At 40.6% G+C, this 72,089-nt stretch overlaps 2 protein-coding genes across 2 annotated transcripts; both read right to left on the bottom strand.

Moving 5' to 3' along the window:
* Positions 1-49: 49 nt before the first annotated feature.
* On the bottom strand, positions 50-1,742 carry LOC118495569. The gene is made up of 5 exons (XM_036004113.1): positions 1,637-1,742; positions 1,137-1,354; positions 705-836; positions 357-524; positions 50-232 (listed from the first exon to the last, which is right to left on the bottom strand). Exons 1-5 carry the CDS (start codon positions 1,665-1,667, stop codon positions 50-52), a joined length of 732 nt encoding a protein of 243 aa, XP_035860006.1. The 5' UTR covers positions 1,668-1,742.
* A 29,083-nt stretch (positions 1,743-30,825) lies between these two features.
* LOC116050365 (synaptic vesicular amine transporter-like) lies at positions 30,826-69,676 on the bottom strand. Its single transcript, XM_031300369.2, has 16 exons — positions 69,485-69,676; positions 69,184-69,365; positions 58,827-59,163; positions 55,927-55,985; positions 55,744-55,827; positions 54,644-54,736; positions 53,957-54,046; positions 52,113-52,156; positions 46,126-46,186; positions 44,339-44,434; positions 43,293-43,371; positions 42,376-42,427; positions 40,080-40,143; positions 39,870-39,989; positions 33,315-33,448; positions 30,826-31,168 (listed from the first exon to the last, which is right to left on the bottom strand). Exons 2-16 carry the CDS (start codon positions 69,314-69,316, stop codon positions 31,142-31,144), a joined length of 1,473 nt encoding a protein of 490 aa, XP_031156229.2. The 5' UTR covers positions 69,317-69,365; positions 69,485-69,676; the 3' UTR covers positions 30,826-31,141.
* Positions 69,677-72,089: the final 2,413 nt, after the last annotated feature.

Raw genomic sequence — 72,089 nt, 5'->3', positions numbered from 1 at the left:
TGAAGGCTGCAACTGTAGACCGAATGGCTTATGTTAGGTTTATGTTATCCTAAGCATTGAATATTGAGTCAATAGTCATAAATGTCACTACTTGCCTTTCTCCTTGGCTCATGTTGACAAACATTAGCGGCATTTCATGAAGACAGGAAGCTCCAAACACTCCTGTAACATCAAGTTTCTTTGCTTGTTGCTGGGACCTCAGAACGTTGCCAGCCTTGAAGTTACTGCAGTCCTAAAGATTTAAGGAACTATTAGATTTATGACCAGAATAATGGTATTCTTCCAGGAGTTACATCTAACATGTCATGGACTCAGATTTTTCAGTCCTAATACAGTATTCTGCAACTGTGACTAACCTCGTTAGGCTTTGAGCTGTCAAGATGTGAAAGAAGGTATTCCTCTACATCCTTTTCATCAACAAACATGCGGGTTCCATGAAATGGCTCAACCACACTTGTCCCTGAGCTTTGCTTCCTTACAAGGCCAAAGTTGGCATCCAATGTCACTATCATATCTCCATCCGCCTGGGAAACAAAAATTTACAGTAATCCTGGTTAATCTCATACAGCCTTCATAAATGCAGGTTGCACCAGAGAACACCTGGTTGATACACTCACTAATATTATCACTATTTTATTATAATACTTATACAACAATTAACTGATTTTGCGATAAACAAGAACCATGCTGGAACTACAACCAACCTTTGGACATGCTGGGCATGTGGTCCCATCATCTAACTGTGGGCAAACATCTACCAAACTTCGTTGTCGAAAGTGGTAATGCCTAAACTGGGATATGGATTCTCCCACCAGGGCTCTGTAGAGTGCGTTAACCTACAGCATAAGCAGCAGTCAGTGAAAACCTTTACTTTTCATAGAAACCTTTTCATAAAATTACATCTCCTAAATAAAAGGCCAAGGTGATGGTGGTTTACTCAGACGTTTTTTTTATAGAAAAATATCAATAATAATTTTGCATGCAACTATATAATCCTAGACGGTTCCATAAATAATAATGATGTAGTACAATCAAAGTAGAAGGTCCAATTGTCACATCTATGTGGACTGGTCAGTCTTCCATGAAAGTAACTAAAATATTCACTTCACAGACATGACTTCTGCAAACTGACTTACCTCTGCAAGTGTAAGGTTGTTTTTCCAGCGTAGGGTGTTGCAAAAACCCTCAACAGAAACCTGACGCTCCAGTGACAGACAAACAAAAAGCTCTAGCAGAGGGATGGAAAAGGCTGTCTGGGGCTTGTCGGTTGTTGCTGGCCAGAGCCCGTACCTTAGCAGAGTGCAGGCTTCTGGTTCACACGCACACATATTGACAGTGACGGTGCAGAGCCGTCCTGCCAAATAAAAAGAGGGAAATTAAATAAAAACATAACAAAGTACTACTATAGAGACTACCATATCAGCATAGACAAAATCACTTGAGTGTGTCACCTATACCTTAATGTTTGTTATTATTGTAATAAGCAAACAGGCACAGAAAATAATTTTCAAAAATGCATCACAAATTTGATTAATTTCTTACAGGAAATCATTACTCCACATTTAATAGGATTGGATTCCTCAACCTTAAAATTAAATACATTACATACACATTTTTTCAATATAAAATGACAAACCTGTGCTGACAATGAGCTTCATGTCCTTCATGTACACAGCATGGGTGCTATGGCCTTCAGGTAAGTATAGGAATAACCCCAGGGAAGATGGCTCATAGTAGGCCTTCTGTAAGAAAGATTGATAGCTCTAACAAAGTTTTTAAAACAACAGACTGAAGACACAAATAATTGATACAACATAGTGCTAAAATATTACCGTAACAAGATTGTAATGAATCTATTTAAAATGACTTTGAGTTAGCTATGTCTGTATGTATGACTGCATGCTATTATTCTTACATTCCACTTATCAGGTAGGTGCAGTGGATTTCTGTGAGTCCTCTTCAAACAAGCCTCACAAAAGACTGCAGTTGTGCTGCAGTCAATGCACCTATAATCAGCATCTTCTAGGCAGACAACACACTGCGTAGTGATTGGTGCTGAACATTCAAACGACACCTTAAGCATGGCATCCTTGACTGCATCCCAGGCATGAATCTCTCTCTTCTTTGCCTTACTGTATGCAGTCTCAGAACATGAACTACAGCTAGGTGCCACATCATCAGATTCAACCTGTTGAGGTGTAACAGATGTGGAAGGGTCTGAAGGGTGGGTCTGTTTGGTGCTGGGTTGGGGAGAAGACCTTGACTAAGGTAAGAAACCTTTGCACGGCCAGCGATACACCTCCTCGCCACCTTAATCTTAACACTCCTGAAGCGTGCACTCTTAATAGCTTTCCCCATATCTGAAATCAAAATATTTGGCAATTATTTATTATTTAATAATGCAAAGTGCAGTCCTTGCTTCTTATCACAGCCTAAAATGCAGAAACACATCAGTGAACATGGGATGCAGATGAGGAATATGTGACAGACAGACAGACAGACAGACAGATAGATAGATAGATAGACGCAGACCTGTGCTTTTGGGTATTATTATTTATTTTTTATTTCACTCAATATGAGTATGATATAGCTTCAGTGAAGCGTTAATGAGCAGCTACATGCAATAGGCATTACTGTCTACACTGTGTACAGTGTGGAAAACTACTTACTTTCAAGCTAATGGGGACATGCTAATTAGTAACGTTTATGCTAACGTAACGCATGTAGGCTAATAATATAAATAACGTTAAAGCAATTGCAACACGGTTATCTCATGTCAACACTAATGTCACGCTAAACAATATAGCTACACAATATAGCTATGCAATAGGCCTTACTGTCTACACTGTGTACAGTGTGGAAAACTACTTACTTCAAGCTAATGGGGACTTTTTTTTTTTTAAACATGCGAATTAGTAACCTTTTATGCTAACGTAAAGCATGTAGGCTAATAATATAGCTAATAACGTTAGCTAACGCAATTGCAACACGGTTATCTCATGTCAACACTAATGTCATGCCACCATAACACATTTAAAACATTTTTCTATGTATTGTTTTCGCTTATTGACGCCTTTTGACTAAATAATCACAGTTTAAAGGCTCTCATTTTAATGGTCTTACCTGTACATATCCCCGTTATCCAGCAGACTTCCGGTTAGCGGCGACCTGGATTCCTCCTGGGATTGGATCTGGAGTCTTCTCGTGTATTTATCCGTGATTAACCATGCGAATGGATGATAACAGCCTTCTGAGCCTACCAGTAGGCGTAGCAGGCCCCTTCTGACCCATATCTATGAGGCTGATAACCACTGATAACGCCCATTCAATCCAATGATAACATTCGAAGCGGGTGCAAAAACCTGTATATATGTTTTGGCCCACAAACCATGCCCCTCCAGACATTTTTGACTGACTTTAACACTGTCCCACATTATTATCATACTGCCCCCCTTTTCCAAACCACATTTCCTAAAGTGGGACACTTGGAAATGTAATAATAATAATAATAATAATAATAATAATAATTAAAGCTGCAAGCAGCGATGACGGGCCCTCACCCCTTGCCCCGGGGGTTACTGGCAGACGCAATATCACATGTAAACCACACATTCTAAGTTTCATGTAAACTGGAATACTTTTAGACAAACAATAGGTTCCTTCGCACTTTCATGCTCTGGCCCTAACTAAAACTGCAAGCAGTTATGACGGGGTCCAAGCCTCCTGGCGCCAGTCACCCCGACGACCCGGGGAGTGTGCAAAAGTGGGACCTAAAGCGCAACGGTGGGGAGGCAAACGTCAGGAAATATTAAGTGGTGTGAGCCGCAGGGTCTGCCATTGCAAATATCCCAGAGCCCTAAAGGATTTTTGACAAACTCTGGTCCATCTGGTTTTATTTTCTATAAAAGCTTGTAAAACATCAACCCTGTTTTTTTTTTTTTTCAGGAAAAACTGGGCTATTAGAATATTTGTGCTGCAGTACGGAGCCCCCCTGGTCCCACTTTGTAAAAAAAAATTAATTATAACTATCTCGTGGCCTCAAGATAGTATCTCGTGGCCTCGAGATAGTAACTCGTGGCCTCGAGATACGTATCTCGTGGCCTCAAGATAGTATCTCGTGGCCTCAAGATAGTATCTCGTGGCCTCGAGATAGTAACTCGTGGCCTCAAGATACGTATCTCGTGGCCTCAAGATAAGTGTATATAAAAGGAGAATGCACAATGGAGCAGCTTTTCTCCCCAAAGCAGAGTTTCTCCTAAAACCCAACCTCCGCCATCCCGTTATTGTGGCGCGTCCCCTGCGGCCGTCTCCCGGCGCGTAAGGCGCCCTTTCCCCGTTATGTTTCTCCTAAACCCAACCGCCATCCCGTTATTGTGGCGGGTCCCCCGCGGCCGTCTCCCGGCGCGTAAGGCGCCCTTTCCCCGTTAGGTTTCTCCTAAACCCAACCTCCGTCATCCCGTTATTGTGGCGCGTCCCCCGCGGCCGTCTCCCGGCGCGTAAGGTGCCCTTTCCCCGTTAGGTTTCTCCTAAACCCAACCTCCGCCATCCCGTTATTGTGACGCGTCCCCCGCGCCCGTCTCCCGGCGCGTAAGGCGCCCTTTCCCCGTTATGTTTCTCCTAAACCCAACCTCTGCCATCCCGTTTTTGTGGCGGGTCCCCCGCGGCCGTCTCCCAGCGCGTAAGGCGCCCTTTCCTCGTTAGGTTTGTCCTAAACCCAACCTCCGCCATCCCGTTATTCTGGCGCGTCCCCCGCGGCCGTCTCCCGACGCGTAAGGTGCCCTTTCCCTGTTAGGTTTCTCCTAAACCCAACCTCCGCCATCCCGTTATTGTGACTATATTTATACTTTTTACATGTATATACTTGTTTATTTACCAACTTCTATTATTATTTATATTCCTTTAAATGTCTTGATGCACTCTCTGCTTTGGGGAGAAAAGCTGCTCCATTGTGCATTCTCCTTTTATATACACTTATCTTGAGGCCACGAGTTACTATCTTGAGGCCACAAGATAGTATCTTGAGGCCACGAGATAGTATCTTGATCATCCTACGTTTCATGTATTGCAACTGAGACCGGCTTCAGTTGCGATACATGAAACGTAGGATGACACCTCATAGTCCATGGCAACTTTAACCGTACAGCAGAGGGCTTGACAACAGAATCAATAACAAACGGCCCCAAAAATCGAGGTGCCAACTTGCGTGAGTCAACCCGCAGGGGAACGTTCTTAGAAGAAAGCCACACCTGTTGTCCGGGCTGGTACTGGGGGGCTGGGTTCCTGTGCCGGTCCACCGAACTCTTGTTCTGCTCCGTGGTCCTGAGCAACGCTTCACGGGTGTCCCTCCACACTTGGTGACAGCGACGCAGGTTCTCCTGAACAGAGGGAACAGCCAATTCCTTCTCCTGGTCAGGAAACAGAGGAGGTTGGTACCCCAGTGACGCCTCGAAAGGGGACAGGCCGGTAGCAGAGGTGGTAAGGGAGTTGTGTTCATCAATGGACTTAGAAAAAATCAGAATGTCGTCCAGATAAACGAAAACAAAACGGTTTAACATGTCTCTTAACACATCATTGACCATGGTTTGAAATACAGCGGGTGCATTAGTGAGTCCAAAAGGCATTACCAGATATTCAAAGTGTCCCAGTGGTGTGTTGAAGGCTGTTTTCCACTCGTCTCCTTGCCGAATCCTGATGAGATGATAGGCGTTGCGCAGATCCAGTTTAGAGAAGACGGTGGCGCCCTGAAGAGGTTCAAAAGCAGAATTGATTAATTCTGTACTCGTACCGCCCCCCCATGTGTCATGAAAAAATGCCGCTTCGCCCATGCCAAAAACCGCTACTGCATATTACAATGTACTCTTTGTAAAGATTATTAGGGCCCGAGCGCCGACAGCGGCGAAGGCCCTATTGGAACTGAAAGAATTATTATTTTCTGCAAATGAATTGGCTTTTTGAGGGGCTTAACATATTCAAAAACACACCAAAATTGGTGGTCGCATCAAGTCTGGTGAAAATTTACGTATTTTAAGGGTTTCGGGAATAGGCGCCCAAAAATGGCTCGCTAGCGCCCCCTAAAATGTTAAAAAAATTGAGCCCCTGCAGTGCGTTTAACAGAGACTCACAAAAGTTGGTTCACATATGTAACATATCAAGATGTACATAAAACGTCATTGGAGCCATACCCTAAACCCAACAGGAAGTCCGCCATTTTGATTTCAAAGTTCGAAATTAGTGCGATTTTGGCCATTTCCACGTCGTACTTTAACGAACTCCTCCTAGAGATTTCATCCGATCAACTTCAAATTTGGTCTGTACCATCTTAAGACGTTAAAGATGAAAAGTTGTTAAAAGAAAAACTTTTCGTCATAGGGCGTGGGCGTGGCGGGGCAGCCATTTTGTGCGTTTCGCCATCAAAACAGGAAGTGGGTGTAACTTGAGTGTACATTGTCCAACTGGCTCGAAACTTTTCAGGATTCATAAGAGTCCAACCCTGAGGACAAATAAAGGCAGATATTTACTTAAAGTCATAGCGCTCCCTAGTGGCAACAGGAAGTAGGCCTAGAAGTCAAGGTGCTATACTTTAACGAACTCCTCCTAGAGATTTCATCCGGCGGACTTCAAATTTGGTCTGTATCTTCTCAACACCTTAAAGATGAAAAGTTATTAAAAGAAAAACTTTTCGTCAGACGGTGTGGGCGTGGCGTGGTGGCCATTTTGAGTGTTTAGCGATGAACAAAGAAAATGTTGTAACTTGAGTGTACGTTGTCGTATCTGCCTGAAATTTCTCACGATTGACAAGGGTCCAGGCCTGAGGACATCTACAGACCAATATTTACTTTTGGTCATAGCGCCCCCCGCTGGCAAAAGGAAATGCGCCTTATATGACAAACATCATCCGATTTACATGAAACTTATAATGTGTGGTCGACACATGATATTGAGCCGCCCCCTATACTTTAACCACGCCCACTTACTCAGGCCACGCCCCCTTTCATTACATTTGAACCGTTTAGAGTCTTGTGTGAGGTGTGATTGAACTCAGCAGAGACTTCCTTCTTCATTGGTGATGGTTTGGCCCGCCCCCTATGTTTAAGCCACGCCCCCTTTCATAAATGCTGACCCATCTAAGGTAGAGTCTTGTGTGAGGTATCGTTGAACTCAGAAGAGAATTCCTTTTTAATGGGTGATGGTTTGACCCGCCCCCTATAATTTAGCCATGCCCCCTGCCACAGCTAATGAACTGTATGACGTAGAGTCTTGTGTGAGGTATTGTTGAACTCAGCAGGGAGTTCCCTTTTCATTGGTGACGATTTGCAGTGTCTGAGTGCCACGCAAATGCATGGTTGCAAGGAGCGGCGTCCGCCAGTAACCCCAACGCGCGCAGAGGCGCGAGGGCCCGTCCATCGCTGCTTGCAGCTTTAATTATTATTATTATTCAATTCAATTATTACTCTTAGTTATTTAATTAAGTTGAAATGATTACGTCCTATCCGAGGACAACTGATTTTGTAGGCAGCATATAATCATTAAATTAATAATAATTAAAAATAAACCTATAAAAGAACCTTACATATGTGCAAAGGACTAGAACCCGACGGGACCCGACGGGTTCGGTCTGGTTCGGTCTTAATTTCTATCATTTTACACGGGCTCGGGCTTGCGCTCTGGGTTGCGCAGTAAGGTGAGCGGTCAGGTGATGCGTTTCGATTAGCGTGAAAATGGATGCTGAGGAGGTGAAACAGAGGCTGGCCATGTGCATAATGAGAATAATGAGCCAGTGGGTGTGTGCGTGCGCACATTTGAATAATGTTGGGCTGTAAACGGGTTTGGGCTTTTAAACAGCTGTCAATCAAAATGTACTTGTCGGGCTCGGGCCAAATTCTGTCGGGCTCGGTCCTTTTCGGGCCTAACTTTTAAGGCCCGATAACAGCTCTACAAAGGACCCCTGATTATAACCTTGATTCTTTTTTTTCATGAAAATGTTATTAATTTCCAACAGAATTAGCACTTTTCTTAGTGGGACATGTTTTTACCAAAGTTTCAAGAATCAGTTTTGAACATTTTGATATGAAACACACGGGGATCAGTTATATGCAAATGTCCTTAAAAGGAGAATTCAAGAAGATGTGTAAGAATGCTGTTAGACCTCAGAGAGTTAATGTGTTGATCAAATGATCATGGTTAAAGGTTATTCCATTCAGTGGTGGAAGAAGAAGTCAACTCACTTTTACTTGAGTAAAAGTAACAGCAGTGTAGAAAGAAAAAGACCTGCATTCAAGTTGAAGTACAAAAGTATTAGCATCAAAATATACAAAAAGTACTCAGTACTCACTGTCTTTCCTCACAGCTCTGGCTCTGTATAGAAGACATAATAGTTATTATTATTATAATAGTGTTTTAGGTAAACAGCACGGTCGCCCAATGGTTAGCACTGTGGCCTCACAGCAAGAAGGTACCGCGTTCAAACCCTGGTCATCCCGGGCCTTTCTGTGTGGAGTTTGCATGTTCTCCCCGTGTGTGCATGGGGTTTTCTCCGGGTACTCCGGTTTTCCCCACCACTAAAAATATGTTCCCCTCCCTCTCTACCAAGCTTATGTGTGGTGAGCGTCTGGCATCGTAAGGCTGCTGTGCATCACCCAGGTGGGTGCTACACATTGGTGGTGTTAGAGAGTAGTCCCCCCCCCCGAAGCGCTTTGAGTGTCTATGATAAAGCGCTATATAAATGTACTGAATTATTATTATTATTTTGTATCTAGTAATTTATAGCATCACTGGAAAAAACTAAAGGTACATAACAGAAAGCAATAGACAAAGAAGAGTGACTAATCCTGCCTCTCTACAGCGTCATGCGGCAGGTTTTCTTCACCACATTGGATGTCTGCATCATCTCTGAATACAAATGAATGTTGCGTTTCCATTGCTTTCATCTCCATTACTTTCTGAAAACACTAAGTGTGCAGTTTTACATTTATTTTATAGCTGTGTATGTAACCTCAGCCATCGTACCTGGACACATTGGCATCATAGCTCTTTTACCTCTTCCCTGTTTCGTTCAAACAAACATTCCTATGGCTCCATGTCTGACTACGGCTTCCTGTCTGACCACGGCTCATTGTCTGACTACGGCTCATTGTCTGACTACGGCTCATTGTCTGACTACGGCTCATTGTCTGACTACGGCTCATTGTCTGACTACGGCTCATTGTCTGACTACGGCTCATTGTCCGACTACGGCTCATTGTCCGACTACGGCTCCATGTCCGACCATGGCTCCATGTCCGGCCAGGCTCTATGTCCGATCACGACTAGCCATCCGATTGCATACCAACTGCTACTCATGATCCGTTTCTCCGAGCATATGTGGAGCTGTCTGAGCGGAGTTATAAGGAGCTGGAAGCCTCACCCTGATCAGCACTGTGTCAACACTTGTCTTGTTTCTCTAGACCTTGTACCTGGTGCATGTGTGTGGACGTGGATGTGTGTTCCGCTGTGAGATAGCCCTGTGTTTTCACTCTGCATCCGTTCATCTGTAGTCAGTGTCCCGAGAAGGACTGACATATTCTGGGTTTTCTTTATTTACTAAAACAAAAAAGGCTGAAAGACTAAAATCCATTCTGTTTTGAGTCTGTGGTTAACCGTTTTGCCTGCAGCGTGTTAGCATTTGAACAAAGTGCTGTATGTCCACAGTGTGTACAGACTGTACTTACAGTTTTGCCTGAGGCCTCTTGGAGGAGCATTTAGAGATGTTGTTAGAGCAGCTTCTTACACTTACAGATAACAGTAAAGACGTTATACTGTCAGCTATTCCATCAATCAATAGATAATCTCTCTAAGTTAATAAAAACAAAATATCGGTCATGCATAATTCCTAAAATAATGATACTATAATAGTGAGTAAGCGTTGGGTTCCAAACATTTGAATTAGTTTTTTGTTTTTTGTTAAACTAATGCTGCACCACTGTAATGTCTAAGTATGATGCCAAACTGTTCTATGATTGTTTAAATCACATAATATTTGTGAAAATACGCAGATGAAGTTGTAAAAAAAAAAAAAAAGATATTAATGATGGCTCAGGTACTGCTGCTTCCACTATGAAAGCATGGAGCAGCGCCAGAGCCAGAATGAAAGCTGACAACATGGAGGCAAAGCTGAGACACATTCAGTGCATCTCACTTTCCTTGAATTGCATCCTTGGTTCCTCCACTTGCCTCCCTTCCTTGCGGAAATCATGGGCGGAGTGAGGAAACGAGGAAATGTGTTTTAGAGGGATGAGACGTCCTTTCCTCTGAAGCGTCACATGAATTTGTCTGCTGTTTGGGCGGAGTTAGTAACTCCTTCAGCTGCACGGCTTCCAGGAAGGCTGCTCTCTGTATCCTTGCTTATAGTTCCTCGGAGATCCCTCCTCGAGAAATAAGAGCTTTCAGACGGCCTTCACAGAGAAGGGACAACATAACTTCTGGTTGAGTCCTCGGACTGAGGAGTTATCAAGTAAGGGACATGGGATGCAGCCCAGAGCCTGGAGAGAGACCTCGACACCAACAATACCAAAGACACGTGGCAGGCCATCCAGCAGCAGTGTCACACATACTCTCCTCCCATCTGGCAGACGCTATAGAGCCAGTAGGTGCAACATTTTCATTTGTCCCCACATCTATAGCACTACTGAACAAGCAACCAGTCCAGTCCTCATCACTATAACACTGGGCTAGCTTTAACCTATGAAACTCACCATGTTCATGCTCTTATATCAGCAATTAACATTCTTTTATTTGTGCAATTCCCTTTCTATGCGTCATTTATTTGATAATAGGGCACGTGCAAGTACATTGTTGTCTTGTTATATATTGTCATGTAGTGTACTGTCTGTGACAAACTGTGTGACTGATAACTAATGCATGTGTTTGTACGCAGCTGTTGTCAGCGCTTCTTGGCCAAGACAAATTCCCTACGGGATAATAAGGTTGATCTTATCTTACCATATCTTTTCATATCTTATCTTATCTTATCTTATCATGTGTGTGGCCAGATGAGCTCAACCAGGCACGTGCACGACATCAAAAGGGGCTTGAGCACCTGCACTTTTTTTTCCTGGAGAGAAAGTGCCCTTTCTTCTGGATGCATGTTTTTTTATGACTGAATATAGCCTGTAGCCTATATATTACTGTTTGCACACAGCTTCCCCGTCAAACAAATGTATTTATTGAATTAAAAAAATCTAAATATCAGATCGGGAAATTAGACTCTCTATCTCTCTCTCTCTCTCTCTCCCCGATGCTCAGCAGCAGTGCGGCTGCAAACAGACACACACACACACACACACACACACACACACACACACACAGAAAGGCAGCAGTCTCTTCCAGCTCCTACCTCAGAAAGTTTTTCTTGTCATGTGTGGAGGTGAGTGGTGATGAACTAAAGACTAAGCAGCCAGTGCCTCGAGTTTACAGCTAATTAGCAAAATGACAAAACAAATAGTTAACTTCTGTCTTGCTAACATGCATGAGCTATAGCTTATGTATTATGTTAGCTAAGGTTTAGCAGAGGCATCATGGCCCTACAGGCTAATGTTCTGTACTTAATGGAGACACTCCAGATGAACAGCTACAGTAGAATCTGTGTCTACACTGTAACAAATTGCTGTAGTTTCTACAGTAAAATTTTACAGTTACTTCTTGTGATATTTTACAAAGTTAAGCTGTACATCGCAATGCATTGTGGGTCCAAAATAATTACACTAGCTGACAGCATTTTTCCACGGTAACATATTGTTAAATTACAGGCAAATTGCGTTCTGACTGTAAATTATGCATATACAGTTTAATACTGTTAATACTGCGTTGCACAAGGAAGTTTGAAAGAGGAGCATCTGACGACTGAAGTAGAGGAGCAATGGTCGCAGCGCTCTACTTTTCCATAATGTAAATTAAATCTAAATTTAAAGTGAAGTGATCATGTTACATTGTGACTAACGTTAGACATCGTTAGCTAGCTAGCTAACGTTAAGTTAACCCGTAGGCCTATGTGTTTTTTGACACACCAGACCTCAGTGAGCGCCATTGCATGTTAGCTCTTTGTGAGAACAATGTTGTTTTATTTGTGTGAGTGACTGTAATTTGACATTATTTTAGCTAAGTTGTGTTATAGAACTAGCTAGCTAGTCGCCAGCACGAGCTCAGTTTGCATGTTCTCTTTTGAAAACATTTAGTGAAGCTAAAGCTAGCTAGCGTTAGCCTACATTCATTAACATTAACCCTATCTCCTGAAGTATGGGGACTGCCCCATCTGTATTCTGAATAGTTAAAAAAAATTCTATTGGACCAAAAGCCCATAACGTTAGTCCGATGTCCCGGTACCCTGAAAACAAAAGCCGACTGCTTTGAATACCCGTTGTTGCAAAAATACGGTACGTCCAGTGACTTTCCAGACTCCCTTCAGTAGGGTGACCAGACGTCCCCGGTTTCCGGGGACAGTCCCCGGTTCCGGAAATGTCCCCGGTTTTCACTGTGACTGACAGACCCGAAATTGGAATGAAAGAAAGAAAACATTGACCAAACGTATAGTCCCGCACCAGGCCCGGATTGGCTAATCGGGAGCACCGGGAAAATTCCCGGTGGGCCGGTCTGTTTTTTTGGCCGCGAGGGCCGTTGTTGTCGTGGCACTGGGTTGAAATATGGATGCTGTCACTCACAGCAGCCCCACTTTTTTATTTATTATTTTACCGCAGCCCCGCTCTTTTTATTTATTATTTTACCACAGTCCCACTCTTTTTTATTTCATATTTTCTCGCAGAGTGCAGCCTGCAGGTTAATGATGACTAAGGTGACCAGATTTCTGAGACAAAATCCGGGGACAGTTTCAGCTCAGAAGCGTAAATACTCCCAAACAGGTAATGTTTTTATCTTTGTAAACTTAAAAAGGGGACACTGCCCCAGGGCCCCCTAGGGGGGTTCATGGACATGCTCCGCTGTAAGAAAATGTTGTCTATTTTAACGTTTTGCATCAATCTGGTTCACTTTGAAAAGAAATTCAGAGGTTAGACTTGATTATTCTTATCTATGGATGGAAATATTTGTGCTGTAGCCTGAGTTAGTTTGCACTTCAGAATTTTAACCATGCACACACAAGTGGAATAGTTTTTTCTTCATATTTTTGCATTAATGTCACTAGGAAGCATACCAGTAGAAATATATATTCATATTTGTAAGTGGGATATATATTACTGTAATAGGACAATTGTCCAGCTTGTATGTTGTTGTTCATAAAAGTGCTCGTTTTGCCACTGACAGACTCAAATTAATATTATAAGTGTCTGATAACATTATGGAAAGGATTTCTAAGGAGGTCGACCTTTCTGTTAAAGAGTAAGATCCTTTTTTCAAACATAAAAAATCCGTGAAATTGCGTTCGCTAAACCCACCACACTCCATGTAAATAAACGAAATTTTATCATTGTAAAACATGGGCACATGCACGTGTAGGGTGCGCGTTTGGTCAATGTTTTCTTTCTTTTATTCCAATTTCAGGTCGTCAGTCGCAGTAGTGAAAACCGGGGACATTTCCGGGAACAGATCCAGTCGGGGACAAGTCACCGAAACCGGGGACTGTCCCCAGAAACCGGGGACGGCTGGTCACCCTAATGACGACGTGATTATCTTTTGACTCCCTGGCCCCGCAAGTTGCTCAAAATAAAAAAAGTCAGATAAAAATGGATAACAGGAGGCGCAAAGGCGGCGCTGAAAAGGCCAGAATAAAAAAAGAAGAAAGCTTTGGAAACTGACACGGCCAAATGTTCTAAGCTGAGCACATTTTCCCTCAAAAAAACAAATGAAGACGACGAGGCTAACGTAAGTAAGCTAACGTTAAGGTAGTTAGGAGCAGTGCAAGATGCTAGCGAAAATAGATTCTGATACTGTCCTGTTATTTAGGCTACTGTTCTAATAAATCTTCACTGTGAAGCAAAACTTAGGCTACTGTTTTTGCACTGAATTGGAAATGATGATATTTTTCAAAAATACAATGAATTACAAGGCTGTAGAGAACAGTGCGCCTATTGCAGACTTATATTCTGAGGTTTTAATGACATTATTTTAATATAGTCGTGAACTAAAGTGGGCCGGTCTAAGGCATGAAACAATAGGGCTGAAAATGAGTCCCAATCCGGCCCTGTCCCGCACCCTACACGCGCAGGCTCAAGACAGCCAGAGCAAGTGCTGCTCAGAGCTCAACTTCGGTAAAGTTAGAAAGATATTCACAGATTTGAACATCCGGGATCAATTACTCTACAGCGAAATGTTATTAAATCACAAACGATGCATCTTTCCTACCGTAGTAAGGTAAACAACGGGCTACAAACTCATTTTCATCAAAATGAGCCGTCCTCCAACCTCGAGAAATAACATTGGTCTCACATTGGTAAGACGAGTGCTTAGGGACTGTCTACAAACTACAACATCTTAGGGACCGTCTACAAACTACAACACTGAAAAGAGATACAACAAAAATATTTATTAATTTAATGATTAAATAAGGTAGTGTCTCCAAACTTACCTCAATTATAACTTGTCTCCTGCTAGTTGTACTACAACACTTACTTTACAAAAAATAAGCATATTCATAATTTTGGGGAATATGTTTTGCCAAAAACATTTAATATTTTAATAATTAAATAGAGTCGTGTCTCTAAACTTACCTCACATATAATTAGTCTTCTGCTGGTTATACATCACTTATTTTTCAAAAATAGGCATATGCCTAATTTTGGGGAATATTCTTTGCCAAAAAAAATTTACAATATGTCATAATTACAGAGAGTCAGTGGCGCAAAAAGTGGGTATGCGCTATATGCGGTGCATAGGGGCGCAGCACCATGGGGGGCGCCAAAGCGATGGTAAAAAAAATAAAAACCCGGGGAGCGGATGGGGGAGCGGATGGGGGAGCGGATGGGGGAGCGGTTGAGCAGCGTTAGCGCAGAGCAAGCAGGTACGAGTAGTGAAGTAGAGTAGCATGGAAAAAGAAAAAGAACAAAGCAAAACAGCTGTTGGGGCTAAAAATAGAAAAAGAAAGAGGGAAAAGGAGATGACATGTTAAGGGATGCGACAGCAGTTAAATAAGTGGATGGTGAAAGGCAACAGGTAGGATTTAAAGTGTAACGTCTGTGCTTGGAGGCTTGCAAATATTCATGTTAACAGACTAGCTAGCGTTTGCTAACACTGGGAATGTAGCAGCCAAATGGGGGTTTACAGCTAGCTTAGAATATGCAAAACTGAGGTAGTTGAGCTGAAAACTGGAAAATATAAGGTAGCATGTACAATAAATGACAAGAATCTGGAAAACATAACTAATGCAATAACTCTGGTTTACCGTGGAATCATGCATAGATTTGCTACCAAACTTGGAGGCTTGCAAATATTCATGTTAACAGACTGGCTAGTGTTTGCTAACTTAATGCAAACCAATGTTGCTGATAGCTACATTTAGATTTTGGTTAAACCCTATGGTACCGATCCCATGCATGACATATCTCAATTTTTTTAAGGTCAAATAACAACTGGTAAATATAAGGTAGCATTCACAATAAATGACAAGAAGAAAATAAATAAATATGAAAAAAAAAAAAAAAAAAAAAAAAAAAATATATATATATATATATATATATATATATATATTTAAAATCCAAAATGTGAATGTAATTTCAACAGCAGCACAACCTTACTGCCTAATAGTTGTCTTATCTGATGCCATCACTAGGCTGATTTAAGAATTGAATTTAGGCTGCTATATTTAACAGTGAGTTCATTTCATTCAGGTGTGAGGATGGTGGATCAGGAAAGACTGGGGAAGGCAACAGGTAGGTCTAACATTAGGTGGAAGTGTAGGGGGAGCCACTTGATACCAACAGATTCATTTCTTAATATTATTAATATGGAACAACTAATGAAAAATCTATTACATAATGTTTGTTTGACAATATGTCTTAGTGGAGAAGAACACAGGCAAGGAGTGAATGAGACAGACATGAGGTCGGCGATGGCATCAGGTAGAGATGAGACCAGTGATGACATCACGTAGAGATGAGACCAGTGATGACATCACGTAGAGATGAGACCAGTGATGACATCACGTAGAGATGAGACCAGTGATGACATCACGTAGAGATGAGACCAGTGATGACATCAAGTAGAGATGAGACCAGTGATGACATCACGTAGAGATGAGACCAGTGATGACATCACGTAGAGATGAGACCAGTGATGACATCACGTAGAGATGAGACCAGTGATGACATCACGTAGAGATGAGACCAGTGATGACATCAAGTAGGAGTTCTATTAGTTAGACCACACAAAACTAAATGTCCAGTATGGTTTGAAGTTCTGTTGACCAACCTATTCACTGTGTCCTTTTTGGGGGAAAAATAGCATCACCTATTACCTTATCAACTAGGGGTTGCTGATTTTTTTGGCCAATTCTCACAATTAGGCTGCCAAGGGCAACCGGGGGACCGTTAACGTCACTGATATACTTTGAAAGTTAAACCTTTATTATTTAAAGCCCATACATGATGATGTCTGGTACACTTCTTTTTTTTTTAAATTGTTGCTGCATACCCCTCTGACTCTGGGTAGTTGCGCCCCTGCAGAGAGTCATGTCTCCAAAACTACTCCTCACATAGAAGCGCCTCTGCTGGTTGTACTACAGCACTTACCTTTCAAAAATAAGCATAATCATAATTTTGGGGAATATTATTTACCAAAAACATTTAATATTTTAATAATTAAATAGAGTTGTGTCTCTAAACTTACCTCACACATAATTAGTGTTCTGCTGGTTCAAAAATAGGCATATGCATCATTTTGGGGAATATGTTTTGCCATACTTTTTTTTTTTTTTTAAATATATGTCATAATTACAAAGAGGCATGTCTCCAAAACTACTCCACACATAGAACCCCCCCTGCTGGTTGAACCAGATTGATGCATTTAAACGTTAAAACAGACAACATTTTCTTACAGGGGAGCATGCCCATGGATCCCCCCCTAGGGGGGCTTGTGCCCCAGTGCAGCTCTAGGTCTAGTGACGTCCCTGGGGCAGTGTCCCCGTTTTAAGTTTACAAAGATAAAATCATTACCTGTTTTGGAGGTATTTACGCTACTGAGCTGAAAATGTCCCTGAATATTATCTTAGAAATCTGGTCACCTTGCCCTTGAGATATTGCTCAATTTAACAGATAAATCATAATACAACGTATAAATCATAGCGTTATCATAACGTTTGACTTTGTATGACTCTTTAAGAAATACTTGTAATGTCAGCTGACATTTAACTTCTGCAGCTCTTCTGCAAAAATTAAGTTACATAACATTAGACAAGGTGGGCTTTTGATTTTGGGATAACGGGCCATTGGACTACGGGCTTTTCAGTCCAGTGGGAAGTTTTTTTAATGAGTATTAGCAGAGATAGGTTGAGTCATCGCTGATATTATTATACATTAACTCATGTTATACTAGACATTCATTAACGTTGGTTGTGGTTCTAAGTTACACAACCTTATCGTGTAGAATACAATAATCTACTTACCTTAGACTGCTGCTGAGTGTCATTTCTATAACTATTACACCTGACTCTCATAAATGATCATTGTGATACGGGTAACATTGTATAAGGTTAAAATCCTATGAAACACCATAGTGATAGTTACTCATAATATAAGGTGTCCCCCACAACAATAAGACACCGTAGACGTTGTTTAACACTGCTATAAAGGTGTCCTTTACAGCCATAAGACACCTTAGTTAAATGTACAGTTAAATATCTTCAGTAAGGTGTTTTCTATAGCCTCAATTGACGAATAAACCGATATCACTGATCAAGAGTCTTCAGTGACATGGTTCACTGATTTTTGGGTGTTTTGTTGGTATGAATTCCTCAGTAAGCGTTTTAACACTCTGGACTATATTGTCATATACTTTGTATAAAAAAAATACATAAATAAATAAAATAAACGACTGTTGTGAGTTAGTCAGTTAGGTTGCTTGGCGGTAGAAAGTGTATGTCGCTGTGACAGAAGGACAGTTTTTGGTGAGGTGTAGAGAGATAGGAAGACTGTGAAAAGCTTACGGGACAATCTAAGACAGTGGGCTGCCTGGAGAGAAAGAAGTTTGTCAGGCGGCAGTTAGTGAGTGAGAGGATCAGATTACATGTCGCTGTAGCAGCGGGGAGGGGCCTGCCATGCCGTTGTTCCTGTGCTATTTCGACGTACACACACACTCTTTCTTACGCTCGGCCCCTGTTATGCTGTAATGATTTGCCTTCTCCCCGTTTTTACCACTCTTTACTATAATACTATATCTCTGGTATACTTCAGGGGACACACGTTTGTGGTAGACCTGACATATTCAGTTTATTACTGATATAGGCCTACCTATGATCTAATAGTAATAATAATAATAACGATACTAATTGGAATAGACTTTATCTGTAATGCATTTTGCAGTTAGAACTAATCTCAAAGTGCTACAGTTCTTAATATAATATACCTGTTTGGTATATTAAAGAGGGAGAAAAACAAAGTGGACTAGCTTTGAGAGGGAAAGAACTGTTAGACAGCAGTCAGAGCGTGACTGGATCAGGTTACAGGTGGGCGTTTTCCGGCGGGGAGGAGCTGTCTGTTAGTGAGCGGCTGCAGCAGCGAGGAGGAGCCTGCTGCAGGCCTTTTGTCTCTGTGCAGCTCAGCACACGAACATAACAGCTTGAACTGTAACACACACGATCATTTTTTAATAACTTGAATTGGCAAAAAAAAAAAAAATAAATAAATAAATAAAAAAATTAAAATTAAATTATTATCTCAAGACACTTGAGGTTGGGACATGTTGACCAGTGCGGTCAAGTGTCATTTTAAATGCTGAAACTCCTGAGCAACGGGATGAGTTACTACAAAAACTTAAAGCGCTAAATATACATATTCAGGCCCCACTAGTGGAGCCTCAGAAGCAACCTCCCTCTCAGCAGCAGGCTCCCCAAATACATCAGCCCCCACTTTATGAGCCTCCAGCTCAAAACGTTTATCAGCCTCCTCAGGGTCAGTTCTGCGGGCGAGGTAGAGGAAGAGGTAGATCTCGGGGTGGCTATCAGAAGTGGCCACAAAACCAGGGACAGCCACGAAACCAGACACAGCAATTGTGTTATACGTGTGGCAAACCGGGACACTTGAGAAGGAACTGTTACAGTAACAGGCAGGCCGCACAAGGATCGGTGCAGCAGGGCGTGTATTTTCCTCCCCAGCCAACAGGGCCCCCGGTGCCGAAACCAACGGGCTCCACAATAGCCACAACCCTGGTGAGGCTGTGCAGAGAGCCCTGCTGCCCCACTAAATTATCTTCAAAATAGCACCTCAGTGGCATGGGTCTCTGGTCAAATTGACCATTGACCTACTTTTTGCCTTTCCTCTGAACTATATATAAATGACAGTTTTCCTATTAATGACGGAAAATATGCCTTCCCATAATGCCATTAGCTGATGGAATTTGTGAAACGCATATTTGATTAAAAGTTCTAAAGGTTAACTTCCACAATCGATTTCCTACCTGAAAACAGTATTTATCCGTGTTTACTTTCGGTATGCTTTTTCTCTGTCCCTGTTGGGCCAGATGAAAAAGGGAGGGGTAGATTTTAAGTTTATTTTGAGTTCCCCCTCTCTGACCTCTCAGTGGTTTGGTCCACTGCCTGCTGCACATTAGGATCTGCCCTCGACTCACAGCCACATCAGATAGTGACAGGAATGTAGTAAGTAGATGGTTCAGGGCTATTTTATTCACATTAGACATTAGATGAAGATGACTCTTTTCTCAAATAGTAATTAATAAATTAGTCATAAAAAGTCAAATAAAAGTTTGTTATGTTAGTATAATATAATGTCACGTTAGTTCATATTTTAGGAGGTGTGTGGCTGTCAGGATTAGCAGATGATCTTTACCAGTGGCTCACTAATTTACATTATAGTCAGCTAATTTAACAATTGTATAAAAACACTGTATTTCTTTTATATGGGGACACTCTTTCAAAAACATAAATAAATAAATAAAAAGTCATTATGTTTTAAGGTATTTTTGTGGCTTGATTGTAAACTTCAAAATAAATACATGGCTTCAAAGAAGAATATTTTGGTAAGTTTCGTCAGCTTTTTCACTGAATCAAGAGAAACACTGAAAAGAAGGTTAATGGTACAGTCTATGCTACACTAATTATAGTATTAAGATTTTCCTCTGTGTATACATGTCCTCTACCAGTATAGTTGTGGCTGTATTATTTGTGTCCCCTTAAAAATTGCTCTTCGGAAATGTTATGTATTGTCCTCATTAGTGATTATAAGTCTCCAACCATTTTTCTTAAAAAAATAATTGTGTTGCCCTACGGCATTTTCTTTAAATAATGTGTAAATTATTATTTGAAGTTGAAAATAATAACAAATAATAATATTGTTCTCATTATTTCGTTTTATATTGTCGTCTTACTATGACGTCATTTCCAGTTTGTTAGTTGAGAACACTATAATAATGTTTGCTAACCTTTCCAAATTTGAACCTCCAGCAGGCAGTCCATATTTGCTTTGTGTCAAATGACGTCTGGCTGGCCTCGTTACCAGAACAGGACTGGCACTCCTAATATTCTTGTCTGTGCAAAGACATGAGGTCAGTAACAACTAAATTGCTAACTGTGGCAGACAATAGTGATGTGTTGGGACTACATTCTACCTCAGGAGGTAAACATATGAAATATGGTGCTTTATTGTTTGAACTGCCTAACAGTCATACCTATAAGCCATGCTGAATGGATTACTTTGTTTGAAACACTTATTTGTTTGATTTAACCGTTTTGATCTTTCTTTTGCGAAAATATGAGCACTTTTCTGCATTACTATTTTTGTTTATTTTTCCTCACCTTTGGGGCATGTTATTTTTATTACATACATTTTTTACGTAGGTTTTATTTGATTTGAATTATTACTGGCGTCAGCCCATTGTTTGCAATTTTACTTTAGTACTTCTTTGCACAAATGATTTGACTTCTTCTACTGCTATGCCTATTTGCATTTTCTTACTCTGTTGCCTAAGATCGACTACAGTGAAATGTTTCACTGTTGTCAGACCAGACGTAGATTGGCTGTGCGTTCACATAGCATGGAGGAACTCCTCCTTTCTTTACCAAACGCTCTGAAGACGCTATTGCCCACACAGACACAAAGCGTTTCCCCCACAAACCTATTATTGAGGAGTTGTCAGAACTGTTCTAAGTTGATAAATGATCTACTGTATGATGGTGACTAATATAGTTGCTGTGTCTTGTACAGTCCCACAGTCCTGACAGTTTCACTCAGACTCCTCCCTGTCATGCCTCCATCTGTCTCAGCTGTGTTGAAGTTTGCTTAGTTTTGAAAACTGATATCTCATATTACCTGTGCCTCACAATGTCTATTTCATTTCGTACTCTTTCCTTGTTGTTTATTGCTCTGAGTTGTGCTTAGGTCTGAAAAGAGGGTTTTAAGTTCCGAGACACAACGGCTGTCTCGTACATGGATATTATCAGGACCTGGCTGAGGGTTTAGCTTGCTTTTATTTATTTTTTATTTTTAGGTTGGGGCACGTGTGTCAAACTCAAGGCCAGCTGGTCAAATAGATTTTTATCCGATCTGCATATCACGTTTGGTTTACAATGATTTTGGCCCACCTAAAGTTTAGTTGCGTTTTCTTTGTAGTTTGTTGCTTTTTTCAAACTTTTGGCCACTTTCATCTATAATGGCTAACATCATTTTTGCTTACTTTTTTACGTTTTGTATTTCTATCCAACTATGCATGAGAAGATTATGTGAGGCATTTAATTTTTGATTAAATAAAAGCATGTCGACAATCTCCATGTCTGGCCCTTGATGTGGTTCTCCTTTTCCAGTGTGGCCTTTGGTGAACTTGTATGTTGTGTGCTGCTCGGTGTCTTCCCAGTGCAGTGGCTCAACTTTCAAGGTTGACTACAAACGGGGTGTGGTTTCTTAGTGAGCCCTCTAGGAACAGTCAGGGTGGGGCTTCCCAGATGCGCAGACACACGCACACACTCACATTTGACAGTCAAACATAAATCGTGCTATTGTTGCTTACACTTAGCACCACTGTACTGTGGTACATTTTTAACTTGCTTTCTATATTTGTTACTTTCTTTCTAATACAACTAGCTCTAGGGTACATTTTAACTCGTGATGGTTTTTATAAACACTGGACAGCACTGTTACTTTCTGTTGCGACCCAAATCATATATGAAATACACCTGTTGTCTTCGCCATTTTTCAAGCTCCTTACCCTGAAAGGGAGATGGAACACTGTCCCCTGATATATATATTATGAATGCATTTGCATATTTAAATGGGCCTACGTGTAGGGCGTACTAACACCTTGATATTTACCTACCTAGTGCATGGAATAACAAGTTATCACCATATCCTAAGGATTGTTTTTGTGGTTCTACAAATCATGTTTTAATGCTAAACATGCATGGGCCGTGGTGAATCCTTAAGATTTACTGTATCTGTGGATGGCTACTTTAGAGACTACCTTCCAGTGGGGGATTTATATTTGCTAATAATATACTGGACTCATGTTAACACTTTATTTAAAAAAAAACAATAATAACTTTCAATTAATTCAGGACTCCCTCCTTGCATTAACTCTGAGGACCCCCGAGGGGCCACTGAAGATCCCTGAAATAGACAACATGTTTTGTTTGATTGATCTCAGTTCATTGGTTGAGATTATAATTTCAGGTAGCTATGAGATTTCGTTTTAAATAACCTGTTCTATTAGACTCTGCTGGGTTTGTTAGTAACGCTACATACAGACCCTGTATTATTTGGACTTGCTATATGACACATCTTTTTACACTATGTAGTGCATTTTGGTGAACATTTATATACCTTCTGTTATACAGCTTTTGCTATTGTGACAAAGGAGGGTGTTTAAGAAAAAAAAAAGAAAAGAAAAGAAGAAAAACAACATTATTTTGATTTGTTATTGAGTCATGAGTTTGCATGCCTCAAAAAGAGGGATAGCATACCAAATACCAAATTTAAATAAAGTGTTTTAATAAATAACGTGTTATTTTGGATATTTTGGATTTGTATTTTGTTTTCTGGATTTAAAAAAAAAGAAAAAAAGAAAGGTTTAAATTTGTTTTTACCAATTCTTTTTGTTTGTTTTCATTGATATCGCTGAAAATTCTGTTTGCTTGTTTGTTTTATGGCTAAAAATTCGGTTTTGTTCTGTTTGACTTAACATCAGGAACCCGGTGGCTAGGGGCTCCTTCAAGTGATAAAGCGAAACATATGGTCCAGCCCTAGATGGAATCAAATCAAGCCCTACTCTCTACTGCTACCACTTTGAAATCACTGAAAGGATCACCTGGATTCACCTCCATCACACTGTAATAAGGTATTTGGGTTGTCTGGGGGAGACAGAGCGGGCTGAGGAGTCTAGTCTCACTGATCCGAAGTGGGAGAGGGGAGTCTGGGCTACAAAGGGGGTCTTTTAGACTAGAAAAGTGTTATTAGTGGACCGTCTCAAACCCAGTGAAGAAAATATATATGTATACATATATACGTATATCTATATATACAGATTGGATCCCTCAACCATATTAGAGGAGAAAGTGAACTAGACTCATCAGTAAAGAGTCTCTAACCAGAAGCCCAACCAAAAATGGACCACAGACGCCCGTGGCATCCTTTTAGACTTCCGGGACTGTGCGGACTCAGGGGAACGATGTGTTTCCTCTTCTTAGCTGCACTAATTATACTGCCACCAATATGGCACAACCTGCAGCTGCTAAAAAACAGGAAAATAACCAAAATCAATGTTACGAATCTGACTCTGAATCTGACCACTGATACACAACCGAGCATACCAACCATGCCTACCCATGACCATTGACGAATAAAACAAAGTCACCATGCAACCCACTCGATTACATTAACCAGGGGCAGAACGCAGTCATTTACTGTGGATCCATGTTCAGGCCAACAATTTGTGTGCAAAGCGAGAGGAAGGGCTACTGATCAAGCCTATCTCTGCACAGAGTACTGTACCAATTGGGACCATGTGTTCCAACACTCTCACACAGATTCCGAGGGTTACAAAGCCGACACTGAGCAGACGTCCAGATGGACCTTAGTTAGAAAACCGTCGAATGGCCAGTCACCTAGTTGGGATAGTATAGTGACAGTGAGGAATGTAAACAAGGCAGACCAGGGTATCTATTGGGTGTGTTTAGATGTAGCTGGAAAAGACCCATGTGAGAGAATTGCTATCCACGTACAAGAACCTCCAGTCAATGAACCCGAGACAACCTTTATTTTGCAAGATCAAATTGTCACCTATCCAACCGACTTGACCCGCAAAGATAAAACAGCTATGGAATAATTGCATAAGCATGCTCCACAGTAAGACCCCACTCAAAATTAAACAACAAAAATGATGTCACAGGTTTGCAATGTATCTTTAGTCTGTTTAGCTATGCACTCTTTAAACCTCACATCTAAAAAAGGAAAATACAAGTCATTGAGTTTACTGTTTCCTTCAGTAAATATTGTCTCACCTGTTACTTAAACCTTTTCCAGGTAATGACACCTGCTTCTCGAGAACAGGAGGGGAAAACGTGTGCATCTCCTAAGCTCGTCTTGGTGTTAACATCACTACCGACATAGGTAACCACTTGGCCTCATGGTTTGTTAATCAAAGCACCAGTAGAGCTGAGGTGGAGGGCTGTGTGGAGGCAGTTCGACGATGTATCTTCCATGCTCCACAAGCTGCACCTGAACCTGTCCCGTACCGAGCAAGGAGGGGCACTCCTGGTAGCACTTTTGATGACAGATTGTGCATGTGTGATAAATCTTGATGCACCCAGAGGCGTATCTACCAGACAAGTTTATTGCACGCAATCAAATTTGGCGCGGGCGTTTGAGTCATTCTTTTCTGGTGGGAAGCAGTAAACAAAATTTGAATTGTATTACAGCGTTTTGCTAAATACACATGGGATGCAGAGAAGGGCATTGCTAAACCAGCTGAGAACAACTTCTCTGATGGCTTGAAAGAATTAGAAGAAAAATTAAATATTTAACGTTGATCTTAATGCTTAAGTTACGTACAATGTGAGTCTGTAGCCAATTGGATGCATGGAATGTTTAAAGGATGAAAAGACATGATAATGTCAATATTGATTTCCATAGCTGTGTTTATTGGTATCCTCATCTGCTGCAGGTGTTGTGCAATCCCCTGTCTCAGAACTCTAATCATAGATTGATAACTACGGCCCTATCAAAAGAGGGTACTTCCCCTAATGGTAGCCACCCAAGAAGCCCCACTTCCAAGTTATCTTAATTAACAATTTTTACAAGATTGATACTTCCTCAGAGGAAGAAGGGTCTAAATTCATCCCCTGTCACCACCCAGTGCCCCCTCTCTCCAATTCCCATCCGTCCTATCTCCAACTGTTTTTCTATCCTCTTTTCCTGATCCTACTTTGTTTCACAGTTTTGCGCGTGGCCTCAATAGGCCTTTTGATTTGAATTAATGAAACTGAAAAGCTAAAACATAAGTCTAATTTTAGTAATTTTGTTGTCAGTATAGCCTTAAGCAAGACATAGATTTGAAGTGTGATTTTACAATTTTAATAGAAGTAGATGTTTATGTTGAAGTTTTTGCTGTTCCATTATGTTTAGAGATTTCCAAAAAAATAAAAAAATAAAAATAATAAATAAATAATAAATGTAACCACCAAGTATAGTCATAGACGGCAATGTATTCTGCAGCTTACACTACCAGCTAAATTCTAAATATAGGCTACACGCACCACACCGCACTGCCATTTTTATTACTAGTATCATAGTCTACTAGTATCAATAGTTTATGTTGTTAATCATTTTATATTGTGTCTAGGTTAACAGTTAGGTAGTTAGAGATTAGGTAGTTTTTATGTTACATAGCGTTTGCTATGTAAAAAGAGGGATATGAAATTTTTCTAAAGTTTTTACTGTTTCACACTTATTATGGTATGCACCGCGTGAGCAGTGCATAAAGAGGGATTGTTAGAATATATTTTGTGAAAGTGTTAAGAAAAGGTTTTAGAGTTCATGGTGCTGACCTCAGTGCCTCTGTTTCCCTGGGTTATGAGAGGCCATCTAGTTTTACAGTGATTAGACATTATAAAGGAAGGGTGAGAAAGATCCTCTCTGATCGGGGGAGGGAACGAGGCAAACAATGGTCAGCACTATGCAAGCGCGGGAATTGTGACACTGTATGGAAATGACCTGGCTCTCATGAAAACTCCTTAAAGTTTGCTGGAGATTAAAACACAGGTGTTCAAAATCCAACAATAGCAGCATTCTTCTTCTGAGCTGAGAATTGGAAGTCATGGTTATGTTTTTATACAGTGTTACAAATTAGTCAGGAGCCGGCTGGAGCCAGAAGATCTGGACCGGATCCAAACTGATGAGAGCACCACCAGGGATGGGACAGAAATGGATAAATAGACAGTATCTTAACTTAGCAGCACCTGATGCCAGGGGAAACTCTGTCAGTTCGTTAGGTGATAGAGACTCTGCCTTGTATCAGATCCATGTACATGTACTTGTATTCTGCAATATCATTCACTAAACTTGTTATTAACTTTAACTGGACGAATCTTGGTCTTGATTTGATTCCTGAGTTTTATTTCTCTGATCTACCAGTAAACGAACACAAAATAGTGACCAAAGAATTGGAGTCAGATTAAGTCTGGCCTTTTTAGGGCCAGACCGGTCAAATCGGTCACATTTTAGATCGAAATCCTTCAACGCCTCCCGTGTAGGTTGTAGCTTAATCAGCTGGATCATGTCAGGAGTAAAGAAAAGGTCGAAAGAGGATGCCACATCGTGGATTCTTGATATGGCATATCTCGTGGGCCCTGGCATCATGACGGTCGGTGCTTGAATGTAGCGCAGCGTCTCAGTAGTAGATGGAGACCAGACTTGGCCATTCTTCACTGTCCACTCACTGTTAGGATGGACAGGATCTTCAGTGTCCTCTCCACTTTCAGAGGAAGGGTTAGAGGCACTCACAGAATTGGAGGACTCCAGTGACCATTTTGTGTTAGACTCCCCCTCGAAACTTGTGTCATCTTCAGATGAGTCCTGCAGTTTGCTGGCAGATAAAGGCTGCATGACCATTTCTAACGCCTCTCTTGCACTAAAATTCCTCTTCACATTTGCTCTTTCTCTTTGCTCCAGGTCTTTCTCCTTCCCTGCTCACTAATGAAGTGACCCTTCAGCCAAGCTGCATTTTTATCTTTGGCTGTGAAAGCAGCCAGGTACATAAACACACTAATAGTTGTTTTTGTTTACAACAAAGGTAGGAGACAATGTTTTTATTCAAGCACCTCTTCAAAGACACATGAAATGCATCCTTCAAAAGATGTCCTTTTTTCACCCCTAAAATGATCAGCGCTTGCTTACAGATTTACACAAACTCTCTCTCACACACAAACACGCATGCACGCATGCCAGACACACACACACACACACACACACACACACACACACACACACGGCTCCATAATATAACACAATAATTTCATCCATCGGCCTACAAAGGGAAAATGGTTGAATCTGGTGGAATACAGTAAAAATGTCAAATATCACCAATATTAGTGAAATGCTAACAATAAAGAATGCATGGTTTTATACTGTAAAGACAGTAAGATAAAAACATGTGGTCTTAATGGAAGTTTTTGTCCACGAAGGTGTCCAGTGGGAGTATCTGGCACTACATAAAAAATACTAATGCAATCAAATCAGTTTTGTTGATAATCTTTGACATATCCAAGACTCTAATCACCACCACAGCCCCATTCCCCTACGATTTATTTTATGGAAAATAATTAATGTTCTGTTGGGTTTTCATAAATAATAATTACTTCAAAGAATGAAAACTGGGATTTAAAGGGTTAAAATCCTGAAAATGATAGAATGTTTGGTAGTTTTGAGAAAGTTAGAAGTTGTTTAAGTGATTTATGAAAAAAAAGCAGAAAAAATATTAATATATGATGATTTAATATCAGTTTTTTGGACATGTACATTTTTGCCACGAAGGTGTCCAGAGGGAGTATCTGACACTGTGTAAAAATACTAATGCAATCAAATTAATTTTGTTGGTTGTCTTTGACATATCCAATACTCTAATCACAACCAAAGCCCCATCTCCATATTATTCATTTTATGAAAAATATATATTTTTTTTAATAAATAATGAAATATTTCAAATAAATAAACTTGCATTTAAAGGGTTAAAATCCTGAAAATGATTGGTGGTTTTGAGCAAGTTAGAAGTTTTTTAAGTGATTTATAAAAAAAAAAAAGCAGAAAAAAATATTGATATATGATGATTTAGTAGCAGTTTTTTGGACGTGTACATTTTTGCCACGAAGGTGTCCAGAGGGTACAAAATGAATCAATGAAGTATAAAAAACATGTAAGAGTAAAAGACACTCGATTTAAAAATTTTGACCAAAAAGAAAGGTTCTGAAGTGCTGACTTATGAGGGAATGGAGAGCAGGAAAGTCCAAAACAGAAGAAGCCTTTATATTAATAACTGTGATGCACCATCTACCTTTATATAGTCTATAGCCCAGGATTGCTCCGGTGCCGAAGGAAATTCCGCCGGATGTCCCTCTTTTCGATGTCCGTGACCTTCCTCTGTCTCTGTGTTGGCGTTCTAACCTCTGGTGGATTTGTGAGGACTATGGTTAACTGCTCCTCAGATCTCTGCAGGGTAAATCCAGACAGCTAGCTAGACTATCTGTCCAATCTGAGTTTTCTGTTGCACGACTAAAACTACTTTTGAACGTACACATGTTCCACCAAAACAAGTTCCTTCCCGGGGCTATTTTGCAGAGGCACCGTGGCTCTGTCCGGAGCTTAGTACCACCAGGCAAGTATGTGAACAAGTATGTGTACAACAGCGGGCCAGTATGATATCATATGAAAAATGCAGACAAAAACCTACAAAATCCTACAAAATTAGGAGACCGCCGGCTGGTCACGTGACTCCGGCTGGCTACGAGCTCCATGGCGCCGAGCGGCAGTTGATAGTTGTTTAAGCCGCTACAGAGCTGTGACCGTGACCCGGGCTACAGACCTTGGTTGCATCAGCAGTAGTTGGTTGTTCAGTTACCTGAAAATAGGTGACTTTGAGTCGGGTACAGAGCACCGCGAGTTGGGACATTACAGTTCAATTTAGTCCACAAAATATGAGCGTTTTGCTGCGACGAAAGTTAAATTTAGGCACCAAAACGACTATTTAAGATTAGGAAAAAGATGGTGGTTTGAATTAAAACACTCCTAAGGAACACGCATTTCCTGGGTGAAAGGCTTTAGTTTTCCCCAGGAAGCGAACTCCACTTTGGCTTGAAAGTCCTGTATGTTAACACCCACCCAAATAACTGACCAGTATGATGTGTGTTTTTTTTTGTCAAAGCTTGGTACAACTAAGGTCACCAATTCCAATGCATGCTTGTATTACAAAAAAACTGGATACTAAATTTCAACACAATGCCCCATTTAATCCCATGAATGCCTGCTGCCTTCCATTGCTGTCAGGAGTTTTGAGCTGCAAGCAGTTGTGGATGAGAAGCGCTGGTAAGAATCATATTAGTAATATGGCCACATCAGCTGTAGGCTACTCATTAAAGCAACACTAGAGAACTTTTCCCACTTCGGTCCCCCTACAGGTTGTCTCATTGGAACTACAGCTCGCACTACCCGATCTGGCAAACTTGCAATGTAATGTAATGGACAATTCCGCTTCCAACCTGTAGGGGGACCGAAGCAGGAAAAGTTCTCTAGTGTTGCTTTAATTTATAAAAACAGACAAGTAAAATATGAACAGAGGAGCTTTGCTGCACTTCGTGCTGTGCACCTTCATGAAAACAACGCCCACAGATTGTAATTGTTTAATTTTTCTTCAAAAATATATACCATCAGAGAAATGTTATGCTTGATTATCACATACAAATTCTATACTTAGGGGCTTTATGCATATCATGTTATCTTCGACATCTAACCTAGTGGTGCAAGAAGTTCTTTGCCTGCTTTTTAAAATTATACACATTTAACATATCACACATAGAACCCTTCAAAAAGACCACCCAGTATCACAGTTAAGGCCTACCACTGCCATCACATTGAAATGCAGTTATTGTGAAGCATACATGTGTTTGGGCTTTGATGTGTAAACAACACATAGTTTCCTTCATAATGTCTGTCTGGATGTACCCCTCTGGTTGAAGCACTCTGTTTTGGACTGGTAGCTGGAGAGGTGCCAGTTCACCTCCTGAGCACTGCTGAGGTGGCCTTGAGCAAGGCACTGAGCCCCCTCACTCTAACATCTCTACATTAGTGCATGTATAAGGTCCTGTTTGTGCATGTGTGCCTGTGTGTTAAACAACAGAGTGTAAAAATTTAATTTCCACTTTGGGATCATTAAAGTATAATGTTTGTCTCCTTTTTCTTCTTTTAAGCCCCCCTCCTGAACAAGCCCAGTCTGCTCTGATTGGCTTGCGAGAAAAATATGGTGCACCTTTGCAAAGGTAGTTCTCAAGCTGTGGGTGGAGATACTCAGATGTGGGCGGTTTATTCTAATGAACCTGCCAAATCTGAATGGCTTGTTAAATAACATGTTTTCAGATCCAGACACTCCAGATATCCAAATGTATTCGCACAAGCACTGAAAAAGTATGTTTTTCATGATAAATGAAATGATATGCCCCCATAAAGTATTTAATGTGGCTCGATACTCAATTCACATAATAGGGTCTGAATCGGGCCAATCCTGATGCGACTGATCGGAGCATCCCTAGTAAAAACTTGTGAAATGGCAGATTTAAAAGAGTCAGTATTTGTACTGATGGAGGTAAAATGGCAGAGAAGATGAACACATGGTGGTAAATACAGACAGAATGTAATGAGAGAGGATGATGGCAGATGCTGCATGGAGATGAACAAATGGACATGAAGGCAGGATGGAGATATGCATGCAGCCGATTGATGTCCAATGATGGTAAGGTAATTCATGGTTTTTCTCCCGTCACTAAAGTCTGTAAAACATGAGAGAATATGTGTTTCTGTAAAACTATAAACAGAAATGTTGAAATGTTTTCATCCACATCAGACAAACTGGCAACTCCTTCATAAGAGTTATTTGCAAGTGTTGTGTGAGATACACATATAAACCACATGGAAGCTCTTTTTTCTTGCATTGTCTTTGGAATCCAATATTATTTACTCAGGAGTTCCAACAGTGCAACATTAGGGATTTACCTCAGTATTCATCGTAAAACAGTTAAATGTAGTTTATATCTAAACTTGTTAACTGTCACTTGATTGTGTCTAGCTGCAGTTATTAAAACAGAGGTATAATTTTTCATGATTTTCTCATGAAATAAATGAGGTAATTAAGCTCAATAACAAGTACTGAAATCACTGCACGAACAATGGGTTTGGCTGGTTATGGAACTGAGCAAAATGGTGCTAAATGAACACCAGTGTCAAATGGCAAATTACATTTGACTTTCCCCTAACCTATTAAAGCTGTGTACTGATGGCAACAACATAGTGATGACTTTGCTAATCTTAACCATACTGCAGTTGCAATTGTCAAATCGTGTAGAAATAAAAAACCTTTGCCTTGGACCTAAGCGAATGTTTTTATTGAACAAGTTTTTGCAGAATCGTTCAGTATCAAAATTAGAGTTAAAGTCATACCTGCAAACTCAGAAGGGTTGAAAAAGGTGACAACCCTCTCCCCTCCAGCACAGCACTTACCTCAAACTAATGTCAGTGATTGTGATTGGCCAAATGACTCGTGTGACGTATCACCAAAGATGTTTTATTTTTAAGAAGACCGCAGTAGGTTTTTGAAACTCCCGTTCATGGGAAATTGTAAAGAACATTTAACTTGAATAAGAAAAGGAAAAGATGAGCCATATTGGTCTGTCCTTCAGTGTCCCATGCCCTAGGTCAGCCTGTGACGTGCACACAGTTCTTTTATTTTAATGTTTTAATTTGGCCCATTCTAACTTCTTAAAAGCAGACATGATTAGAAATAATATGCTGGTACCTTCTGTACAGTTTTGAGGTGTGCATGAGTCTAGAATGGGTGGACAGGATACTGGTTGTTTTTCAGCACAGTCTCTCTGCAGTTTTGACATGGATATGCCATTTGTTGTATAGAATATACACTTTGGGAGTTTGGGATGTTTCACGCACCTGTTTTAAGGCTTGTTTATGGAGCTACATGTCATTCAGACCTAGAGATAATGCAAGTAAAACTAGAACTGCAAGCAGTAATGACGGGGTCGGAGCTGTCCAGGCCAGTCCCTCCTGATGACCCACGGAGCCCGCGAAAGTCGAACCCAAAGCACGACGCCGGCGAGACAAACATAATATTGCAACGTGTGAGCTGCAAGTAAATTGAAAATGCAAACTTCCTACTTACAGTTGTTTTATACATCGATTCGAACAGCATTAATGCATTTTTCTGGGGGGTAAAAGGCCATGCTCATTTTGACCAATCAGTACACCATTGTAGGCGTGGCCTCAGGAATGGCCCTAGATCGTATCCTCCAAATTTCATAAAAATCGCATGAGCACTTAATGAAATATAAGCTCTTCATATCTGTAGCGCCCCCTAATGGCCAGTGTTAGCCAAATTTGGTCCAGAGCCTCAGAGTGGCATGATCAACAAGAATCTCAAGTTTTGCATTGATAGCATTTACTTTGGATAAAATATGCAAAAGTTTGTGTTTTGGTCGCTAGCTACAAAGATTTGTTTATTGGTAATTTGCAAATTTTTTTAACCGAGCAAACTTTTTTTTTACAACTTTTTGTTTTTGTTGTATGTCTGAAGATGCTTTATGCAAAGTTTCAGGCAGATCGGGTGAAAACCACAGTAAGATTTCGAAAAAGTAGGTTTTGCACATTTTGCGGGGAAATGGGCGTATCCTATGTCATCTTAATTCAAGAAAAGTGGAAATGTAAGGTTTTTAAATGTGCGATGTGTAATGTAGGAGTTATCGTCCAAAACCCGTCTACCTTGATTATAGAGGCTACTGTTGGTCCACAAGGGTCATTTTTGATTTGTGAGGTATAACATTTTGTTGACCTTGCCTTCCAGGGCTTCCATATTTCTTTGTGTTTATAAAGAATTTCATTGACTGTATTTATGTGTGCTTTGAATCTTACAATTTTCTCTTCTTGTCCGGGTGGACTCCTGAGGAAGATGCAAAGAGGAGCAAAAATAATATCCACTATTCCAATGATGGTCATCAGCCAGGGGAAACCAATACTCCCAGCTATGGCTCCTCCAATTGATGAACCTGCATCAGTCAGGGACAGATCACATACTCGTTTAGTTTGGCTTGTTCGATTAGAGCAGCACTTTGCATTGCAACTTTTTACAGACATATAGTATTTGTAACAACAGGTTCATTTAGAGTAAATACATGGTATAGAGGAAGTAATGTAGTAATGTTAACAAACGGTAACAAAAGGTTTATCTGCTCAGAATAATAGGAAAAACTATAAGGTAAATGGTCTATTATTTATTTATTTATTCTAATTTGTTGTTCTTTTGGTTTTTATTTTATGTGGTGGTAATGTTATTATCTCTCTTTATGTATGTATGTGTGTGTGTGTGTGTGTGTGTGTGTGTGTGTGTGTGTGTGTGTGTGTATGTGTGTTTGTGTGTGTTTGTGTGTGTGTATGTATCCCTTGACCTTGTGTATATGAAAATGGAATAATGTCATTTTAAAATCTTCGCCATTAGATAGTTGTATTTGGGGTAATATGGACCTGGGGTAGATATATTTATTTTGTTTAATAATCCATTCCATTCCAAATATTCTGAGTTAATATTCTAGGTTAAATGCTGTGATTTGTTACATGGAAACACATACGGTACTTGCTGTGCAATAATCACAAATTAGTGCTAGAAGATGCATAAGCACCCGTTTCTATTCTTTTGTTTTCATTTAACCTTTATTTTACCAGGGAAAAAATCACATTGAGATTAAAATCTCTTTAACAAGTGAGCCCTGGCCAAGAAGGCAGCACATAAAAATACACTTTAACATACAACAAATAACAGCCAAGGATGGACAGCAATAATAAATAATAAATAAAAACAGAAAATCACATTTTAAAACAAGCGCAAACATGTTGATATATTTGATGTAGGCAGGACTTGAATTCAGTATGTGAAATATAAACCTCCAAACAATATATTCAGATGACAATCATTTCCATAGTGTAAATCAATGGCTAATAATTCAAACTGTTTGGGATGGACAATGACTTTGTAACAGTTGCATGAAATTTAGATTTTATATAAACTGCAACACCTCCTCCCTTACTTTTCCGATCAGAACAAAAAACATTGTATCCCTCTATTGCAATATCATTATCTACAATAGATTTTCTGAGCCAGGTCTCAGACAAGACCAAAATGTCAGTTTTGGTCATCTTGGCCCAGAGTTTTACTTGGTCTAACTTAGGCATTAAACTACGAACATTTAAATGCAGGACACCAAGGCCAGACCTAACTGCAAATTCCAGTGGGGTTGAAAGACAATTTCCCACCGGACCAGGATTTGGATTTATATTACCAGCCATCAAAAGCATCAATATTATCAGACATCGCTGCTTTAAGTTTTTTAGTGGGAGATTGTAATTGAGTTGTCCATTTTTAAAGTCCAGACATGATTTTTTCGCAGGGCATAATGCATTCTGTAGAGTGAGAAGGAAAACGACAGTCAGATTTGCCCTTGGTTCCATTTCAACTGCAATTGGAATCACTTGAAATGATAGATCCGTGCGTGTGTGCTTTGATGGACGATGCAGGGGAAAACGTTCAAAGTTACACGCATTCTTACCTTCAGCACAGTCTGGCCTGACGCTTGGATCGAACATGCAGAAAGCTGCCCATATTAGCAGCGCCGCTCTCATATTGCCAGCAATGCAGGGAAACACACAAACAACCAGCAATCAAGCTCAAGGATTTTGGTTCGAAGGCAGCACCTCCGTGGATTAATATCGGGGGTAGGGGCCAGAGACAAGGAGCACCCACCACTGATTAAAGGAGAGAAAGCACCACCGACCTCAATGTTGATCCCCTCCACAAGCTGACGTCCAGCAAACTCCTCCAATCCATTCAATAAGCAAAGCTAAGACAGGCTTCCAGGAGAGAGTAGCGATGAGCTATTGATGACAACGAAGCTTGTGATTTCCCCAAGTTTAGCAAATGCAGGAAACGCAGCAGGTAGGCTCCACTTCAAACAATGTGCAGGCTACGCTGCTAACAGTCCATTTTTGTAATGAGTTCCATCAAAGGAAAAGGAAAAAAGCGCAAGTTAATCTTTTGCTCTTGAGTAATTTAGTTAATTTAATTTAATGTCATGGTTAACCAAGACACCAAGTAACACAACCATTAGCTGGAAACACATATGGTCATGTCCTAATAATAACTGAGTCAGGCCAAAATCAAGATGAGCCAAAGATTTCTAAGGCTTGGAAACTTTCTGTTGCTTTTATTGGTAACCGAGCAGTGTGGTTAAACACTATCTTTTGGACAAAGATCTCAGAGCATCAGACCTCTGAGACAAAGGAAACCACGTGTCCCACATGAGGCCTGAGTGCCCTTTTCAAACAAAGAGAATGCGGCCTCCATACAACTGTAAAAGCCTAAAAGTCACACCTCCATGAGAAAAGATGGCCGGAGGTCTAAAAAACTACAGACGTTGTAGTTCACACCTACATGTCACCGTCAAGAACCCTGATTCCCTATTGGCCAGTGTCCCTGAACGTAGCAGGGGTCCGTGCCCAGGTGACTGGGGATATAAATACACTGGAGTCCCACTTTTCATCATCATTCCACTGCACGCGAAAGCGGCTACAGGATGCACGCAGTCAAACGTTTGTACTTTAATTAAAGTTTCATTTTCCAGACGAGTGGACTATTTTTGGTGTTCTGGCAACACCCTGGATCCTGTGGAAACATACATCAGTGTTCCACCTCTGCAGAAGAGAAAATAAGAACAGGGACACCGCTTATTCTTATCGAGTCGACTGTAACAAGTTTTTTCCGTGAATCACTGACAAGCAGGGCATGGAATTAACACCCAACCACCCGCCAAATGCGGGTGAATTTTGCAATTGGCGGGTAACACTGTCAATCTACCTGCCACAATGGGCGGGTAGCCAATGAGAATTGAGTGATTCAGACGCGTAACTATCGGTAAGCAGGGTACACGGTTGCTTACGGGCCTGGTCCAATCAGGGGCCCGCATCACTAGAAGACATTGATTGACAGCCGGAGCCCCCTATCGCATTTTCATTACTCACACAATCCCAGCAGTCCCACGTGCAGCCACTGACCAAGCGGGAGTGAGAACGGGTCAAATTCATTTCCTAGTTTCTGATATGAAGATGAGACGTGTGTGTGACTCGAACATCTCACATTTACCAACAAAACGTACAGCGAAAGACCGTGCAAAACATTTCAAACCGTCCTGCCAACCTGTATACATTTTAACATCAATGTACGCTGTGACGTTTATTCACTCTAAAGTCAGCGGCTGCTGTTTCAATCTGTCGGCTCTCTGCAGCGGGCGAGGCTGCTCCTTTTCCGCGCACACACAATCACACACTCACACACACACACACACACACACACACACACACACACACACACACAATCACACACACACACACACACACACACACACACAAACACACACACAATAACTCACACACACACACACACACACACACACATACACACACACAATCACACACACACAGACACACACACAATCACACACAAACGCACACGGTGGATGCAGGAAAAAACGCAGATGAGACCTACAGGATGACCTAAATTGAGGACAGCTACACTCGTTATTGTAAGTGCAATGATAAGTTAAAGTCCAATAAGTACTTTATTAAACCGAATGAATGTGTGTCCCAGGCCAGGATAGGAAATTAACTAACAATGTAACGATCAACAAGCCACTGACAATGACAGATATGTTCATATTTGATTCATTTAATAAATTATTAAATCCACCAGTCTTTTTCATATTTTACCAACATTTGCAGCATCCTGAGCCTTTTTGGTAAGGTTCCTAGGAAATCTCAGCCCAGAGTAATGAATTAATAGTAATAAGTATTACTCTCCCCAAAACAATTTTCCTTTTTATTTATTTATTTTTTATTTTTAAGAACTATACAAAAAAAATTAATGTGTTATGGTGCGCATTCACCAGTGTTTTGTTGTTGTTGTGGTGCGCGTAGGCTACTCCTGATTTTGTCAGTCATCTCATCTCTTATATGCAGTGGCGTAACGAGCCAACACCAGGCCCCTATGCAGGATTATCAAGGCGGGCCCCCCTACTACAGCACGTGATGATGGCGCAATGTCCACGAGTAGGCTACCATCAATAGGACAGGATAGGATCATAGAGACACAGCAATTCCTGTTTTTCACCTTTATGACGCCAAAAAAAAAAAACTGGCTGGTAAAAAGTCCCTGGATTTTTAAATCCACCTGCCACAGTGGCTGGTGGTCAAAAAAGTTAACTTCATGCCCTGCTGACAAGTGTTCCGGACCCGTTTTGTTTACCTTGGAGCATCTATGGACCAAACAAATGAGAACACACACAGTAAGGAGGCTGATGTTTCTGGGCAGAGAAATATAGGTGTGTGTTATTATTGTCAGTAACCGCTATTGCTGCAACTTGTTATGACATTGAATGTGATTAATTAGTAAGTGCTGCAAATGTTGCAAATGTCTTACTGTTAATATGATTGTGACCACCGAGTCCAATTCATTGCTGTGAAAGTGCTGGATCACGGTTGATATATGTTGTGTTTGATACAGTTGATTATTGAAACTGTAATGCTTCAATGCTGTCTCCCGCCGCAGAAAAGTTAGTTTCTGTACAAGCGAGATAATAACCTTCCGTCCGTCACTCGAACCACGGCACCGTGACGTAACCAGACCGTTACCTCTCGGCCCGTGTTGGACAAAGGGTTGGTTATTATCGCTGCAAGAAATTAGCTGTTGGCCCACCAGAGGCTGAATAATAAACATCCCCTCATTAGACAACTTCTCAGGCCCTGCCATAACGTCAAGTCAGGTTGGAGTACTGAGTGAATGAGAGGGTTGGTTATTATTTCCTCGAAAATCAAGATTCAAAGTCTCTTTTCTTTCACTAAAGCGTGCTTTGCTTTCCTCTTCACAAACTAACCTAACACATGCATACACGTACATGGATCAGCTGACGGCCACCCCATAGTCACGTGGTATTGCAACCAGTCAAATGTAATGAAAGGGGGCGTGGCCTGAGTACATGGGCATGGTTAAAGTATAGGGGGCGGCTCAGTATCACATGTAGACCACACATTATAAGTTTCATGTAAATCGGATGATGTTTGTCATATAAGGCGCATTTCCTGTTGCCATTGGGGGGCACTATGACCAAAAGTCAATATTGGCCTCTAGATGTCCTCAGGCCTGGACTCTTGTTGATTGTGGGAAATTTCAAGCAGATATGACAATGTACACTGTAGTTACAGCCACTTTCTCATTCATCGCTAAACACTCAAAATGGCCGCCACGCCCACACCGTTTGACGAAAAGTTTTTCTTTTAATAACTTTTCATCTTTAAGGTGTTGGGATGGTACAGACCAAATTTGAAGTCCATCGGATGAAATCTCTAGGAGGAGTTTGTTAAAGTATAGCACGTTGACTTTTAGGCCTACTTCCTGTTGCCAGTAGGGGGCGCTATGACTGAGTCAATTTTGTCCAGTAAATGTCCTCAGAGTTAGAGTCTTATGAATCATGAAACGCTTCGAGCCAATTGGACAATGTACACTCAAGTTACACCCACTTCCTGTTTCGATGGCGAAACGCACAGAATGGCCGCCCCGCCACGGCCACGCCCTATGACGAAAAGTTTTTGTTTTAATAACTTTTCATCTCTAAGGTCTTAAGATGGCAGGGACCAAATTTGAAGTTGATCGGATTAAATCTCTAGGAGGAGTTTGTTAAAGTACGACGTGGAAATGGCCAAAATCGCACTAATTTCGAACTTTCAATTCAAAATGGCGGACTTCCTGTTGGGTTTAGGGTATGGCTCCAATGACGTTTTTTGTACGACTTGACATGCTACATATGTGTACCAAGTTTCGTGAGTCTACGTTAAACGTACTGCAGGGGCTACATTTTTTTAAATTTTGTAGGATGCGCTAGTGAGCCATTTTTGTGCACCTATTCCCGAAAACCCTTGAAATACATAAATTTTCACCAGAATTGATACAGCCATTCCTGTTTTCACACCCACCTACAGGAAGTTTGTCCTAATAACTTGCGCATTATTTTAGCTATCAAAATTCTTTTGATAACTTTTTGTCATGAAGGTCCTCCGAGTCTATATGCAAGTTTTCGTGCCGATCGGACTCACGCCCCAGGAGTAGTTAGACAAAGTAGGTTTCCCATATATATGCATAAATTCAAAATGGCCGCCTTCCGGTTGGGTGGAGCTAATGAAGGTAAATGGGAAATATGTTATTAATACACATATTCATAACTTTATTAATATTGATAAAACAACTTTGATAAATTGCCAATAATTTAATCTGTACCTCCCCAATTCCCAACACAATTTTCAAATTCAAAGTCACGTTAGAGGTATCATAATAGTCTATAATATTTCTAAGGTTTCATGGTTCCTTCTTACCGAAAGCAAGTCCCATGCAGAAAGCCACATCAGTAATGGCATACACACTTCCATAAACAGACACATGGCGCAGGTCCACCAGGTAACCCATGATAGGCATCATAGACGAGTCCACCATTCCTGTAACACAGCACAGACGATACAGCTCTTACATGCTCAGCCATGGGAACACTTGTACTTGATAAGCATAGTATTACATTTATGACTTACCAATAGCAAAACCAACACCTAAGGTTGGAACAATCAGACCATAGATGTTTTTGGCAAATGGAACCTAGAACAGAACAGATTTATGAAAATGTATATTTATGTTTAATTAATTTGAATTTATTCATTTATATTGGAGTGTAAACAACAAACATTTTCCATTTGGGAGCGATGCTGGCTGCTTTTTTTTTCATTGAAATCACTGTGAATTCAGACTCCCATTGGCAGAATGAGGGATGAATGAATTTGGAGAGTCATGAGATATAGAACAGGTGGATAATCTGGATCATTTGGACAATCTGGATGATTTCTACCCTAAAAAAACAGTTCCAACCCTCTCTATGCTTTTTTGTACATTAAAATCCTAACCTGGCTTTGAGAATATAAACCTTTTAGACTTAGTGTACATATAATGCTTTACATTCTGCATGTAGTGGATCTACTGTTGTGTTTATACTGGCTGAGGAATGTAAAATATTTCAGGACTGATGCATCTTAATATGTATATGAATTATTAGATATTATACAAGTAGAGCCAGGCAATCTGATTGGTCAACTAGACATTTAGAACGTGATCAAACCACTAAATTTTAGTGCTCATCACTAAAAATATTACTCTGCCATTTCCATGGCAACATTGTAACTTCCAGAGCGGAGTCAGAAACCAGAAGGCTACAATATTGATTCATTGACCATTTTGTTGTTCATTTTGATTCATATAGTGGATCTAGATGGTTTTGATGAATGGTTGGAGGAGGATGAGAAGAACACAAAAGCAAAAAAACGACAGATATGTCGCATTGTCATTGCTCTATAACTGTTATTGGAAATGTTTGGATCACATCAGCTGTGCCGGTGAGTGTTCGCGGTGTGAAGTTGGCGGACGTAGGAGCTAAATCTGTCCATGGAACAATGATTATAGTCAGCAGATATCTTAGTTACAACAAGATTGAGCTAGAAGGCAGTTTCGTGTTCGTGTTATTCAGTTTGAGAAATCCCACAATCTCTCTACAAAGCATTAACATTAGCTCAAGTTGGCTGACTCAACAGGGACTAGAAATTCTCTGTTGCTAGGTTGTTTGGGTCGGTCTACTTGCTGGAGTAGTAAAAACTGTTTCAGTAATATCTTTTATTCTGTTGGTAACTGTTGTATTATGGCAATATTACATGACAGGGTGAGCTTTACCGTGATTGGCCCTTCAGTGATGTGGCCGGGTGCCAATAACGATGGTAAATCTCACCCTGTCGTGCAATATCATAGCGTGTTCCATTTGTACTCAGAAGTCGGATTTTCCGATGTCAAAGTCGGAAACACGCCCCCTGACCTCGAACTTATGAGCTCGGAACTTGGACAACCCTGAGCTAAAAATCCAACATTGCTGCTCCGTGGATCAACAGTTGTGAAAACTGTGGTAATATACAGTTATAAGCACTTCTGTCTTATTTGTGTCTCACTAAATCAGTTGTACATACAGTCCTGTAACTTCTATCTGTGGACTTGTTGCTACGCTGTTTGTATGCACAAAAAACAGCCTGATGTGTTGTTATAAACTGGCAGTGCTAATACTGGCTAACCTTGCTAGAGCTAATGAAAACAATGAAAATCTGACTCGTAAATGGAACACATTCAACTCGGGTCTAGTCTATATCCACAACGTTCCACTTTAGGGATTGCTCCGGTGCCGCTGGAAATTTCTTTTCAGCCGGATGTCTGTCTCCTTCCTCTGTCTCTGTGTTGGCGTTCTAACCTCTAGTGGATTTGTGAGGACTATGGTTAACTGCTCCTCAGATCTCTGCAGGGTAAATCCAGACAGCTAGCTAGACTATCTGTCCAATCTGAGTTTTCTGTTGCACTACTTTTGAACGTACACATGTTCCACCAAAACAAGTTTCTTCCTGAGGCTATTTTTCAGCAACACCGGGCCTGTTGCCGAAGCTTAGTGCCGCCCAAGACAATTGTGATTGGTTTAAAGAAATGGCAATAAACCACAGCATGTTTTTTTCTTATCCCATAACGTTGTGTCGACTAGCCAGACCTTCCTCCGCAGCGCTGTAGAGGAAGGTCTGGCAAAGCGAGACTAACTTGAGTGTGACGTCACTCATAGCTTCTGCTTCAGAGTTCTGAGGTAAATGGAACGCGCTATTATTACACACCACAAAAATCCTCTTTGGAGTTCATTTTATTTTAAGCAGCAACATTTCTGCTCCATTCCCTAAATTCTTTAGTGACCCCCCCCAGTGCTGAAATATCTGATATCTGAATTCCCACTAATGGTGTAGTTGTCAGCCTTATACTTACACATATTACACTGACTCCAACCAGCACCATTCCAATGAGAGCACAAAGCCATCTGTCAGGGAGAGAAGCCAGGGTCAGTGTTATCAAAATGAAAACACTTTTACAAAGATCAACTACAATAGTCTTTGCTTAAAGTTAGAAAAGAATTTATGTTTTTCATGCATATAACACATATGTGTACATAACTTTAATATTATATTTTACCTCATTGCCATGTGTACATAAATATAACTCATGAAATACTGTAAATCACTTTTTCATAACAGAGTTATGTACACTCTCCTACCCAATATCATCAATATATCACAGATGTTGCTTGATAGCTGGGGATGAACAGTGTAGGTAACAAATCTCTATAAGCATAATGTGTATTTATTATTTTGGCCAGTAGTTTTTATTGGCAGCCCATGGTAAATTAACTTATTTTCCATGGGGGTAATGTGGAGGTGAGGTAACATTTTGATGAAAAAGAGTTGGGATATGGTTATAATGTACGGTGCGCAGTCATGGAAGACTTGTAACATGTGGACGCGCTGTCAGTTTTTTTGTCATTACTAAGAATTCCTCATGGGGGCGGCAGAAACTACGTCCTATAGCTTTAAAGCAATAAGGTCATTTATTCTATTTGATGGTCTTTGAACCTATTCACGTACTATGCAATCATACATTCTTGCTTCCTCTTCCCTCTCTCTCACAAGACACCTTCATAATACATACAAAACTCCCCCAATGCTGTATCATCAATGCCTCAATAAAGCCAGCCTCTCAAACACTAAAAACACTGAAAACTCATTTAGAGGAGCGGAAACAGATATCACATCCACAGAGAGCAAGAAAGAGAGACAGAACGAGAGAGAGAGAGAGAGAGAGAGAGAGAGAGAGAGCGATAGATAGATAAGGATAATTTCTCTCCTTACCTCCCCATTTTGTTCGCCAACTTGCCGAAGATGTAGGTTCCAATAAGGTAGGAGATGGACACAGGTAAGAAAGCGACGCCTGGGCCACAGACAGACACATACAGAGAGAGAGAGAAAAAGAGAAAGAGAGATGAGAGACTGAAGGTGTGGGAAGAAGATCTCTATCAGCGCCTCATCATTGAGCCTCCGTACATCTTCCATTGTCTGTAATAAAGACTTGTGCTTTCCACCTGCCAGCACATGACACCCTAATATCCTGTTCCCCACTCATCCTTTTTATCTGACCTAGACTTCATACACAACCAACTGGAACAAACTAATAACACCAAAGACTGCAGGAAGTCTCTGTATAGAAAATATCTAGCAGGATAGAGGAGAGACACTTTTGCACTATGGCAAGTCTCTAAGTAAAAGATGTATGTCTATAATATAAATGAGAAACTGTGGAGCATGACTGATGATGTTATTTTGTAAAAATGTAAAAAAAATAGTAACCAGAGAAACTGATTATCACTCTTAGCAATGGAGAGCCAATGTGTTTTTGCATTAAGGGTTTTTAAATAAATTTTTCTGAAAAGTGAAACATGATAATTTGGGGTTTCTGTCTGTATTATAAGGTAAATATGTATGTAGCGGTACTTTAATACCGTCAGGCTGCAGCAGAGAAGCTGCAACCTGATCTCACAGAATTCCGTGAAATGAACACAGCCCCTTAACTCAAAATCTGTGTCAGTTTCACGGAATTGCTGAAAATTCTGGGTTTAGGAAAACAATAACGGGACGCGGGACAACAACGGGACGGTTGGGTTTAGAAACAGAAGAACGGGACAGTTGGGTTTAGTAAAAGAAGAAAGCAACGGTTGGGTTTAAGAAACGTGACACGTGGGACACAATCCCCGGTCTCCTGGGTGAAAGTCCTGTGTTGTTTGACCCATCCACCACGCCAACCAACCTCCCTATGCGGATTTTGTGAATTGGCGCGATCGCAACATCGTGAAATCCTGGAGGGACTGCTTAGTGAGTACTGAAGAGAGCATTGTAAATACCTAGCTGCCATTTACTGGAACACATGGTCTCCATCATCCAGATTGGCAGCGTTGGCTCCATCATGGCCATGACCATATTTCCAAAACAAATGGTACCTGGGGAGGAAGATTGAGCATAAGTGGACAAAGTGTCAATTATACTCTGTTTTTATTCTTTGGTCCCTATTTGTTACCCTTTCCTTCCAACCTCCAGCCGCCTACACACACACACACACACACACACACACACACACACACACACACCCTGCTCTCTTTGTTGCTGTGTTGTCACAGTAACTGACGTGATGGGAAAGGCTAACTCGCACACAAATGCAATTTTCCTGCCACATACATTTGTGTTACCCTTCTTGTGAGAACCATGTAGTGACCACGTTTTTTCTCTAATTCCTAGCCATAGCCGGAAAAAGACACGTCTTAAATCTTGTGATGAGACTTTAAAACAGTCTTTGTGGCAAGTCATGGATGTAAGCCTCTGCAGGGAGAGTGAGTACATTTGTGTTACTGTTTAAAGGTGCTTGTTGTCAATAAAGAGAAGTCTGCAATCATTCGTGTGATATAACATGATGGCACATAAATGTAACCTTAAGACTGTTTTCTGCTGCATAGTCAAGTTGTTTTCCAATGCAGAAAGCAGTAGGAATGAGATCATGGCTTGATGAGTTTAGCCTTGGGTAGACTCCGTGGGTAGAGTCCGTTTGACCTGCTAGGATTGTGAAACCTATTGTGTTTCTCCACTGTTTGACATTTTGTTCATATTGACTGTTGGCCTGTGTTCATATCATGCCTGAAGATCACCACCTTGTCATGGTGAGAAGGCTTGTGTTTCCCTGTGTTGTCGCTGCTGGCAACAGCTTAAACTTGGAGGCGCATGAAATGAAGGAATGGCCCGTCTAAACTTAACCCAGGTAGTGTGTTGTTACTAGGCATCTGTAGTCATGGACTCCCCTCGATCCCGGCCTCCTCCGGCCACATGTCAAAGTGTCCTTGAGCAAGACACTGAACGCCAAGTTGCTCCCCGGGCACTGTACTGTCCACTGCTACAAATTCTTAGGATGGGTTAAATGCAGGGATTGAATTTCACTACATTGTACTGTACGACTGTATGTGACCAGTAATAAAAAAGTGTTTTGACAAAAAAAACATGTCTGAGAAAGCTTAGTTAATGGGGATATCAGAACCAGGGGCTATTCTAGGATGAGATCAGATAGGGGCTCAGCCCCTAATGAGAATGTGAATTATATATTATATTATATTTTATATATATATATATATATATGATTCACATATAAGAGTCAGCTCTGTGCTGTGCTAGAAAACAGTGGATTGGCGATGCTCTCAATTTAAAAGCCGTGTTCCAAACGCTACTCCATGGTCTTGATCTTTGGGTGGTGACTGAGTGTGCAGACAAACAGCCAAAATGAGTTCAGAGTGTCTGAGCTCATTTTACTGGGCTCTATTTAGAATTTAATTGTGCTTGATAAATATACTGGATGGACTGTAGCTTAAGGAAGGTACATGAATTAAATATAAGGAAATTATGGAACACACTGATTGTTATTCACAGTGTTTTTCTGATGGATAGATGACTCTCTTTAACGTGCCAAACCCACTTCACAACACAAGTCCAAGCCAAGCAAAGTGCTTTAGACAAAAAACAAGATGCAGGTCAATTTCTCTCCCTGCTCTTTTCCCAGCCCCATTATGAAAGGCAATATTTCACTGATGCTTCTCTTAAGTGGGGTGACATTAGGTTCCCTCATAATACTGTGCTGCTATTATTTTCTTACCAGCTGCGATCAGAATGTATGGATCCTTCATTAGCGTCAACAGCGGGGTCCCCTTCTGACTCTGTGAAGGACAAAGGCACAAGAACAACATTCTATATTAAATACAAAAAGCTTATACCATAGCCCTCAACCCAACCACTTGTAAAAGACTCAGGTTACAAATCTCAGTGATAAAAAGCATTTTTATACTTCCTTTGTATGTTTGCACAAACTGCCAACATCACCTTCGCTTTGCCAGACCTTCCTCCACAGAGCTGCAGAGGAAGGTCTGACTAGTCCACACAGCATTCCAGGATAGGAGAAAAACGTGCACTGGTTAATTGGCATTTCTTTAAACCAATCACAATCGTCTTGGGTGGCGCTAAGCGCCGGATGGAGCCATCTCACCTCTGCTAAATAGTCTCAGGAAGGAACTTGTTTTGGTGGAACGTGTGTACGTTCAAAAGTAGTTTTAGTCGTGCAACAGAAAACTCAGATTGGACAGATAGTCTAGCTAGCTGTCTGGATTTACCCTGCAGAGATCTGAGGAGCAGTTAACCATAGTCCTCACAAATCCACCAGAGGTTAGAATCCCAACGCAAAGACAGAGGAAGGGGACGGACATCAGGGTGAAAAGAGTGAAATCTGGCGGAATTTCCGGCGGCACCAGAGCAATCCTGGAAGAGGAAGGTTGTGGATATGGACTACCTTTAAGTTAACCTCCTCCTCCCAGTGAAATATAACCGTTGAGAACTACTCTAGGGTCTGGGTGTCATAGCACTGACTGAATTCATTTATGGATAATATTTGCAACAATATTTAAAGTAATACTGTAATACCCTTGGATACACAAACTCTCCATTGACATTCTTTTCAGTGGGCAGATATGCAAGGCAAAGTAACCAAACACCTGTTAAATACATGGAAACTGGCTGACAGTACTACATTGGTTTAAAAAACGCATGAATAAATAATTAAAATCAATTAATCAAATATAAGAAGAAAATAGAATTCCAGTAAGTATTACGAAGACAGAATCAACCCTTTGTAATATTTGCAAGTTTTTTCAAAAATTAAAACGTCTTAACATGAATCCAACACATTATTAGCAAATGTAAATCCCCACTGCTATTTAATATTACAAAGACAGAATCAACCCTTTGTAATATTTGCAGTGGTGGGGCTTCAAATTACTGTTAATTTTTGAAAGTTCTTTCAAAAATGAAAACATCTTCACATGAATCCAACATATTATTAACAAATATAAATCCCCACTGCTTACTGGCCTATAGGTAAGGTAGTCACTAAGGCCATCCACAGATACAGTTCATCCTGAGGAGTTTCTGTGACACATGTATGTTTACCATCAAAACACGATTCATAAAATCATGCCAACAATTATTAGGCTATTTAAATAGCTTAGTATTCTATGCAAAAAAGGTATGTATAAAGGCTTTAGGCCGCCCTACAAGTTGTTGTAGGCCCAGTTTAATATGCAACTTCATTTTATACAATATATGTAGTAGGGGCTCTCTGCTCCATCTCTCCTTCAGTTCAGGGATCCTTGGCTTAAAAAACATTGAAGACCCCTGCCTTAAAGTAATCTTGAAGATTTTCCTTTAAATAAACGTCTAACTTTTAAGAATTGGCATGTTATTTGGAGCAAATGAAAAGTCAAACACGTTATACATGTAAAACGGAGAATGATATATACTGCTGAATATAAGCAGAATAACACTATCTGAGCCTAATAGGACTAACGTAGGTACCGTTCACATTTTAACCGGTACCTGAAATATGGTGTCGGTACCCAATGATAGAGCCCTGCACGGGTTTAAAATGTAGACCCTAGCCCGGCCCTGACCCAAAATGCTCAGGCCCCAGCCTTGTTAAATTAATGGTTATGTTTTTTTAAAGTGACGACCAAGTAGCCAGTGGCTGACAGAGAGTTGACCAAATGTTTGATCAATTTAGCCTCTCAAATCAACACTTGACTTGCCTTCAATGAAATCCATAGATATAAAACACTTCAAGCATATAACAATGTTAGTTTAAATGTTTATTATCACCACTACTGTGAAAAGGCATTTTTGACAAGCGGAGGCAGGCTGCTGCTGCTCGCAACGACGTGTAGAAAAACAAAACGGGCGATACAATCTGAACAAATCAACGCTACAGCAAGAAGCCCAGTCTCTTACAGAGCATTGTGGAGTAAAGAGCACAGCATCCACAGTGGAGGATTTAAGTCCAGTATTCATTTCTAACTCTTCCAGCTTTGCTGTAGACACGCTCACTGAAACGTACATTTTGTAACTATTGCTGTCAGTTAAACGCGTTATTAACGACGTTAACGCAAACCCATTTTAACGGCGTCAATTTTTTTAGCGCGAGATTAACGTTCTTTTTCGCCTAGCAAACTTTTTAGTTTTTTTCACATGTTGTTGCAACAACTAGTAACGTTAGAAAAACTACAACACCACACCGGATCTAGCTAGATCGGAAACAAAACAACAGGCACGCCACACACACCTGTTTGGGCTTGGAGCCGGCCAAAGAGTAGTAGGCTAACGTTACGTTTTGAGTGGATGGCCAGCGCGAGACGCCGAAATGGATGCCAATAAGATTCTGAATGGAAAGTTTACTTTTAAAAAGTTGCCAAATGGTTACATTGACAAGACCAAAGTGATCTGTGTGTTTTGTCGTTGTGAACTGAGCTATCATCACAGCACGTCCAGTCTGAAATACCACTTGATGGCCAAGCACACAGCTTATGGCCAAGCACACAGCTGATGCGAATTCTCCGCCCCCTTGTCAAAGCCAGCCGACAATGGATGACTTCAGACAGAAGCACATTTGCACAAAGCAAGCCGATCCACTTTTCCATGTTGATAAGAGCATTAAAAAGAGAAAAAAATAATTGGACAAAAAGAAATCTAGGGACATTTAGAATAGATAAAAATGTGTGATTAATTGCGATTAATTGTGAGTTAACTATGACATTAATGCGATTAATCGCGATTACATATTTTAATCATTTGACAGCACTATTTGTAACCCCACCCACCATCTTTACCTAAACTCAACTGTCCCATTATTGTCCCGCATGTCAGTTAAACGTAAGCCAGTCCTTCCAGAAAAAGAGTTTTTTTGTGATTGTTGCGGGCAAAAATCCTTGATTATGCGGCACGTTTTCTTAAAAATTGCGATGGAATATGTGGGATATTTATGCAATTTTATGCAATGAAATTGCAGGATCTTGCAAAAATTGCGGGAACTTGCAAAAAATGCGGTTTCATCATGGCTTCATCGTGGAGTTTGCAGCTTTTCGATGATGTTCACGTCGCGTAATTACGTCACTTCATAACGTTCCCATGGCAACAGGGGAAAATGTCTGCTCTTGTGTGAAGTAAACGCAACATCTTTCAACTTTCTGCTAAGATATATGTGACTTTTTTGCAATGAAATTGCGGGGATTATGAAATCATGCAAGCGCTGCATATTTTGCATGGAAATGGAAATCGGCAATTTATGCAGCGAAAGTGCGACGTATTGGAAAAAATGCGGCCCCCACATAAAAATGCAGACTTTGGCTGATTATGCATTGAATTATGCGATTGCATAATCACGTTTTTCTGGAGGGACTGGTAAGCCAAGGGTCCTGACCAAACGCATCTAAATATGACGCCAAAAGACTAGACGCTAAAGGAGACTTTTGCGTCAGTAACAATCGCCAAAGGCCCCTGACCAAGCGTTGCATGTGTTGCATGTGTGTAAGCATGTGTTGAACATGCACGTTTTTTTCAGTCGGTACCCTAAAAAGTACCACATTCAGCAAGCCTCTGTGGAACCTAATTGAAATGTCTAATCAGGCCCCTGGGCATTTTTTAGAAATGCATTAAATGAAGAATACTGAAAAGGTGAAAGCATCTGCTAATCACCCGAAACAGATTATCTCTGGCTTTGCTTCCATCAGTAGATCTGTTTGGTTAGTATCTCCGCTCATATATCAGATCATGTGTCATCCTGAAAAGAAGCAGCAGAGCACTCTTTCTCTCGTTTCTGAAGCAGTCATTAATTAGTGTTCAAAAACTATGTCTAATGAGTTGATTGAAGCCACCGTGAAGTGCTTTTCACTCTCTTTAATCCTAATGGCTCCATACTGTTGTTTCCACCCTGCCCAGATCACCTTGCTACAATTACAAAACTCCATGCAGAGGAATAAGCATGGAGAAGCAGACAAACGTGACTGACATCCATGGGACCTTCCATTGTTAAATCAGCCTTGAGTCACGGATCGGATCAATCGGATACATTTTCTGATCAGCACCAAAAAAGGGGTGACGATATATATTTGAAAATGCTTTCCATTTATTACTTAAATAATTGTCATAAAACACAACACGTTCAAGCTGGGGAGTCGTTTTGTGCCTAAACTTAACTGTCGTTGCCGCATGACGCTTACTTTTTGTCGCCTAAACTCAACCGTAGTGTCCGCCGAAACATAGACGTAGACGTAGACATAGACGTAGACGTACTATGTAGCCGGGTACAACTCTTAGTGCCCTGTACCCGGCTCAAAGCCCCCTATTCTTGGGTGACTCAACTACCAACTGCCGCTGATACGACGGAGGTCTGTCATCATCTTGATCCACTGCAGTTTGCTTACAGGGCAAACCACTCAGTGGATGATGCAGTTAACTTAGGCCTGCATTATGCTCTGGACCACCTAGACTCTCCTGGCTCCTATGTAAGGATGCTGTTTGTGGATTTCAGTACCGCCTTTAACACCATCCTACCCAAGCGGCTACGGTGGAAGCTGTCACTGATGGGGGTGGAACCCTCTATCTGCCGCTGGATAATGGATTTTTTCAGCAATAGACAACAGCAGGTATGGCTTGGCCAGCACATGTATAATCCCCAGTACACCAACATTGGAGCACCTCAAGGGTGCGTGCTGTCACCATTTCTCTACTCACTGTACACCAATGATTGCACTTCCAACAGCAGTTCCATCAAGTTGATTAAATTTGCAGACGATACCATCTTGGTCGGCCTTATTAAGGACAATGACGAGTCTGCTTATAGGCAGGAAGTGTCTCATTTGGTTGGATGGTGTGACAATAACAATCTGGAGCTTAACCAACAAAAGACAGTGGGAATGGCGATAGACTTCTGCAGATCCCCCTCCTCTCTCTCACCCCTAACCATCAAGAGCTCTGTTGTGAAGGAGGTGGAGTCATTTAAATTCTTAGGCACTATCATCACAAACAACCTGAAATGGGAGGAAAACAGTTCCTCTATTATTAAGAGGGCTTACAGTGGAATGTTTTTCCTAAGGCAGTTAACCAAACTGAACGTCTCCAGCTCTGTTCGGTCTAGGTTGTACAGAGCCACTGTGGAAAGTCTTCTGTCAACATCCATTTCTGTATGGTTTGCATCAGCATTGGCCCAGGCGAAGAACAGACTGCAGCGCATTGTGCGCACAGCAGAGAGGCTGACTGGACAGAGGCAGCTGTCAATCAGTGACCTGTATGAGGCCAGAGTCAGGAGGAGGGCAGCTAAAATTGTTGCTGATCAGTCCCATCCAGCAAGTGACATTTTTAGGCTGCTTCCCTCAGGAAGAAGGTACAGGGCGATGAGGACAAGGACCTCACGCCACCTCAATAGCTTTTTTCCAAGAGCCATTTCCCTTTTGAATAGCAGATCAGTGTGCCCCCCCCAACGTTACTATTTTATCTTTGGACTATTTTATTATTGATTGTTTTTAAGCATGTCCATGCAGCTATGCGCATATACTGTTTGTCAAGCTCTGTGTTACTGATTGCCATGTCAAATTCCTGTGTGTCTGCTGATGCATTTGGCGAATAAAGTGATTGTGATTCTGATTCTGATGACCCAATTAAGAAAAAAATGCCATAAAAACTTCTTTGAAATGTTCAGCAACTGTAAAGGTCATCCTATAGAAGTAATACGCTTTAAGAAATGAATGATCATGCAAACACACTCACCTCTGGTTCCACCTTGGTGGGCTGAAGAGCAACGAGCTGCAGAGCTGTAAAGACACACATTGAATTAACTCAATGTAAGCCTTTGATATCTAAGCAGAGGTGGAAAAAGTACTAAAATATTATACTCAAGTAAAAGTACCAATACTGTGATGAAATATTACAATAAAGTACAATTACCTATTTGAAAAATGAATCAAATAAAAGTACTAAGTAGTTCATTTAAAATGTACTTTAAGTAAAAGTTACTTAGTTACATAAAAAAATAAACTGTAAAACGGGTCGGGGGGATCGCTCCCATGTAGTGTATATAGGACAAGGGGTCATAAACCCAAAACTATTTTGTTTTTAATTAAAGAAAAGTCTATACAAATGTATGAACATCTATACAAATGTATACACATGTAATAACAACATAACACATGTCACAGATGACATTTAAGACCCTTAGAAAGGTATAATGTGCAATTTTTGTTCAGACCATCCCATAAAACGTTTTCAAAAAATCAATTGAAAGTGAAAGTACCATACATTGTTAGTTCTGAGGGCCATCCTTCTTTTCCTCACAAACACAAACAACAGTTATAATGAAAATCAAGGCCAAATCACGTGTTTAGACTCCATAAATGGGTTAGACCCTAATGTTCACAGCCCAGACTAGCAGCTAGCTTCTACACACCTAAGTAGCCAGTATGAGCTAACTAGATGTATGTGAATTAATTAAGCCAGTGTCCTACATACGTTGTCCTACGTCAGGGGGGCAATTCATTTTCCCAAGGGGTCACATGAGAAACAGGGACTGTTGTGGAGGGCCGGACCAATAGGCTAAACTCAATTCAGCTCAATATTAATTTTATGTCAGGCGGCACGTTCTCAAACGTCTTTTTTTTTCTCTGGGTATATTAGCGCAGCAGAGTCCACCAAACACTCTTTAATAAACTCCCCTTCAGAAAATGGCTCACTGTTTTTGGCAATTTTGTGGGATATCACAAAGCTGGTCTTGACTTCTGCATCCCTGGATGCCTTGTTGCTTTTGCAGCGTAACTAGCAAAGCTTCAGATGTCCGTGCCCGCTCTGCATCAGTCAAGTTGTTGTATTTCTCTGTGTGTTTAGTATGTATGGCGATTCAAATTATAATCCTTTAACACAGCAATCTGTTCTCCGCAAACTAAGCACACGGCTTAACCTTTGACTTCAGAAAATAAATACTTAGAATGTTTGGTTAAAAACTCGGCACTCTATATCAACCTTTTTTCTTTCCCACGAGCTGACATTTTTGAGGGATAACAGCTCATTCACGTCCATGCTAACGTCTCCCACTCAGTTCGCGGCTCGCGAACCCATAGACAGTAAAAGAAGGTCCGACCGTCCGACCCTGCAGTTCTTCTTCTACTTCTTTTGAATTGAGACTTTTAACCAGAGAAGAAGAAGCTGCATACGTTCGCACAAAAAAAGAATGCCCAGGTCTGGTGTAGTTGTTCCATACGCTATTTGTTTTCTTCCTTTCGGTTTTCGTTAGTCGTAAGTTGTTTTTTTACTCAGTAACGGATGGGATTTGTAATGTAGCGAAATACAATATTTCACTCAAAACGTAATCAAGTACATTTTAAAATACCGATTTTAAAAACTAATTGAAAAATACAAAATACACAACAAAACTACTCAATACAGTAAGGTGAGTAAATGTATTTTGTTACTTTCCACCTCTGTATCTAAGAGAATACATAGTATTTCAAAAATGTATGGAATTGTGTTCAACAATGTTGAACTCACACATTATCTTTAACATTCCTTCTACAGTGACTATTCTTGGTTTGGCTGTACAGTAAGAGACAATGTAACTGTACCTCCATCAAACAAAGCCAGGAAAGCCAGAATAAGGAAAGGAGCCGTCATCCCAACAAACTCATACATCACACTGCCGAATGGGGGTCCAACTGTGGAGAAAACACTGCATGGTCACTTGTGGAGAGATCAAATTTAATATCACTGCAGTTAATGCAGCTTTTTAACCTAACTTTTTAAGACAGCTCATGTTGCAACAAGTGTGTCAGGTTAGTTTTGAAAAACGTACCAGGAAAAACACGTTTTAAAATGAGATATTTGTATGGGATGTATACTAAAACCATGAAATATATGTTTTCACTTGTGTACTAAAAATGTTGGGGTGACAAGTTTCATGAAATGGCCCCATTAAGCCCCAAACATGTTTACTAGCTTAGACTTTGACTGGTTGTAGAATGATGAGTTTGTATGTCTTTGGTCGCAGCTTTATGGTTTCTTGAAGTTTTGATTGATAATTCACAGAGGATGGGAATGTTTTTTTTCTGTTCAGAACAGATGTGGACGTGTTAAGCTAAGAAGCTTGCCTAGTGCAGCTGTAGACAATATGTTATGGCTGTCTTTTTTTTTCTTCCAAAAATGTATTAATAAGGACTCAGCATTAATGTTACACGCTCAACCTGCGCTCCATGTTTAGTCTGTTGGCACCTTTACAGAAATGTCTCTTTGTTGGAGTACGCTTGTTTACATACCTAACACTCCCAGTGCCAGCCCCCCAAGGGCGATCCCGATAGCGTGGCCTCTCTCCTCATCATCTGTGTACACACTCGCAAGCATTCCCATTCCTGAAAACACACAGATGTAAAGATCCTGTATGAATTATCACTTGTTCATAAAGGTTTTATACAACAAAACTATTACTGATACAGCAAGTCCTATAAGAGTTATTGTCAGCGTGTTCGTTTGTTGAGAAGAAGGTAAACGGTCACTCCAACTTCGTTCTGAAAACTCCGCAAACTGAGCCCCGAATTCTTTGTCTAAACAGTTTAAATACTATTCTACTCCGGCGCATTCTTCTCTTATTGTTCCCGGCAGGTGTCAGGTCTGTTTTGTGCGTCCAGTGGCTTTTCCAGACGTCTCCTGAGGGGAGGGATTCTCTTTGAAACATGATATGCTTAGTTTTTAAATGTTGTATTAAATGTGTCAAAACTGGTTAAAAGTTCAAACTAAAAGCAAAGATATGATGTATGTTCCCTTAATATTTGACTGGCATGTTTATCATCTGTCAAGGAGCATCCCTGATCTTCGCACCTCTCCCTGTCGCACATCCTCTCTCTGGACAAGGGGCTGGAAACGTGCCAGCCTGTAGCGCCTTGGGTGCACAGCAGGAAACCACTGACTTGACACAAGGATAGCTGAGTTCAATAGTTCAGATGGCGTCATCTCTTGTAACTTTCCATTCAGGGCTGTTTTTTATTTTTATTGTTATACTGTGTGTTTAGTTTTCATGGTGGATTTGGAGAGATACTTTGAATAAACCAGTAGCAAGAAAGCCACTTGTGCCTGTTCTTTGAGGGAATTATATGGCGCAAAAAACCGTTGGCGACCCCTGCCCTACACTCTTTCCATCGCATGACAGGACCGGGGTCTTCACGCCCTGTCTAGCATTGCAACATTTAGGCTACAAACAACCCATAATGCAATACTAATTTAAATAACAGGCTCACTCAATAACACAAGCCAATATTTATTTATTGTCTATTTTAATTAATATGAATGTATTCAGATGAATAGCTGAACAGATGACCAACTGGATATGAGCATCACAGGGAATTAGAGAGGGGGGTCTTACCAGCCACAGAGGAGCAGGACGAGCCCACACCCTGCAGGGATCTGGCCACAACCAGCAGAGCGTAGCTCGATGAGAGGGCAAACACTTCACAGCAGCAGGAACAAGAGAAATACAGACAGAAACATCAGGTATGATGCAAGCATTCAGATTTCTGATAATGACGAGACGTTGGATGGAACTTACTGATAGTAGAGAGGAACATGATACAGAAGCCAGCGAATAGGGGAAGCTGGTATCCTATTCTAAAGGGACAAAGAGAAAAAAGACTACATTTAAGCTTATAAATTCTTTGAGGTGTCTACACACACATATAGGTTAAATAAATGGCTTCATTGAAAGGGGAAATTCATTCTTTCCAGCATATTGTCCCTTTCTAAAGCAGTGAAACTTAAACAGATTCAATGTAGAAGTTATGGAGGACTGCTAATTATTTAAATGGGGAATGCTTCAACCAGTTAAGGTTATATTGCTGTACATATGCATATGGATTACAGTTAAAATCCGCTGTCAGTTTGAATACATTATTGAATACATTATTGCAGGTATGGAGGATGTAGGTCGTCTCCAACTGTGTATGAAGTGTCAAAAAGGAAGGCACAACCAGTACAGATTCATTACCTGAGAGCCAAAATGATTCAAATAAACTGCATAAATACTGTAAGTGTCTTTTTAACACCACAGACACAAAGCATTTGAAGAACGTCTGTATTTCCATGAGACATTCTTGCAAGTTACAACTGTTAGCCTGACATTGTAACAGGACTATGACAACATCTTCTTTCATTAAAATGCTAAAAGCTGCCGTGCACACCGAGCTGTGTCCCCCGTAGATACTGGACATGCTTGACTTGCCTTGTATTGTCCTCTGTCAGGAGGGAAGGTGACTAAGAACAGGTAATGTTCCTTGCCTCAATTACAGCATATCTGAGTGCCCATCGGAGACACTAAATATTGCTTTTGAGGTGAGTGCCAATAATGTTGGAGCATCCACGCTTCTCCCTCTCCACTGATCATTTATCTCACATTCTGCTCTGGTAGCTTTTATTCTTCAGAATTCTTTTGTTTTCTTGACCCATTGTTATAATAATATGTATAATATAAAGTTCTCTAGATTTTAGTTGCCACTCAGCTTGCAGCAAAAAAATTAAAAATGTGAAGAAGTAAAAATCAAACCTAAAATCCACGATAATGGCTGCTCCTTGCAATTTTTAGTCCAAAAGAATCTGCGCAGTACTATTGAAGCTACATTGGCCGTCTATGATGGCAGCAGTCTCTAAGCTGCTGGCTGAATGGCTAACAGATGCAGACAGGTAGTTCATTAAAGCAAAGCCATGATTATTTAAAAGATGTGGCCATTAGGTGGCAACAAACCAACATATTACCTGACATATTTGTATAAAGTTGTTATGGCTGACGTGTTACAAACAATAACTAATTTACACATTAACATTCATTTGAAGTCATGTTTCTGGTAGCTTAACAAAAGACAGACCATTATTCACATTTTAGCTCTGTTTTGGTCTCAATAAGTAATTCAATTTAAAATGTCTGCATTGGTGGTGATCATGAGAATAGTGTTCTCCTTAATGGAGTTGAAGGCTTTGAGACGAGTACATTTTGGAAGGCGATTTGTTGATTGGCTGCCTGAAATTTGAGTAACTCATCCAGCTATCCATGCAAGATCAGGAATAATCAGGAATTCCGTCGTTTTTGATTCAGTTTGACTGGAGAAGGTGATTGGCTGCAATCTGCTGCCGCTCCAGGACCTATACGCCACCAGGACTCTGAAGCGTGCTGGAAAGATTGTGGCTGACCCCTCCCACCCCGGACACAAGCTCTTTGAGCCACTCCCCTCTGGCAGGAGGATGAGGTCCATCAGGACCAAAACCTCACGCCACATAAACAGTTTTTTCCCCTCCGCCACTAGCCTTCTAAACAAGGCTCGGAATCCACCCTGACTCTCTCCACACCCCACCTCTGGCTCCTCATACCACTGTACCTACTCTGCTGTAGCGTTCCTTTTTACTACTGTTTAACTTATTTTACTATTTATTTAAATTTATTTTATCGTTATTAATATATACTGTGTGTATATGTTTATACTTATATTGTTTATATTCTTTTTATCCTTCTTATATTTGAATGTGTGACATGCTCCAACAACACCATGACAAATTCCTCGTATGTGCAACGTACTTGGCAATAAAGCCCTTTCTGATTCTGATTCTGATTCTGATCTGGAGCTGACATGACATTCACACTCAAAACCAACATGACATTAAACTGACAGGGTTTCAATATGCAGCATTAGATTTCCCTCTCTAAAACTTGAAAAGGGAGTCTGATGCTGCTCTTTCTCTTCAATTTCTGTTGGATGTTGAATTAGATAAGAGCATGTTATTCTGTGTTGCTCGCTGGCTGCCTTTCCAAACACAAAGGAGAATTTGGCCCTGGGCTAGCAGGAAGCCTCTGTGGCCTGAAAGGAAAGCTGTCATACTGTGATTGTCTTGCTCTGTCCTTTGTTATTCGGCTTTAAATGAAATAATTTCCTCTCCAATGTTTTTTGTGTCTTTAACAGTTCTTGCATCATGTCATAAAATGCCACATAGAGCATCATTGTAGTTATTGCAAATATGTTTTTCACATGTATTTAAATGAGGTAAACACTGAAGTTGTAGACGCATTGCATTAGTTACAATTGGCAATTTCTAAAGTAACCAGTAGGAAAGAGTGTGATGGTGGTCACTGAAAAGTCAGTGTTTAACACATAATACGGTGACAGCAACAAACCGAGTCTAGTACGAAGCAGAAAGTTAGATCTATGCTCATGTTGATTATGACTGAATGATTAAGAAAGTAAAGGGAATTATATGCTAGGCAACTTGTGTCTTTCTGTTCATTATGTGACAACTACATGAATTTCGATTGCTTCAACGGATTTTGTGACAGTAATTTCCAGGCTGCTATTACAAAAGCAACAATAATGTTCCAGGTTGCCTGCGAAAACTCTTAACCTTAATTCCCCTGCTGTAAATGCTACATATTAAATATATCCACACAGAGACACAAAGAGAAAAACCTACCTGTTTGTGAGAGGGCCTATGAAGGGGTTGATAATCAGCTGTACGATGGCCTTGGAGGCGAACAGCAGTCCCACTTTGACATTCTCATTGACCAGCGTGCTGGCAGACTGGGGGCAGTCAGAGATGTTGTGTGGCAGCTCTGTGGCAGCAGGGGCCATAGGGACCAGGTCCGGAGACCTGGCTGTGGCGTTGGAACCTGAAGACCTCACGGTGTTGTCGTATAAGGACACAATGCTGTGAAAGGTCCCTGGAGCTGCCAGCTGTGACGCGGTGCTGTTCTTCAACACCACGTCTGTTGACTCATCCAGAGTGTACAGGTAGCTGGGGATGATGGGAACTAGAGGGCATAAAGAGGTGAGAGGAGATCGAGGCAATGAAATATGACACGACCACTGACAGACTGCATGATGCTATTCCAGATGTTACGGCAACATTTGTCAGCAGAGAACAAGAGGGCTAATCACAAGCACTAACCTAAAGAAAGAAAGAGACCTCCATGACCACATTACGAAAGAAAAGTAAAGAAAAGAAAAAAGAATTAAATTCAACTTTTTAGTGTCAAATAATACCAGCAGTCATCTCAAGACACTTTACAGGTAGAGTAGGTCTAGACCATACTATAATTTACAAAGACCCAACAATTCCCCCCAAGAGCAAGCATTTGGTGTGACAGTGGTGAGGAAAAACTTCCTTTAAACAGGCAGAAATCAGACAGAACCTGGCTCTTGGTGGGCAGCCATCTGCCGCTGCCGGTTGGGACACAGAGACACTGATACAGATATATAGAAATATGATTCATAATAATTATAGCAGTTGGAATGATGAACAGTGGCAGTTACAATAACAATTAAAGCTGCAAGTAGTGATGGACGGGCCCTCGCTCCTCTGCACGTGTCAGGGTTACTGGTGGATGCCGCTCCTTGCAACCGTGCATTTGCATGGCACTCAGACACTGCAAATCGTCACCAATGAGAAGGGAACTCCCTGCCGAGTTCAATGATACTGCACACAAGACTCTACATCATACAGTTCATTAGCTGTGAAAGGGGGCGTGGCCTAAGCATAGGGATCAGGGCAAACCTTTACCAATTAAAAAGAAAGTCTCTGCTGAGTTCATTGATACCTCACATAAGACTGTACCTTAAACAGGTCACCAGTTATGAAAGGGGCGTGGCTTAAGCATAGGGGGGCAAGCCAAACCATCACCAATGAATAAGGTACTCTCTGCTGAGTTCAATGATACCTCACACAATAGCGTACAAGAAACGTGTCATTAGTTATTAAAGAGTGTGTGGCTTAAGAATATGAGGTGGGGCAAATCATCACCAATGAAAAGGGAACTCCCTGCCGAGTTCAACGATACATCACACAAAATTCTACGCCATACAGTTCATTAAATGTGAAAGGGGGCGGGGCTAAAGCATAGGGGGCGGCTCAGTATCACATGTAACCACACATGATAAGTTTCATGTAAATTGGATGATGTTTGTCATATAAGGCTGATTTCCTATTGCCAGCGCCCCCCGCGCTATGACCAAAAGTCAATATTGGCCTGTTTATGTCCTCAGGCCTGGACCCTTGTTGATTGTGGGAAATGTCAAGCAGATATGACAATGTACACTGTAGTTACAGCCACTTTCTCGTTCATTGCTAAACACTCAAAATGGCCGCCACGCCACGCCCACACCGTCTGACGAAAAGTTTTTCTTTTAATAGCTTTTCATCTTTAAGGTGTTGAGATGGTACAGACTGAATTTGAAGTTGATCGGATGAAATCTCTAGGAGGAGTTCGTTAAAGTACGACATGTGGAAATGGCCAAAATCGCACTAATTTCGAACTTTGAAATCAAAATGGTGGACTTCCTGTTGGGTTTAGGGTATGGCTCCAATGATTTTGTTTGTACAGCTTGACACGTTACATATGTGTACCAACTTTTGTGAGTCTACGTTAAACGTACTGCAGGGGCTCAATTTCTTTTTACTTTGTAGGGGGTGCTAGCGAGCCATTTTTGTGTGCCTATTCCCAAAACCCTTAAAATACGTAAATTTGCACCAGACTTGATGCGACCGCCAATTTTGGTGAGTTTTTGAATATGTTAAGCCCCTCAAAAAGCCAATTCATTTCGTGTAATAATAATAATTCCTTCAGTTTCAATAGGGCCTTCACCGCTGTTGGCGCTCAGGCCCTAATTAAAGCTGCAAGCAGCGATGGATGGGCCCTCGTGCCTCTGCGCGCGTCGGGGTTACTGGCGGACGCCGCTCCTTGCGACCATGCATTTGTGCGGCACTAAGACACCGCAAATCGTCACCAATGAAAAGGGAACTCCCTGCTGAGTTCAACTATACCTCACACAAGACTCTACGTCATTGATACCTCACATAAAACTCTACCATAAATGGGTCACCAGTTATGAAAGGGGGCGTGGTTAAGCACAGAAGGGCGGGCCAAACAATCACCAACGAAGAAGGAACTCTCTGCTGAGTTCAATGATACCTCACACAAGACTGTACGTCATACAGTTCATTAGCTGTGAAAGGGGGCGTGGCTAAAGCATATGGGGCGGACCAATCCATGACCAATGAAAACAGAACTCTCTGTTGAGATCAATGATACCACACGCAATAATGTACAAGAAACGGGTCAGTACTTATTAACGGATGCGTGGCTTGATCATATGGGGCGGGGCAAACCGTCACCAATTAAAAAGGAACTCTTTGCTGAGTTCAATGATACCTCACACAAGACTCTACCTTAAACGGTTAAAATGTTATGAAAGGGGCGTGGCTTAAGCATAGGGGGCGGGCCAAACCATCACCAATAAAGAAGAAAGTCTCTGCTGAGTTCATTGATACCTCACATAAGACTCTACCTTAAACGGGTCACCAGTTATGAAAGGGGCATGGCTTAAGCATAGGGGGCGGGCTAAACCATCACAAATCAAAAACAAACTCTCTGCTGAGTTCAATGACACCTCACACAAGACTCTACTTTAAATGGGTCACTAGTTATGAAAGGGGGCGTGGCTTAAGCATAAGGGGCTGGTCAAACCATCACCAATGAAAAAGGAAGTCTCTGCTGAGTTCAACGATACCTCACACAAGGGTTTACCTTAAACGATTCAAATGTTATGAAAGGTAAGGCCTCAGTAAGTGGGCGTGATTAAAATATAGGGGGCGGCTCAGTATCACATATCGACCACACATTATAAGTTTCATGTAAATCGGATATTTGTCATATAAGGCGCATTTCCTGTTGCCAGCGGGGGGCGCTATGACCAAAAGTAAATATTGGCCTGTAGGTGTCCTCAGACCTGGACCCTTGTCAATCGTGAGAAAGTTCGGGCAGATACGACAACGTACACTCAAGTTACAACAATTTCTTTGTTCATCGCTACTAAACACTCAAAATGGCTGCCACGCCACGCCCACACCGTTTGACGGAAAGTTTTTCTTTTAATAACTTTTCATCTGTAACGTCTTAAGATGGCACAGACCGAATTTGAAGTTGATCGGATGAAATCACTATGAGGAGTTCGTTAAAGTATGACATGTGGAAATCGCACTAATTTCGAACTTTTAAATAAAAATGGCGGACTTCCTTTTGGGTTTAGGGTGTAGCTACAATGACGTTTTTTGTACATCTTGACATGATACACATGTGTACCAAGTTTCATGAGTCTATGTTAAACACACTGCAGGGGCTCAATTTTTGTAACTTTGTAGGGGGCGCTAGCGAGCCATTTTTGTAAGCCAAATACGTAAGTTTTCACCAGACTTGATGCGACCGCCAATTTTGATGAGTTTTTGAATATGTTAAGCCCCTCAAAAAGCCAATTCATTTGCAGTAATTTTAATTCCTTCAGTTTCAGTAGGGCCTTCGCCGCTGTCTGCGCTCGGGCCCTAATAAGGATAATAGAACTTTGACTAGTATTAATAGTAGTAGCAGTGCAGGGCGTAGCAGGGCGTAGAGCAGGACCACGGCAGCAGCTTCAACCACGATTTAGGTGCCACCACAATCCAAGGAAATCTGCGATATAATTATAATTATGCCCACATTTCTCACTTAGCCCTGATGGTGTCTATTCTTGCAGCTAGTCTCAGATATCAGCCCTTCTTCTGCCACCACCTAATACAATAGAAGTGAATGGAATTCTTTTGTGGTGCCCAAAGCACCAAAGGTTAAAAAGCACATATTATGTTGTTATAATGTTGTATAGTCATGTTAAACAATACCAAAGTGTAAAATAATTAGGCAAATGCATTTAGACATGAGTCCTGCAGGCAGCTTGTCTCAGTGGACTCTTTCAATTTCCTGGATTTGTCTATGTCAGTGAAACGGACTTCCCTAGATGGTCATGCTGCTCCAGCTCAGACCCGGAAGATGACCAATTACAACAGAGTGGGCTTGGCTGGAGGGGGGGGGGCGAGGGAGGGCAAGGGGGAGGTGGAACCTAAACCAAGCTTTCAGAGGAGCTGCAGATGACGGGAAGAGTTTCCCGACATTCTACAAAGTTTATTGTGAGGTGAATCATGACTGGCTGCTCTATAGGGGTCCTGATCCAAAAACTAAGACCAGAAAAGTTGTATAATAGTTGCTCTTTAACATTTGAATGAATGCAGAAAAACATCATGCCTTTCCAGAAACAATGTCACGCCTCCTCTACAATCGTCCTTGGTATTGACAGTAATCATAGGAACTGTTGACAGGGAGCCCAGTGGATTATGTTGCTGGTAAAAAAACCGATACGTGACATTTCACAGCTTTGACTACCACGAAAGATTCAATTCACCTCCACTGTACTGGGTGGTGGGAGAAGTTTCAGAAGTTCAGGCTGAATTTGGGGGAAACAATACAGATTACTGTACATCTAAATCATTTCCTTTTGATGGAATGGTGTGGCCATAAGTGTAGCCATAGGGCTGATCATTCAGTGCTTCAGACTAAATGTTTCATATAATTCATCTTCTACTGTGCAAAAAGCTGGCACTCTGTTTTTATGGCATTTTTGTGAATTTTATGGCTTTATTAGGGAGTTTTAAGCAGAGAGGTGACAGGAAATGAGAGTAGGAAGAAGCTCAGAGCAACATGCAACAAAGGTTCCCGGTTTGCTTTTCATGGTCAGCACCCAAAACCCCAAAGCCACGGGGCGACCCCACACCCTGACATTCTATTATATTGCTGAGTGGAACTTTATGTAAGAGGGAGTAATATAGCACTGCTCATGACGTGATGCAGGCAGGCAGAAACACGCTCACGGGCAAATGTTGCTGCTTGTAACAGAAAATAAAGACATTTGTACAGCAAACCTCTTCAGAGTGATTCGGCGAGACAAACCAGGTTGAGGGAACTGGTATTAAAAAAAACAATCTGCCTTTTTTGATTCTTCACGGAAACATGTTCTATTTTCTCACATGACAGACATTGAATAACAAACGCATCAACAAAATTGTTGGCCCATTGTGTTCTGCTGCTGCTCCTGGACACGCTTTGTCAGTTTGCCCTCTTCATGATGCAACACCCTTAAACAAATGTCAATCAACACATAGTTAACACGGTCTGTTGGTGAACCCCTCTTTAAAATATGAGTTTGTGTGATTGGTTACTAATAGAGTTAAGCCTTGAGATTATAAAGTATTAGCCAGACAGAAACTGTTGGCATTGGTAGTGTAGAACTAAAGCTACAAAAATAAAATGATATATAACTCTACATAATTTTTACATTTTACATTTTGTAACAGAAATAAAGGAATTATAAAAAATATGAATAATATATTCATATATTGAATTTGCATGGATGGCACTGTCATCCATACAATGTCCAAATAGTATAAATTATTGTGATAGTGGAAATGAAATATGATCTACGATTTTGAATACTGCAGTGATTGAACATTAATGTGGGTTAGACTTTAAAGGCTGCATGTAACCAACAGATGTCATTTTCTCTCTTTAGGTTATTTTCAATGATTCAATTCAACCATTTTCAATAATTGTGCATCACGTGCCAAGGTCTGCTTCATACTAGTGGAGCGATCTGCTTTAACAGCCTTAATTCAAGATCTTGTCTCTATAAAGTTCTATGAATAGATGAGAATGGTTCCAGCTGTCAGAAACAGATGCAGAGTGTGTGGAAGCTGCAGGTCTGACTCAGTGATCCAACAAAGACGTATCTGATTGCCTACAGACGTAACACAACTTGTCAAAAACCTTTAAACTATTATTTTATACCCATTAGTAATGATGTAAACTATGTTTTTAAGGAAGAATCAATAGAAATATTTATTATATTAGATGCATTTTATATCATCAAAATACCTAATATATGATATTTTAGAAAAGAATGAAAGGTATTTCAAAGGGTGCTGTGGAAATGATTGGGATGATAATGACACACACACACACACACACACACACAGACAGAGCCAGTGTTCAGAGCATCAGCAGCAGTAACACACTGGGTTATATTGAACATTGGAGTGTTTGAGCTGTGATGTAGACCCGTGAGTGATCAGCTGTGAACGTGCACGCGGACAGCTGCTGTTCACGGCTGCTCCAGAGAGCACCAAGAGCTTTGGAGCCGTTTAACTGGACATTGATCTTTCTTTTGGCTCTTGGAGGAATTTGATATCATAATAACAAATATTGGAGGGGACACTTTTCCGTTTCTCATATTGGGGATGACGTGAGCCCGTCCCCGTCGGCGATTACGCGCTTGTCGCCTATAGGCTACGAGAATGAGTTGGAAAATGACAGAATTACCATCAATACACTGTATTTGAATAGCCTACCTACGGTCTATTGTTACTTTACCACCTGAACTCCGCTCATGTTGAAATACACACTTCATTTAAGAGAGTATATCAGTAGCTAGGCCTATTATGAACTGCGGTCAAGCCAGCCGACACTCGGATCTCCGTGGTCAACTCAGCCGACACTAAACTTGTAATGCGCTCTTATTCCGGCACGCGTGGTAAATGCATTCAAACGGCCGAGATCGAGTAGCGAAGTTGGCGAGATGATACACATTGGACTACTTCCGGTTTTCAAAATAAGATGTTAATACAAAGTACATATAAAAACTAGTAATGGATTATATTCACCAGAAGTAAAATACATGTAACCTGTGTCTGTCCATTATACAAAACAAATGAGTGAATTGTGAAAGGAATGTATAGTTTGAGTTTACAAGAATACAACAATAATTCCAGACTGAATTATTTCAGGGGACACCTCTGACTACACCCATATTTAAAATCAGGCAATTAAACGGTATCAATTTGGGGATTTTTGGAAGCAAAGTCCCATACTTCTGCTGTAAAATGACTCAAAATATGAAACTGGAGGTGCTATAAAAAGACTTTGGTCCATAGTTCCAGGGAATGACTGACATATTTGAGTACAGGGCATCACTTAATACTGTCATACTGAAAATCAAACATTTTACTGTATAATTTTGGAGATTTCTGGAAGCAAAGTCCCATACTTCTGCTGTAAAATGACTCAAAATATGAATTTGGAGGTGCTATAAAAAGACTTTGGTCCATAGTTCCAGGCAATGCCTGACATATTTGAGTAAAGGGAATCACTTAATATTGTCGTACTGAAAATCAAACAATTTTACTGTATAATTTTGGAGATTTCTGGAAGCAAAGTCCCATACTTCTGCTGTAAAATGACTCAAAATATGAATTTGGAGGTGCTATAAAAAGACTTTGGTCCATAGTTCCAGGCAATGGCTGACATATTTGAGTACAGGGCATCACTTAATATTGTCATACTGAAAATCAAACAATTTTACTGTATAATTTTGGAGATTTCTGGAAGCAAAGTCCCATACTTCTGCTGTAAAATGACTCAAAATATGAATCTGGAGGTGCTATAAAAAGACTTTGGTCCATAGTTCCAGGGAATGACTGACATATTTGAGTACAGGGCATCACTTAATACTGTCATACTGTAAATCAAACATTTTTACTGTATAATTTTGGAGATTTCTGGAAGCAAAGTCCCATACTTCTGCTGTAAAATTACTCAAAATAAGAATTTGGAGGTGCTATAAAAAGACTTTGGTCCATAGTTCCAGGCAATGCCTGACATATTTGAGTAAAGGGAATCACTTAATATTGTCGTACTGAAAATCAAACAATTTTACTGTATAATTTTGGAGATTTCTGGAAGCAAAGTCCCATACTTCTGCTGTAAAATGACTAAAAATATGAATTTGGAGGTGCTATAAAAAGACTTTGGTCCATAGTTCCAGGCAATGGCTGACATATTTGAGTACAGGGAATCACTTAATATTGTCATACTGAAAATCAAACAATTGTACTGTATAATTTTGAAGATTTCTGGAAGCAAAGTCCCATACTTCTGCTGTAAAATGACTCAAAATATGAAACTGGAGGTGCTATAAAAAGACTTTGGTCCATAGTTCCAGGGAATGACTGACATATTTGAGTACAGGGCATCACTTAATACTGTCATACTGTAAATCAAACATTTTTACTGTATAATTTTGGAGATTTCTGGAAGCAAAGTCCCATACTTCTGCTGTAAAATTACTCAAAATAAGAATTTGGAGGTGCTATAAAAAGACTTTGGTCCATAGTTCCAGGCAATGCCTGACATATTTGAGTAAAGGGAATCACTTAATATTGTCGTACTGAAAATCAAACAATTTTACTGTATAATTTTGGAGATTTCTGGAAGCAAAGTCCCATACTTCTGCTGTAAAATGACTCAAAATATGAATTTGGAGGTGCTATAAAAAGACTTTGGTCCATAGTTCCAGGCAATGGCTGACATATTTGAGTACAGGGAATCACTTAATATTGTCATACTGAAAATCAAACAATTGTACTGTATAATTTTGAAGATTTCTGGAAGCAAAGTCCCATACTTCTGCTGTAAAATGACTCAAAATATGAAACTGGAGGTGCTATAAAAAGACTTTGGTCCATAGTTCCAGGGAATGACTGACATATTTGAGTACAGGGCATCACTTAATACTGTCATACTGTAAATCAAACATTTTTACTGTATAATTTTGGAGATTTCTGGAAGCAAAGTCCCATACTTCTGCTGTAAAATTGTTTGATTTTCACTATGACAATATTAAGTGATGCCCTGTACTCAAATATGTCAGTCATTGCCTGGAACTATGGACCAAAGTCCTTTTATAGCACCTCCAAATTCATATTTTGAGTCATTTTACAGCAGAAGTATGGGACTTTGCATCCAGAAATCTTCAAAATTATACAGTAAAATTGTTTGATTTTCAGTACGACAATATTAAGTGATTCCCTGTACTCAAATATGTCAGTCATTCCCTGGAACTATGGACCAAAGTCTTTTTATAGCACCTCCAAATTCATATTTTGAGTCATTTTACAGCAGAAGTATGGGACTTTGCTTCCAAAAATCTTCAAAATTATACAGTAAAATTGTTTGATTTTCAGTATGACAGTATTAAGTGATGCCTTGTACTCAAATATGTCAGTCATTGCCTGGAACTATGGACCAAAGTCTTTTTATAGCACCTCCAAATTCATATTTTGAGTCATTTTACAGCAGAAGTATGGGACTTTGCTTCCAAAAATCCCCAAATTGATACCGTTTAATTGCCTGATTTTAAATATGGGTGTAGTCAGAGGTGTCCCCTGAAATAATTCAGTCTGGAATTATTGTTGTATTCTTGTAAACTCAAACTATACATTCCTTTCACAATTCACTCATTTGTTTTGTATAATGGACAGACACAGGTTACATGTATTTTACTTCTGGTGAATATAATCCATTACTAGTTTTTATATGTACTTTGTATTAACATCTTATTTTGAAAACCGGAAGTAGTCCAATGTGTATCATCTCGCCAACTTCGCTACTCGATCTCGGCCGTTTGAATGCATTTACCACGCGTGCCGGAATAAGAGCGCATTACAAGTTTAGTGTCGGCTGAGTTGACCACGGAGATCCGAGTGTCGGCTGGCTTGACCGCAGTTATTATGGGATGGTATCTCTCTGCCACTGTCAGATGCAGGGTTAGCTGAGCTCACATCTGATTTTGTAGTTTTTCAGTAATTCGATGTCAAGGATATAAGGCTATTCGATTTGAAAGTTAAATGTAATAATGACAATAATAATGTTCACTTTGGTCACCTGCCACTTTCCCTATATTCCAGACATATAATATGGACACATGATTATGAGGGGTTTGATGGAGGGTTGAGTCCGCACACTGCGCTGATCTGCTGGCTGACTGACTGGAGCTAAAGACACTGGGCATCTCTGGACAGACCTGGGGAACTGGACTACCTGTTGCAAAGAAGAAAACGAGAGAAGTAGGAGTGTACCTACCGACTACAGTCAGCAGCATGTTATCCAAGAGCAGAGCGACGAAAACAATGAAGAGACTCAGTTTCCTCGACTGTCTCTCCTCTCGGAGCCATTTGATCAAACTAAACTGCCGAAGCGCATCCAGTCTCCCCATGGTGTTAGTCCCGAAAAGAGCAGGGCAATAGAACGGACGACAGAACCTCCTGGAGAGAGACACAAGTGCCAATGACTGGTCAGTAACTTTAACAAATAACCCTCCCAGTCTATGTGAAGTGGTGGATAAACTGCTGAGAATGTGAGGCAGAGCTGCAGAGCATCTTACCTGGGATGCGCAGGGGGCCAACAGCAGTGGCAGCAGCGCGGCGGGAGGACGGGATGCTGTTTTTCTACTGACTGGAGCCACCGCTGACGTCACTCAACCTTTATGTGTGTGGGTCCCCGTCAGACCTACCTTCACACATCCAAACCGCAACTCGATTAGATCAGCCCAAACAATGGACAGCACACACAAAGCCTAACGCTCGGCTGTAATGATGATGGATCAATACTGAGCTGATGCCACCGTGAGAGCTTTCACACTGCTCGCTTGATCACAAACAGGGCTCAACGCAACTCTTCTTATATATATATATATATATATATATATATATATATATATATATATATATGTATATATCTTAAGAGTCAGAACAGACAATACTAATAATACTACTACTACTACTAATAGTAATACTACCAATAATAATAATAATAATAATCATAATCATAATCATAATAATAATAATGTTTTGTACATTTTCATTAAAGATTTCAATAACTGCCAAAAGCCCAATCACTAACTAACAGGTTTGCATATAAGATCAAATATAGATGTAGGTGATGTGTTTCACAATTTACACAGTTTAAAATGAATTGTTAATCCACACGTGTGCAACCACAAAAAGCCAAAAACCACCATCCCTATATTGCATAACAACACAAAAAAACTAGTCTATATCAACCATGTTCCACTTCTGTGATTGCTCCATTGCCGCAGGGAATTCCGCCGGATGTCCCTGTTTTCAGCCAGATGTCCGTCCCCTTCCTCTTCCTTTGTGTTGGCGTTCTAACCTCCGGTGGATTTGTGAGGACTATGGTTAACTGCTCCTCAGATCTCTGCAGGGTAAATCCAGACAGCTAGCTAGACTATCTGTCCAATCTGAGTTTTCTGTTGCACGACTAAAACTACTTTTGAACGTACACACGTTCCACCAAAACAAGTTCCTTCCTGAGACTTTTTTGCAGCGTCACCGTGGCTCCGTCCGGCGCTTAGCACCGCCCAAGACGACTGTGATTGGTTTAAAGAAATGCCAATAAACCAGAGAAAGTTTTTTTTTCCATCCAGGAATGCTGTGTGGACTAGTCAGACCTTCCTCTGCAGCGCTGTTGAGGAAGGTCTGGCAATGCGAGACTAGCCAGTGTCCCACTTTAGGACAATTCACCCTATTTGAGGTGAACTGTGCATGGAATTAGTGACATTGGGTAAAACTGCTGAATTAGATCAATACCAAACCAAAAGTAAAGCCATAAATGTTTGAGTAAGGATTTTAACAAGTTAAGTTAAAGCTGCATTCATGTTTTTAGACGTGTTAGAAATTGGAACCATAACTATAAAAATAAAGGATGAAGCTTCCGGGTATGAAAAGTGAAGCCAATGTGGAAGTGCCTTAAAGCTGCATTCACCCAAGCCTATAGACATTCACAGCAGGCGTTGCAGGACCAAATGGTACAATCATAAAGCATGACAGTCATCTGACAATGGCCTGTCTGAACTATGTGGGAGGGAGGGAAGCTCTAATATGAATTTATTGTGTAATGTTAAGTAATTTCATCATGTCCAGGATACCTGATTTTAGACTGCAACTTGATTTCTTAAAGCTAGTATTATGTAAAAGTATTATGTAACTTTAAGGCAATTTCATCATGTCCCTGGTACCCAAGTGGGGTCTCTAAATCTAACATGATTTGTTAAAGTTAACTCTATCCAAATGTATTGTAGCCATCAGTTCCTTGTTGTGTGTAAATACAGTTGTATGTTGAAATGATTTGCATTGACAAAATTGGCAGAGTCAGAGTTCTGTACTCAAAATTGTCTATATTGAGTATTAAAACTTAGAACGTACCAATTTTACCCAAAATGAATGACTCCGTGCAGTTGCCATAAACAGATTTCACAGAGGGATCAAAAATCTTAACCTCTGCATCAACAGCAGTGGATTCAACCACACAACTATGCAAACCACAATGTTTTGAAATTGTTGTAAATTCTGCATACAGTGCAATGGTTTTAAATATAAAGTAACCTTGCACTAACCATTTTCACAGTGTAACAATATGAGCATATACATACTTCAAACATATCTTCATAGTGGACTTCGACCAGCAAAGACATTTATAATACTTCAAACATATCTTCAGTGGACATGGCAAAGACAATTATAGTACTCTTTTCACATTATATTTAAAAGTGCAAATACAAAATACTGTGAACTGTTATCACAAACAGTGCTCTCCCGAGAGCAAATAAAAACAGAATAACACCATTTCCAAGTTTCACCAAGTGTCTGACAACATTATGGAAAAGATCCCTACAGAGATAGACCTTTTTGTTAAAGAGTAAGATCCTAAACAGTACTTTTAGTCTGGTGGGTTTGGTGATGGTGATTTCGGGGCTGTTTCATGTTAAACTAAAAGGATCTTACTCTTTAACTAAAAGGTCTATTTCTGTAATGTTGTACGACAATTAGAATTTTAATCTGAGACTGTCAACGGCAAAAACAGCACTTTGTGGACGTAAAGGTGAGCAATTGTCCTATAATTTACATTGAAGCTTGTTTGGCAGCTGCCCACTGCAGCAATCTCGCTTTACACTGGACCAATGTCGAAGG

The sequence above is a fragment of the Sander lucioperca genome, chromosome 8, assembly GCF_008315115.2.
Source record: "Sander lucioperca isolate FBNREF2018 chromosome 8, SLUC_FBN_1.2, whole genome shotgun sequence".
Lineage (NCBI taxonomy): Eukaryota > Metazoa > Chordata > Actinopteri > Perciformes > Percidae > Sander > Sander lucioperca.
Note: the sequence above shows the minus strand (reverse complement) of the source record. Positions and strands in the feature narration are given on the sequence as shown.

Coding starts and splice junctions, on each gene's coding strand:
- LOC118495569 (XM_036004113.1), bottom strand. CDS start 1,667: ATGAAGGACATGAAGCTCATTGTCAGCACAG. Junction 1,355..1,636: donor GAAGCTCATTGTCAGCACAG/GTTTGTCATTTT, acceptor TTTATTTGGCAG/GACGGCTCTGCACCGTCACT. Junction 837..1,136: donor ACAACCTTACACTTGCAGAG/GTAAGTCAGTTT, acceptor CTTATGCTGTAG/GTTAACGCACTCTACAGAGC.
- LOC116050365 (XM_031300369.2), bottom strand. CDS start 69,316: ATGGGGAGACTGGATGCGCTTCGGCAGTTTAGTTTGATCAAATGGCTC. Junction 55,828..55,926: donor CATGTTCCTCTCTACTATCA/GTAAGTTCCATC, acceptor GCTGCTGTGAAG/TGTTTGCCCTCTCATCGAGC. Junction 40,144..42,375: donor TTGGAGTCAGTGTAATATGT/GTAAGTATAAGG, acceptor GTTCTGTTCTAG/GTTCCATTTGCCAAAAACAT.